Source organism: Mastigoproctus giganteus, chromosome 4 (genome assembly GCF_048544385.1).
Source record: "Mastigoproctus giganteus isolate SK-2022 chromosome 4, ASM4854438v1, whole genome shotgun sequence".
NCBI classification, from domain to species: Eukaryota; Metazoa; Arthropoda; class Arachnida; order Uropygi; family Thelyphonidae; genus Mastigoproctus; species Mastigoproctus giganteus.
Window position 1 is genome coordinate 43319572 of NC_143578.1, and position 72089 is coordinate 43391660.

Below are 72089 nucleotides of genomic sequence, written 5' to 3' on the forward strand. Positions count from 1 at the left end.
CAAATTCTTGGAGGGTAAGTATGGGTGAAGTGTGCGTGCGTGTGCGTGTGTGTGTGTGTGTGTGTGTGTGTGTGTGTGTGTGTGTGTGTGTGTGTGTGTGTGTGTGTGTGTGTGTGTGTGTGTGTGTGTGTGTGTGTGTGTGATTTAGTTGATGCTATATAAACTTACTTTCTTGCATCATTTGTCATTACTACTATGATTATTATACCAGTGTGCAAAACTTAAGGACCAGTCAGATTTTCACCTGTAACTTCTAATAGGAGTAGCCTGGAAATGGGAAAAGCATACCAAAGGAACCTCGTGAGGTACAGAAATGATGAAGGAAACAACAACACCGACACAACAACGGAAACAAAACGGTGCAGAGGGACTTTATTCAAAAATGGCAACATAGCACTGGCTGCCATGATAAAGATGGATCACTACCAAAGATGGAACAAAGGGAAGAGGTGGTCCTCAGTAGGAGATATGGCCACCCCTAATGTCCATGCAGGCTTTGCACCGCCTGTCCAAAGTTAGAACAATGTTGTTGATAAGTTCTTGAGGTAACATTGTCCATTTCTCTGTCAGTGGCATCTTCCGCTGGTGAATATTTTCTGGTGGGTTTGGACGGTAAGCTAGGCGTCTTCCCAGAGTGTCCTATATGTGTTCGAAGGGATATAGATCCATACGAACAATGTCTTCACTTTCCAAAAGCATATCAACAGCTGCAGTGCGATGAGGTGTGGCGTTATCATCCATAAACACGAACTCGGGGCCAATGACACCTCGGATCAGACGTACCTCAGTGCACGCTACTCTACCTCAGTAGAGTAGCGTGCACCGGTTACAGTACCGGCTTCTAGTATCTGGAGTTGTGTACGTCCATCCAACATAACGCCTCCCGAGACCCGAAAACTTCGACCGCCACATCGATCTCTTTCAGTGATGTTTGCGGGGTAATACCGTATGCCAACCTCTCGCCAGATTAGCTGACGTCCAGAATCGCTGCTGAGACTGAATCTACTCTCATCAGTAAAGAGTACCTTACCCCATCGTGCTGCTGTTCAGTCCTTGTGTTCGATGTACCACTGTAAACGGTGTCTCCGATGGGCAGGTGTTAGAGGGACATAGCGTACTGGCCGTCGGGCAAACAGTCCACCTTTGTGGAGTCGCCTGGCCACAGTAAACCACGATATCCTGTGTCCTGTGCAGCTGGTTTGCAATGGATTCCGCTGTCTGGTGTCGGTCCCTCTTGGCCTATAGGAGTATTATAGTGGTCATCATTGGGCGTTGTGTTTCGTGGACGACCACCACTGGACCTTCGAACAGCTGTACCTGTCGTTGTGAAGGCCGACCACGTACGTGAGACGATGCCACACTCCTCGCACTTCGACCTTTCTCGATCTTCCCAATTATTCGACCCCGGGTAAAGTCATCCAGATATTGTCTACTAGCCATTTTGTTGTCTGTAGCACTGAATGAAACCAATCGAACGTCTGTAACAATCGTGCTCACCATTCGGTAATTTGCACAAATTTTTGCATGTGCACCAGCTTTCTACTGAACGGCCACAGTTATGCAAATTGCCACAGGCTTTTTCGATTGGTTGTAATCTTTAGAAATGGTGTTGATCCTTAAGTTTTTTACACCAGTGTACTACTACATAAGATGATTATTACGTTCGTGTGAAGATAAAAGGTAAAAAGATTTTGTTTTTTATGGGGATTGCGATAGAAACACTTTAAAAAAAAAGTATGGCAATTTGTCCAGTTAAGAATTATTGATTACTTAAAGTGGAATACCTTTTAAGATTATCTTGATTTGGGAACAAAAGAGAAATCATTGAAAGATTCCGTTCTTGATAATTGGATGAAAAGTGTTTATTTCAAAACATGCCTGAGGTTGCCTGTCTCCCTCGAGGTGAACATTTTTCTTTCGAAAAGATTTGCTGTCCGGCAAACAGGCAAACTGACCAAATAGCACGCCAATTTATAGACAAAATATATTGTTGTCTCATATCTCTAGTTTATTTTGGTGCTTAATTCTCACTCCTTTGCCATGACCCATTACAATCTGGTTGTAAATGCCACTTATCTCTTTCTGGCTGTGTACTGGAGTGTGAACAGTAACATTTTACTGATAAAATGTGTCCACCAGAGATTAATGGTCATGTTCTCTCTCTCCCTCTGCTCCATAAGTTATTCAGATACCGAAATTTGGGCACACATACTCGTATATGCAAATAGCTGTGAAATATGTAGGAATATATGTTGCCAAGACTGATATTTACCACTTTCACTAATTTATTTAGTCAGCGAATGAAAACTTCGAATGTCATTATTATAAAACTAAATCGTTCCTTATCACAACAATGTGCCTCTTCCAGATAATTTGCTTTCATCGCAAATACAGTAGTATGAAGTATTTTTCAAAGAAGAACTAAACAGTGTTCTTATACTGTTTGCATAATTTACAGATGGTTATTAATATCGAATTACTGTGGACACAGAGCAAAACGGAGACAGAATAAATTATGACAAGTTTAATAATAGGAAAAACACATACATATATTAGATTAGATACATACAAATGCTTTCCGTTAATTTGTTCCTCAGTCAAACTGACAGTTAAGAGTGGAACATGAGGGCGTGTACTGCCAATCATGTACACGAACTGCGTGATTAATTGTGAGATGTTGAAGCCTGTGGCTGTGATGCATGTGGACGTTGCCAACGTTTGTCATTAATCAAAATGGTTGTTTCAATGATATGGTGGACACGACATCCACTGCTCCTGTTGACCGAGGTATTAGAGCATGCGATGTTCAACGACTCCAACCAGACGCGTCGTCGGTAGTGGCGGGACCTATCTACAATCACGACATCGCGGTGTAGGTCAATGTCGTGGTGGGTTGCCCAAACGTGTTCGGCAATGGCCGAGTGTTCTACATCCGCTAAGCGGATTGCTCTTTCGTGTTCCGAAAGACGTTTTCCGAGCCGTCTCCCAGTTTCCCCAAAGCAATTAAGCAAAGTTTATCTCGGGGCTCCTTTCTCCCCTAGTAGGCAAGACTACCAACACCGTCTCCAACAGTAGTGAATTTATAGAACGGATCCAAACCCTATCCATCTCAGAAGATCAAATCATGGCATCATTTGATGTAGTATCACTTTTCATCTCCATCCCAGTAGAACTTGCCATCACATGTGCAAAGCAACTCTTGGATAACGAACAAACCCTTGTCAGCAGGACCGAACTAACACCAGACGATATCTCTACCGCCCTCAGACTGTGCTTAACAGGTGGTGCAATTATGTTCAACGACTCCATTTACTAACAGGTACACGGCACAGCCATGGGTTCCCCAGTTAGTTCAGTCACGGCAAATATCGCGATGGAAGATTTAGAGGGTCATACATTTACGAATGTACCAGATCCCATTACCTTTTGGTGTCGCTACGTGGATGATGTATTTGTGGTTATCCCCAGAAATTCGGGTGACCGACTCTTAGACCACTCAATTCACTGTCGCCTTTCATAAAATTCATCATCGAGCTAGAAACGGACAACACCATACCATACTTAGACACCCTTGTCCGGCGTGAGGGCACACGCTTGAAGACAACTGTCTATCGTAAACCAATGTATGCTGGCCAATTTACCAACTTCCGGTCAGCACACGCGCGTAGCCATCTTATTGCCACTGCACGAACCTTGCTAACTCGTGCCCGGACCCACTCTAGTTCTGTAGATGAGAGGCACGCCGAAATTGCTAAAGTCAAGGCGGATCTTGCGAGGTGTGGCTATCCCACCAATACCCTACAGACACTTGGCCATGTATTGACCAACAGAAACATCCAAGGTAATAACTGAACCGCGAGCGCCTTTATCCCATACTACCAAAACCTATCACATGTTTCTAGGGTCCTATAATAACATGGGATAAAATGCGTACAGGCAGAAAGTTACAATCCCACATCTCTAAAGTGAAGACACCGGTTCCCATCATACTACAAAGTGGTCTGGTCTACCGTGACTGCACTAGCTGCTACATTGGGGAAACTGGGAGACGGCTCGGAACACGAAAGAGCAATCCGCTTAGCGGATGTAGAACATTCGGCCATTGTCAAACACGTTTGGACAACCCACCACGACATTGACCCACACCGTAATGTCATGATTGTAGATAGGTCCCGCCACTACCGACGAAGCGCCTGATTGGGGTCGTTGAACATCGCATGCTCTAATACCTCGGTCAACAGGAGCAGTGGATGTCCTGTCCACCCTATCATCGAAACAAACATTTTGATTAATGACCAACGTTGGCAACGTCCTCATGCATCACAGCCACAGGCTTCGACACCCAACAATTAATCACGCAGTTCGTGTACATGATTGGCAGTACACGCCCTCATGTTTCACTCTTAACTGTCAGTTTGACTGAGGAAGGTAACAAATTGACCGAAAGCTTTTGTATGTATCTAATCTAATAAATTTATGTGTTTTTCCTATTATTAAACTTGTCATAATTTATTCTGTCTCTGTTTCGCTCTGTGTCCACAGTAATTCGATATTAATAATGAATTCAGAGCGCACAGGCCTCTTTAATCTTACAGACGGTTGTTTGACCTTATACAATGGTCCTCATAAATGAATTTTAAATAAAAATTAAAATAGAGATTAAGTAAAATTTTTACTTAATTAAATAAAATTTAAGTAAAAATTCCACAGAGAGGTGGTGGGGTAGCAGCTACATTACAGAAGTTTCACCTATGAGGTAGCCGAGTAATCAGTTTGAAAGTGCAGTGCTATACTCGTTTGAGCTTCAAAATGCAGGTATTATTTTCATATTAGTTGTAAACTCTTGTTTTGATTTATGTGCGTTTTGGGATATGAACAGAACATTTGTTTATTTCTTCTATCATGTCTGCAATATATGCAAGGAGAGACGGCTGGTGATGTGTACATACTAAAAACTGTTCTGTTTCAAAATGTGTCATCCCCAAAGATGGAGATTCGAGTTTTTGCGTGATTTTTAGTAGTCTAAAGCGAAAATCAAGAACAAACACTGCAGAATGACGCCGACATGGTGGCATGTGCTTGGTTGTAGATCGTGTCATCAAATGTGCACTAAAGTCACATCTGGGATTTGTCATTAAGCACCTGGAAAACAATCGTCTACAACTAAGCTGGCAAACAACTTTTTTTTCACTCATTTACTCGTCTGCTAAGATGACAGACAGTTCCATTCCAGGCACTCTTTGAATTGTCTGACTTGATAATTGAATGCTCAAACTTGATTTGAAACAGTCATTTGTTGAATCTGCTAAGTGTGGAAAAATTTCTCCTTTTTGAGTTTTAATGATTTATATTTCTCAACGTGGTGAATAGTGAAATTTCATTATTTTTCTAGTTAATTAATTTGTTCCATTTATGCCTTTCAGTTTTCTTATATTATTTCATTTGTGTTATCAGAACCGTGCAAATGTGTCCAGGTGCTTAAGCAATCCTAGAGTTCTAATCAGAATATGAATTTGATTTGAGTAACTAAAGGAAATGAAACCATTTCGTTCAGTTTGGGTTGCATGGTTTCCGTGTATCCTATGGTTTTTTGATTTTCCGCTATATAAAAACCTGAGTTTCCAAAAAAAAAAAAAAAAAAAAAATGAAGTCCAGCTAACTCGAACCCCGTGTGAAATTCGCTAAGAGTTTGTATTGTCGAGATAGGATTTGAATCTAGGCCATTTCTATATTTATACAGCTTATAACAACTATATATTCGAATAAATAGTAATTATACTTCTCATACAGGATGTGGGGTATATTTGAAATGAAATATTGGGATACTGCAGGATAACATCTTATCCTAAAAGATCAAAGGCCCATTTGAGGAATTTACAGTATGTCTTTTTTTCTTACAGACTGCCCTAATTTACATCACAGTGCAAATGGACCACGGTATAATATTAAATTTAAATCGGTGATTCTGTGGAAGCCGTTTATGCTTCATTCACTTAATGTTGTATTTTATTTTTGAGTGTTTTTAGGCACCTTAGCATATATGCATAAAGTGCCTGATCTCTTCGCCAGGTCCGTCCATCTGTTCGCATGTAATAACTCGGCTCCTAGTGGATGAACTTTCATAGAATTTTATATTTTACTCTTATAGAACGATCTGTCGAATCTTTCAAATTTCATTAAAATCAGACCAATAGAAATCCGTCAATTATTGTCTTAATACCTATCACATAGGTTGGTTGGTTGTTGTACGTTGTAGGCGTATCAGCAACTTACGCTATATTGTGCCGTATAATATGTCTGTAAATTGCGTGTGTGTGTGTGTGTGGTCTGTGATCGCGTTGTTGTTCGCTGGACGAAAAACCCTAATTTCCGGGAGAAAAAACCATGCTACCCTTGCCCGAGACCAACTAACTCAACCAAGTTGTGAAAAAAGTCCCATAAAATTTCTCACTACATTGACGGATTTTCCACCCGGTGTATGTAGGACGGTGATTATACCAACTGCACTACACACCAGGACATATGACATAGGCTGTCCATGTACCGTATTTTTAGCTGAAGTGGGATGTTGTTTTCTGCCACGGGCTGATTGCAGAAATGAATGTGCAATATGGCGGATGCGCAGAAACGAAAATTTTCTCAGTTCGCGCTTGAAATTCTTTGCTTTTTATGAACCTTAATTATTACTGTTTGCTGATGTACCTAAAATGTAACGCATTGCTTATATTAACTAGCATTTTTTGTTATTTATTTACAGTAGTTTTAAAGAGAAGTTTGCATAAGTAACAATTTTGATAGAAAAGTGTTACGTCAGGCCATATAAGCAGAAACACTTATTGGTGAGTTTTTCAGGTCGGTTGTTATTTTATTTTCTACTTTTTCGTCCATCAGGAAATGACGCACATGTGCGTCATTGGCTTTTGACACAGTTAACGTGTGAAACCATAAATTCTTTTTCCAAAGAAATTCGAAAACTGGAGATAATCAAGTGGCAAAATTTCCCTCCCGCTATCATTCCAATGTAGCATGTCGTTACTTCATACTGATTCATAAAAAAATAAATAAATAAAAGAAAACGAAAATAAAATGAAAAGAAAAAAAAATTAACTTGTTTGTAAAGAAAATCGGAAAGATGAAGTTCTGAATAGTAGAGCAGTAATGGAAACAGCGTGAATGAGCGACCCCTTAACCACCATATTCTCTGAAAAGAAGGCTGAGAAGGATTTAAAAAATCGTCAGTAATGTAAAAATGGCCTTATTATGTTTTACTTGTTTTATAAAATTGAAAGTGTCGAAGTTTTTCAGTTTAAAAAATGAACAGAAAAATTATTTAAAAATGTTCGAACAAAAACGAACGTTCTCGTGCCTCTTTTAGTGTTTTGTTGGCGAAGTTGTAACCTTTTGCATGCTTTAAAAACAGCGTTTAATTATAGATCTACCAAATAATATACAATAAACTAATTATAGCATTTTCACACAAAGAATGAGCTTTTCAGACTGTAAGTTATAAAGGAAAATTGAAAGGATATCTAGGAGACTCAAATAACCAGTGCTACACGCGATTGTGAACAGCAGCAGGAAATAACAACTCTCAAACATTACCCTAGAGGGAATGTTTTGAAATGCTATCATTATGTTGTTATAGGATTTTAGAACCATCAGTGACTAAGGCCATTTTGCTCCGTGTATATTGTCTGTAAATTGTGAGGTCGATTTTCTGTTTTTCTGGACAAAAACCAGAGTTTCCGGGAGGAAAAACCATGCTCCCCTCGCCTGAGACCGAGTAACTTAGCCACGTTGTGAAAAATACCCCTAAAAATTCCTTCCGTCATCGACGGGACTCGAATTCAGGTCTTTTCCTCCCCAATCCTCCCCTGGTTTGGGGAGGACGGCGACCCTAGCAACTGCGCTACACACGAGGGCTTATCGCTGTGTGTGAATAAACGTACACTGCTGCTACCATCTCCCTAGTTTTTAACAAATGACAGTCTGAAATGGAGGGTGGCGAAGTTATATGCAGTTACCACCAATTTTCTTTTCGATTAAATAAAGTATTCATTCGATAAAATACCCATTAAATAAACACATTACTTTTTACATTACATTAATTCTTCATTGTTCGAATCCCGTCGATGACGCAAGGAACTTTAATGGACTTTTTTCACTCCGTGACTGAGTTAGTCGGTCTCAGGAGTAGATAGCAAGGTTTACCCCCTCCCCCAAAACTGGGAGTTTTTTTCGTCCCGCAAAACAGGCAAATCGACCAGAGAACACACGCAATTTACAGATATAATACATACATATACGGGTATACAGAAGCGGATTAAGGTCGGTTGAGGCCCCGGGCGCAGAAGAAAATATTGGGCCCCTTAAAAAAAAAAAAGAGAGAGAGGGAAAATAAAAATACATGTTAACCATTTTTTTAAATAAATAAAAAATATTATGTACTATTAATGTTTTATTTCCAATAAAATTTGAACATAATATATGTATTATATTATATTCGCGTCTTTTTTTAATTTGTCTTTTTTCAACCCCTGATAGATGTCGTTTCATTTTTCTAGCTGCCATTGGTAGCCTACCAATGAAAAGAAAAATATAAAATTTAATAGTCTGAATGATTAGAATACTAGAGAAGAGATTTTTCGTTATAGCGCAATAAATTAACGATTAATTAAAATTCAAAAATTATTCATAAACTACGAAAATTCAGGCGCTGATGTAACAACAGGAATTAATTTTATCTTAATATAATTTCAACAACACGATATACGCGTATTTGTTAAGTCTGCACTGCAGGAGAACCTTTGTAAGTACAAAGGAGCAAATACGATTCTATTGCTCCGATGAGCCTATGCAGGGGGGGCCTATGCAGCGTTGTATGTGTATAGTATGCAGCGTAGTAATGAAATAATGAAAATAAGCGAATATAAACATACTATCAGGTTTTACCGCCGATTGTAAACTTGTACGTAATTAAAATTGCACATATGAAACCAAACTTGGTGTCATTAGGAAAAAAGTGTAAAGTGTCGGGTTTTGTGGGGCCCTTCAGAAGTCGCGGTCCAGGGCGCTCGGCGTTAAATCCGCCTCTCCCACGTGGACTGATAGAGGACTTTTAATTTGCGGGGCTGAAGGAGGGAGATAGAGACGCTTGTCAGGTAAGAAAACTAACTAAGAATGATAAAAGTAGATTTTCAGTGCAGCATCAAAATTCGGAGTTGATGGAGGGAAGTTTCCTTGGAGTTGACACACTTCGAGGGCTGTTGAGAGCCCCCGATTCAGTAAAAAGATTTTTTTTTTCGCAGCCTAATGGCAGCCCTTTCAAGGAGCATGTGACAATGCTAAAGATGCTTTTGCTTCTTGCTTCGCGCACGCATATCATTTAAATAATCTTTCATACGACGAAAAGATATATATGTTTCAGTTTAAAAAAGACAAACTCCTTTACAAAACTAAACCGTTATTCCGCGAATAAGATACACGATATGAATCTTAACACACTTCCAGGTGATAGAGGGTATCATCTTAATGTCCTAATTGAAGGGGAGTTGATGATTTTCCAAAAAAGACTGAGCTCCACCATCTTACAACAGCGAAGATCTTACTAGAAGAGCAGGACCAACTGTGCGGTCAACAGGATCCATTGATATGGCTCTTTTAGATTTTACTATCTGATGATTCGTGAAACTGGGATTTGTGAGGCATTTAGACTCGTTGACAGGGATATGTTTTGCTGAATATGGGAGGATTGGATTACAGGTGGGACCTTTATCACACGTGTGTGGTTGCAAGTTTGAACCGTGTGTCCCATTCGCAGAATAACGCTTTAGTTTTTGAAAGGAGGGACTGTACCAAATGGCGAAGAGATATCCTTTTAATATTAAAGTATTATTATTAGTATGTTAGTAATAATAATTATTAGCTAGTAACTAACAGGAACGAGGAATGTTTTCTCTAATGAAAAAAGCAGTTACCTTCTTTGAACTGCAGGTCTCAGCATGAAGAGGAGTCAGATCTAGGCCTGGCGTAGCCCAGTGGTCAGGAGCGAGAGTGCATAGCACGCGTTCTTTGAGTGGACCGGGGTTCAAGCCCGTGACTACTAAATACGATAAATATTTGTATTGACGATTTATTGTAAACTCTACTGACTTGGTTGTCTTGCCGGAGTATAAACAGAAAATTTATTTAGGTCTGACGTAGCCCAGTGGTCAGGAGCGAGAGTGCATAGCACGCGTTCCTTGAGTGGACCGGGGTTCAAGCCCGTGACTACTAAATACGATAAATATTTGTATTAACGATTTATTGTAAACTCTACTGACTTGGTTGTCGTGCCGGAGTATAAACAGACTATTTAATGTACGAATAATGAACTGGGCATCGCAACAGATTCACAATAAACGCAATAATGCTTAACTGTTGCAAACTTATTTCCGGTACCCTAATATTACGAATTGAACAATTTGGATTGTTGAACTGCTATATAAAGGACTAACGAACTAAAAAGCTTGTTCCAAATTGAAACGACTTGTTCCAGTTTGGTACCAGCTGTGGAGTATTCTAGCTTGAAGGACCATTGGAATGAAAGAAAGAATGTCTGAGCGGATGGTTGATCTGGAAAGAGGTAGTAGACTGTCCTTTTTTTTTTCAACCAGAACTCAGCTTAGTCGAAATCCTTTTTAATGGCCGAGTTTAGGAAGCTTTACAGAAATGGCCAACGACTGTTTGCAACTTCTTAAGTAGTCCGCAGCTGGAGGAGCATGGGGTAGGAGGCGGGCACGGCTTATCGGTTAGGGATCTTGATAGAAACAATTGGTTTCTCCGAAGGGGACTGCTAATTTTGAAGCAGTCCTCAGATGGAGGGACATGGGGTCAATAAGGTTAGGGAACTTGATAGAAGTAAACGGCCCCATGGTTAAGGAACTTGATAGAAGTAAATGGCTGTTCTAAGAGGATTATCCGGAAGTTGGAAGCTGTCGGCAGCTGGAGGAGCATGGGGACGGTTGGAGGGAACCCCTATGGTTTGGTAATTTGATAGAATTACTGTTTTAAGAGGATTGTGTCTAATTTTATGGCTGGTAACCAACCCAGCTGAAATAATAACTACTCAAAAGTCTCAAGAAAAAACAAACTGGTCAACACGGATTATGACTTTGCCTGTAAAATGGAACTGAACGGAGAACGAAATTAAAATTTAATTATTGGAATATCGGAACAGGCCATCTGGTCTAAATCCTTGAAAGGATGGTGTCTAATTTTAAGTAAGAGATTGGAGGAGAACACATATGATTATGGAGTTACTATGGAGTTATTCCTAACCTCGTACTTTTGCACAAAATCGTTATTATGATGTGTTTGTGCTGATCAAATTTATATCGAATTGTCCTACAAATAATTGCTCGGATAGACCTTTAGATGGTGGAAGAACCATACGGACGAGTGTGCCTTCATCTCGAGCTTGTGAAACTTATTTTTAAAAGTAGAATACATTGATTAATAACTGACTCGAAATTGACTGTCCCCGGATTTAGTATTTTTAAATAATTTCTATCCAGCAAAGCAGAGAAATCCACCATTCATTGAATCACTTAATTGAGAGGCACAATATGGTGACGCCTCATAACCTTAGCTGTTCAAAGTATTTTTCACAATTTATTATTCAATTTATTTTTAATTTTACCCGAGGTGGTCTCGATCCTCGGTTGTTACGTTTGTGAAACACAAAAACAACTGCTTCTGTGATCAGGTTACTGGAAAATTTCTTTGTAGATGAATGCCCTTCCACCTGGCACACTCGAAGTGATAAGTTTATATGATACATTTGAATAATCCACTTAACTAAAATGGAGGTTTTTAAAAATGGCCACGGGTAGGCTTTGTTTGCTTACAGGTGTGGGGTGTGTGACCAAAGCGGCAGCACCTGTAGCATTTGTGTGTGTAGTATGTGTATAGAGCGTAGTATGTGTATAGTATGAAGCGTAGTAATGAAATAATGAAAATAAGCGAATATAAACATACTATCAGGTTTTACCGCCGATTGTAAACTTGTACGTAATTAAAATTGCACATATGAAACCAAACTTGGTGTCATTAGAAAAAAAGTGTAAAGTTGGGGTTTTGAGGGGCCCTTCAGAAGTCGGGGCCCAGGGCGCGCGCCCGGTGCGCCCGCCGTTAAATCCGCCTCTGCGGGTATATGTAAGATTTTAGGGATGGCCCTAATATAATAATTTGAAATTTTGAATTTGGATCTTCTTCATTATAACTATGCACTGGGTTACTTTTTCCTTATCGTATCTTTCAAACCACAAAGCCAATGTCGTTCGATTGATCTTCAAGTGAATCAGCAAAAGCTGCACATTTTTTTGAAGCTAAATTTTCGTAATAAACCGTGTATTTTATTAGAGTATACTGCAAATGTAGAAAAATTTGCAGAAAGGAGTTCAATTTTAGCTTTCTTAAAACACTTTTGCCATACCAATGGGTAATTAAGTATATTTTGTCACGAACAGGGTATTGATTAAAACAGAATTACTTTATTTTTAATTTATATTTATTTTTAAAATATTCATAAATATTTAGAAGAGGAATTTTAAATAAAATGTATTAATAGCAACAAAATAAACAGCGTTACATTGAAAATAAATTAATCAAAGCAACTGATGGATTTTTTAAAGACGAATTATTAAACATTCTTAATAGGATAAGTAGTAAACATTCTTAATAGGATAAGAATTTTAAATCTCTGTCATTGAGTCTGAATCGGACAGAATGGCGGAATTTCTCGTTAGATGGAATTGTCGGATAAATTAAGCTTCATTGTCACATTTTTCAATATTTTTGGTGCTTCAGTGGATGTTCAGCAATTTCTATGTGAGATTTCTTTCTGTGGTGCAATGGGAACCAAATGTCTGATGGGACAAGGTGGAAGGGTAGAAGTTACACGTTGAAGATGCAGCTGACCAATAGTTTCCTGCTACAGCTTGACTGAGGAGTGAGGCCTCAGAATTGCAAGGAAGTATCCTTGGTCTTGGATTTAAGTAATTGATACTGGATGGTTGTGAAGGGTAGGTCGGTAAAAAGAAGTCCGAACGAAACTGATACGATTTCGCCTCGCTGGGAGTTGGCTGCCATGCCTGGGCCAAGCCATGGAAGTCAAACTTGTAGGCATATCGTTTTCCATGAACTTTAGTCATGATGTTTTTGTCGTAATAATACCTGAGAGCTCGACTTAGTTTGTCATAGTTCATATTTGGTTTTCCCTTGCGTTCACCCCATCTCCTGGCTACTTCATCTGGATCTGTAAGTTTAAACTCACCGCCGGTTCCTTCCCAAGTGATGAATTTTGCATTTGTGCTGTCCGATAAAAGTTCCAGGAGGAACTGCCACAGTTGTATTTGTCCGCTACCTGAATAAACCAAAAAGAAAAAAATAATATATATTTATCTGAGAAAACACCTTTTGATTCAATTTAACTAGAAACTACTAATATTAGTATGAACAAAAAATAATTCCGCGATTAGCAAAATCACTAATGATACAGTAATAGCAATGTTCATCACCGTTTAAAGAAACGTATGTCTTCTTTTAACTCTCTATCATGATTTAAAAATGATTAAGTTCGATAAACAAAGATTCAGTCTAGATTTCGCATTATACTCAGGAACAGGAAGTTAAAAATAGATAGATGGTACAAGACCTAAGTCAAATACACGGAAGTGAAATAGTAGAATAATATTTCATTACATTACAGAGAAAGTGGACCACTTCATTCAGATGATGGAAACATCACGCATTAATACAAGACTGCCTTCAGTCTTGTATTGATGCGTGATGCGTAATATTACCTAACGCCTGATAGGCAATAATTATTATGGTAATTTTTGGAGCCTGTTGGCAAGAAACTGCATAGTCTTCTTGCTTGCACAAACTACGATCAGATCTCCATAGTGTGAGATACTATGGCTGTGCACCCCTTAAAAGTCCAAGACGACCAATTGGTTGGAACTGTGACGTCGTTTGCATAAATTTGAAGCAGTGGATTTTGCAGCATTAACAGAAGGTAATGCGGAGTGGTGAATCATGCTACTCGCTCCCCGCATCAGATGAATTCAACAGTGTGTGGTACAATGCCCACGAATTGGTTTCGTGTATACGTGATCATCTGCAGACTTTCGTCTAAACTGAAATTGTGTGTAGTGCAATTCGGTAGTGTTACCATAAGTTAACATAATGGTCTGGTTGTTGTTGTGGTAGGGTTTAAGGCCCATACGAAACTTGGCCATATTGAGCAGTATGTAATACGCCTGTAAATTACGTGTGTTCTGTAGTCGATTTTCTGGACGAAAAAGCCGAGTTACCCGGAAGAAAACCATGCTACCCTCACCTAAGACCGACTAATTCAGCCACGTTGTTAAAATGATCCATAATGGTCTGGTACTGTTCACATTAGGTCCATTGGATATTGTATGGAATTATGGAAGTTTATAATTATAGTGATACACTCTACCTTTTCGATATCAAAGACAATTCAATGCCCCCTCCGCTTTGGTAATTTTATTGATAAGGGTTATTAAGTGATCCCTAATTTCACACTGGTTCATTCTAACGCTATAGCGGTTTTCAGTTTGCCACGAAATACGAACGTAGTATAAGAACATAAACTTAGTATTAAACTTGTACTTCATACATCGAAAAGAAATTCTTACAGAGTTCTATTAACTCTTAAGAAGCACAGAAATAATTCAAATGGAATTTTTATAAACTCTCTGTAAACATATAATTTTAAAAGCAATTCAAGCGATAATTAATCTTGTTAAATTAAGTGAATTTAATTTAAAAATCAGCTTATAATTCATTTATTATTAATGTATTTAAATAAACTTGCTAATTAGTCACTCACTTAATTAATGTATCATTAATTTTATTAATTTGAGTTACGTATGATTAATTTATTATTCATTTATTCTTTATTCATTATTTGTTTACTTATTTAATATTACTTTAATTATTAATTTTTATAGTAATCGTTGGCTTTTGCCTTTTAGGGAAACAGCAATTACAGATACCGTAATTAAAAAAAAAATTAGCTTCGATTGTCTTAATATCCATCAAAATAAAACGAAGTTAACTTTTACATAAAATTCCTGAATTCGAGTGTACATGAAAATTTTTATTTTCTTGGTAACGAGGATTACAGAGACAATGCAAACTAATTAAAGTAGTTTTGTTTTTGGTTTGATCTTTGAAACTTTATTGATCGTACTGTAGTTCACAACAGAAAATTATTCGCCGACCTTTACAGCGTCCTCGTGTGACCGTTAATTACAAGATTTTCTGCAAGGTATGTAAAACGTAAAATATAAATATTATTATTATTATTATTATACTGGTGTGCAAAACTTAAGGACCAACACAATTTCTAAAGGTTACAATCACAAAATCTTTACTTAAGGTACTCTTTACTGAAAAGAGTACATTCAGTCTCAGCAGCGATTCTGGATGTCAGCTGATCTGGCGAGAGATTCGTACACGGTATCACCCCGCAAACATCACTGAAAGGGATCGATATGGCGGTCGAGGTGTTCTCGTCTGGGGAGGCGTTATCTTGGATGGACGTACACAACTCCAGATACTGGAAGGCGGTAATATAACTGGTGCACGCTAATGTACTGAGGTAATTCTTCCCCCTGTGCGTCTGTTCCGAGGTGCCATTGGCCCCGAATTCGTGTTTATGGATGATAACGCCACACCCCATCGCACTGCAGCTGTGATATGCTTTTGGAAAGTGAGGACATTGTTCGTATGGATTGGCCTGCCAGTTCCACAGATCTAAATCCCATCGAACACAGATGGGACGCTCTGGGAAGACGCCTAGCGGCACGTCCACACCCACCAGAAAATGTTCACCAGCTGAAGATGGCGCTGACAGAGGAATGGACCATGTTACCGCAAGAACCTATCAACAACATTGTTCTAAGTATGGACAGGCGGTGCAAAGCCTGCATCGACATTAGGGGTGGCCATATCTCCTACTGAGGACCACCTCTTCCCTTTGTTCCATCTTTGGCAGTGATGGAACAACACAGCACATGGCAGCCAGTGCTGTGTTGCCATTTTTGAATAAAGTCCCTCTGTACCGTTTTGTTTCCGTTGTTGTGTCGGTGTTGTTTCCTTCATCATTTCTGTACCTCACGAGGTTCCTTTGGTATGCTTTTCCCATATCCAGGCGACTCCTATGAGAAGCTACAGGTGAAAACCTGACTGGTCCTTAAATTTTGCACACCAGTGTATTATCAGCCATATGGTGCAAGGGAGCCTGAGGTTTATGCTGCACCAGCCAAAAAAAAATTTCTGAGTTACCCTGAGAGAGAGAGGCTCACATCTGGTGAGTATGGGCGTGGCACATCCAGCTCAGGATCCTTGGGTGTGCCAAGCCCATACTCACCAAATGTGAACCCCTGGGGTTATAAACAGGCTTACAAGACTCATTATAAACAGAACACTGCAAAGGCAGTGTACTGTTTATAAAGGCAGTGTTACTAAAGCCATATTGCTAAGTGTATACTGTCTGTAAATTGCATGCGTTCTGTGGTCGATTTTCTATTTGCTGAACGAAACAACACAGTTTTCGGGAGAAAAACCAAGCTACCCTCGCTTGAGATCGACTAATTTAGCCACGTTGTGAAAGAGACACTTAAAAATCCCTGACGTCATTAATGGGACTTGAACTCACGTTTTTCCACCTGGTGTGGGAAAGAACGGCGATTCTACTAACGGTTCTACCCACGAGGGCGCTGATTCTGTTATCGAAGAACAGCGAAACAATGAAGGAGTCGTCAATTTTAGTCCTTGTGGGATTCTTTCATTCTTGAAAGGCTGTTACTATAGAATTATCAGATCTCTTAAGAACTGCTTCTTAGGTCAGAAGATTATCCGATGAGATGCTAAAAGCAGAACAAACACAAAAATCTTGCCTTCCCGCGAGACCCTGTCTAAATAACGAGATATTTATTTTTTTAGACAGTTATTTAACTTATAATTAAAAATCTGATAATTAAGTAAAAATTAAAAGTTAATGTATTCGAAGGGAGGTGAGAGCGGATCACCCTGAATATGCTATAACACGGGTTACAAATAGTATGTCAGTATTATTACTAATTTTCTCGAAGGGATTTTGAAAAGTCGTATTTAGATATTGTTTTGGTAATGAATGCTGATGATTAGTGTGATAACAAACTGGAATAACGCCTACGCTAACTTCCAATGTATTTAGGACACTAAAAGAAAAACCATATGGTGTAGGGGGAGGGAAATAATTAAAAATTCATAGAGCTAGAAACTGATACAAGAAAATCAGGAAAATTAAATTTTTCTGTCTCTCAATTTTCTTTCAAAATCATTCCGCACACAGGCATTCGATTGAATTCACATTTGGGTCTGAACTGGAAATGGTAGGTTCACCATATTAACTCCTTAAACGAACGTTTCATTCTGAAACTAAGCATTTTCATGTTGATGCGGTCCTCCCTAAACGATGTTTCCAATAGTTTATTTTGCCTGTCCCATTCTTTCTGGTATGTGGAGAATGGTTATGCTTGCTGTGTGGGTCCTTTTGTCCTCCCACTTTCATCCATTTACCATCAAATGCACATTCCATTTATATGATACCGTTCACTGGTATACTGTCATCTTGCTGTCACGTGACTGGAATTATCCATTATCCAAAAGTGAGGTACTCCAACACATGTTGCAGATTAGTCTACTCTGTTATACAATTTTTTGACACCCAAGATTAATATTTAAGACTCACAATACTTATTATTTCATTCTATTCTTTTAAGTTGTCAATAAAAAATAATATTGATAATATTGTTACGTTTAAAGATTTAACAAAATTAGTGGAACGTTTAAGCACATATACAACACATATTTACAACAATACGATATTCAACAATATAATATAACCCCAAAGAGGACTTTGCAGATCATTTTTTAACTGCTTTTAAACAGTTAAACGGTTTTTTATTTTTATCTGTGAACTTGAATTTTGAATTAATCGGAAACTCAGCTACGCTGAAAGGTAAATTTTCAGGTATGTATTTTGAAAGATTTCTGTCCTGTGGTTTTATTTTTGCATAATCTTTCAGGATCTATGCGCTTATTGTAAATCCGGAGCATACTGGCAGCAAAATCGTCGCAAGGTTTTCAGCTGAGTAAACAATTCTCAGTGGTGGTTCTTCCTTATACATCGCTATCTTCCTTTATGCCACGAAGGACTCGTCACCGTCATCCACCTTTGACTAGCCAAGTCTCACAGTTGGGAGCTTTGCAAGTGTTGAAATGTTTTTTGTCATAAGCTTGTCTGCATAAGAAATATCAAAGATTAGTATATACAATGTTTGATTTGAAACACCATAATGATTAACCATCTTAAAAAAAACATTATTCTGGTCCTAGGAAGGATTTAATACCACTTTTCCGACATACAGAATACCAAATATGAGATACACATAGTGAGATGGGTGATACCTTTTAAAAATATACTACCCTCCAAAAAGTGTATGACACTACTCCTGTTTTCATAGACCCATGAACCTTCCCGGATAACAAGTGATTCAGACCGGTATTTAGGGAAGGCACATGAGCAACACGAGCTAGTTATTCTGAAATTGCGCGTAGAGGCCAGCTGACTGATTTCGAGAGTTGTGTTGATGTCACATACTTGGCTTTTCGATTTTTGCAATTGTTGACAGTCTCTGCATCATCCAAAGTGGATCGTCAGTGTTGTTATCACGAAGTGAAAGTGTGATGGTACTACCACCATCTAGCAACGTACGCCAAGGCTGTGGAATGAAACACGTACTCGGAAAAGTAGGACAACAATCTCGTCAGATAGACGCTCTGTAAACACCAGCTATGGGTTTAATGTGTTAACAGCGGGAAGGGGAGGAGTGAGGTCTCTACGAATGCATTATGAAAGAGCTCCACAGCCCCGATTTTCATTGGAGAGCAGCGGAGCATAAACCTTGCAACAATCTTGCCTCGATGTACTGGACACTGTAGCCGGCCTAATGTAGTGGAAATCGGTTCTGTAGAGGAACCATGTTCTAGTCAGATGTGCGGGTGTGGAGGATGCCTGCAGAACATCTGCTGCTGGAGTGCATGGAGTTCGGAGGAGATGGAGTTACAGTTTGACGACGTGGGAGCACCTTGCCCACAGCTGTGAAATCTACGAGGACTTCAGGAGGATCCTAATAACAAAACTACGCTTCAACTACCAAAATCAAGAACACCTCACCCTACAGAATGAAGAAACTTACCGAGCTCTGACTCAATTTGCAATGGACTTATTTACCAGGCAGAAAGCGCTATCACCACCTTAGTATCCGAATCAATAGGTCATAACAACCATGACTGCCAATTGTTGCTACGCATCATTGAGCCATGGATGCTAACGCCTTGGACCAACTTGCACAAGACTTGACCAGCAGTGCAATAAAAGACAGGGTCCACACATACCTTGACAAATTCCTCATCATTGATTCCTGGACAAACTTCTCTCGACCAGACGTGACATATTTCATCAAGAAGAGGCCTAGCATCGATCCCTGCACTTGACCATCATTCTTGGACTCCCGGTTTTGACCACCCCCACTGTTCGTTCTGATGGACTACTGGACCAGCCTTCAGTCTGGATGCGACACAGACTCACCAAATGGAGTCCCAATGACGGCACCTGAACTAGACCTTACTAAACATGACACATCCACCATAGCAGCACTCACACAGCTGGATTTCCAGCAAGTTGTCGGCTCCAACTGACTGGCCGTGCTAGCTGTACCTACCCTGAACTTGCGGGGTATATCTCTCTCTCATTTTTTTTTTTTTTTTTTCGGCTTCTTTCTTCTGTTTCCTGCCATCCGTTCTTTTACTCCCCCCCCCCTATTTTTCTCTTACAGAATTTTTTTTTTTTTTTTTTGTGGGGGTGGTGGCTTTCGTCCACCCGCCACCCCGCTCCTCTCTCTGGTGAGGTACTGGGCATGCCACACTGTCATCAGGGGCCATCTTCCCTATTGGCCCCTTTCTTCTGTTTCCTACCCTCCAGTCTACTGTCTTCCTCCCTTACTTTTCTCTTGCACAACGTTTTTTTTTTTTTTTTTTTTTTAGTTTATATATATATATATATGTGTGTGTGCGTGTGTGTATATATATATATTTATATATACACACACACGCATGCCCCACAGGTCTAAATCGAAAAACATCAAAATTACTGCCCGACCTATTTGGCCCTAGAACAAGCTATCAGCGAACAACCCTACGCTCTGTTAAACTTACAACCGTTGCTCAAGAAACAGCGATCATCTCATTCTTAAATCTGGTCCTAGCCACTGAAATCCCAGGAAAGTAGGTGGCAGGACCCGCCAGAGTACTCTAGCTACAGTGGTACACCCGGTCAGCCTCCCCGTGGCATGGTGTGGTAACGTCGGGTCCCACTAGGGGCTCGGCGGCTAATAGACCGGAGGAACAAAGGGCACAACACAATATACAGCACATGACCCCCACACACTTCAAATCTCTGGCCCCGATACAATGTACACCCGCGGAGATGGGAGAAATCCCAGGAGCCGTTAGACACTAACATACCTTATACCGTGTGGCGTAGGATCGTTTATAGTTGTTCAGAGAACCACGAACACCAATGCCTACCATACTATACAGACCCATAGCACAGTTGGCAGAATCATCATACTTCCCACGCCGGGTGGAAAAGACCGAAGTTCGAACCCCGTCCATTACGTGAGGAATTTTTATGGGCCTTTTCACGACGTGGCCGAGTTTGTCGGTCTCAGGCGAAGGAACGGTTTTTTTTCTTCCAGAAACTCGGATTTTTAGTTTGGCAAACAGAAAAATTGATCAACTCACGCAATTTACAGATAGTATACTGTATACGGACAACATCGCCTTAGTCGCTGATGCTCCTAAAACCCCATTAAAAAAAATTGTTTCTAAAGGATAATTGTCACATACCATACTGCTGATGCTGTTTGTGAATCGGCTCATTGACATGAATGTACAAAAGTTGGAATGGATGACGCAGAGTCACATTAAAACCTCATGAAATAAACGGGAACGTCGGGCGAGGGGGTAGATAAAAATTTCCACGTCGATGGTTCAACTGGTCACGATTCTGCAAGAGAAATGGAGCACTATATCCGCCGCATATTATCGTTCTTTGGTGGAATGCCTGCTCAGGAGAGTGAAATGTGCCATAACGTCTTGGATGATGCAGAGACTGTCTAAAGAGAGCCCGACATGTTATTGAAGTGAGTTTTTTTTTTCATTAAATTCCTTTTATAAGACATGGTGAATTGTTTTTTATTCTCCTTTTGGTGAAAGCCATTTGTGCTGTCGTGTTCTCAATTAACCGTAGCTCAGTGCAAGTGTTAAGTACTTTTCTAACTCAATGATTGTTACACATACACCTTTGTTGTATTGCTTAACTGTTTTCTGATCGTTGGAGGTGACGAATTTCACATCATCTGCATATACGACACATTTCTTTTGGTTCTGTGCTAAGAAAGAGTGGCAAACAGGATGCTACACTCTTTCTTAGATGGGGCTTTTCTTTTAGAGACTTCCCGCCTGACTTGACACGTCGATTTGGATATTTCGTTAATGCCAATTATAAGTCTCTTGGATTATATTCAAGATGTAGTGAGTTATGGGGAAATATTCTTTTAAGATGATAGCAATAGTAGGACGGGAAAATTATCAAATTGTCAAAAGCGAATGCAAAGTATAAATAGATAATGTCCAGTTGCTTGTCGTTAAGAGACATTGAAATTGAAATAAAGATTTCCTTGAATTTATGGTTCTTGACCTTCGAGTTTTAGCAGAACGTTAGATACCCGGGTTTATACCCAAAGCTGTGATGAATGATAGTATTTAGTATTGTTTTTTCGAAATTTTTTGGAAAAGATTGGGTCTGATAACTATTGTATTTTACAGATTAAAGGTGGTTTTTGTGAACTTGTGTAATGTAGTAGGTTTTTCAGGTTTGGGAAAAGGTATGGTTATCTGAAAGATATGTTCGCCGAGTGGAAAAGGTCTGGATTCGATTCCCGTCAGTGACGCGAGGAATATTTTGGAGATTTTTTTCATTTCTTTGCTGAGTTAATCGGTGTCAGGCAAGAACAGCAAGGTTTTCTCTAAGAAACTCTGGTTTTCCGTCCAGAAAACGGGCAAATCGACCATAAAATATACGCAATTTAGAGACATAATACACTGAAGCCCAATAGCATTGGTTGCTTTGGAGCTTAACGCGCGCGTGCGCGCGCACGCACACACACACACACACACACACACACACACACACACACACACACACACACACACACACACACACACACACCATCTGAAAGATGTGAAGAAATAGTTGTGCGATGTAAATTCTGCTGATTTTAATAAAGAGTAGGAATCTAGCAAGCCGTGGTGGTTTTCTTCTGAAAGCCATTGATTGCAACTTTAGCGTTATCGATAATAATTATTTGATAATTCTGTCGCTCTCTTAATGTTGGTCTAATTTTTGAGTGATTTTCTGTAAAGGGAGTTACTAAGGCGGCTTGGGTTCCATTTTGAAAAGGTGTGCTCAGACATTGTTTCCTTGCATGTTTTCTTTGATATCCATATAAAATAAAATCACATTTTTATTAAATGTGATTTTATCCTCTTATAGTGAGTCTGCTGTCTCATGCCGATGAACAGCACTTGAGCTTGTTTATACTGAACCTGATAAACCGAACGTTCCCTTTTTTCCCATCTCACTTTATCTGAAGAGTACTTTTATTGTTCTTAAAGGCTGATTTTAATTGCGGGCAATTATTTTACAAGCAAATAATGATTTCGTAGGAGATCCTTTCCACATTTGTTGTGGTAAATAGCGAGAAAACGCAAATACCGATCAAGTAAATACAGGGTTTCGCTGTATTTCACTATTTTTTAATTAAAAGCAAATAAAAATTAATGTATTAAGCCTAATAATCGCATCGGCCAACTGTTCTGTCAACCAACTGCATCGTCGACCAATTGTGTAGTCGACTGAATGTCCAACCGACTCTCGCTGGAACTAACTGTTAGTTTTGAGAAGTGAATCCATATGTACATGGTCCTTCCTGTTCTTGCATCCTCCAGTTCCATCAGTTCCAATCTTCCGAAATCTATCTTTTTCATATCATCCGTTAATTACTTTCAGATGTGTCAAAATCGCCTTCATTGTATCTCCAATTAGCTTCTGTTTGTCTATAATTTAATTATTCTTTTCCTCCAGTTCTAAGACTTTTCTCATATCCTCTAATGTGTTTTGTAAATCCCATATTTCAGAGGCATACAGAAAGGTAGGATACACAACGGTTTCCAGATGTCTGATTGTGGTTCTTGCGTCTGTGTTATGAAGAAGATGTTGACGGGCAATCCAGCGCATTCGGCTGATCTTGCATAGAACACATTCGATGTGACAGTTGAACCTAAGGTTTGGGTCGAAGGTTACACCGAGATCTTTGTGTTTAGTTACACTTGGAATAACTGCACCCTCCAGTGAGGGTTGTATGAATGTGGGACACTTCTTCAGAGAGAAAACCAAAATAACGGATTTTTGGGGGTTCAGTTTAAGACCGAAATGGTTGAGATGGCTAGAGAAAGCTGGGATCTTATTACAGATTTCCGATGTGATCACTCCTCTGTCGGCTGATGGTGGTATTTCCGTTAGGAACTTTATATCGTCGGCGTAGGTAATAACATCATCTCTGTTACACACAAACGGAATAAGGAGGGCGGTAAAAAGTAGCCCCGATAAAACGCCACTTTGCGGCACACCTGCATTGATGGATCGGGTATAGGAGAGGTTGCGATGAGTGAGTTACACTGTTCTATTCCAGAGCAGCGAGTGCAGAAAAGCGAAAACGTCACCTTTGATCCGAAAGAAATTGGTTAGGAGATTCAGAAGGGCTGAGATGTTGAGGCTATCAAAAAGCAGCTTCGATATCGGCATAAACAACCGCCATTTCTGATCTGGCCTCAAATGCATTTAGAATTGCCGTTTGGACTGCCATATATAGAGAGAGAATCGGATCTAACAGGCAGAAATTGAATAGGGGCTCCACAAAATAAAATAAATTACTTAGGGGTGCCATTATTAAAAAAAAGGTCGAAAACCACTCAGCTAATGTTTACCTATGACCATAAAGAATATAGTGCTTACGCGTGGATATGTATTGGTTAATTGTACATTAATTGTTAACGGTTAATACTAATTATAACTTTGCTTATCTCATCCTTTAACTGAAATTAGACATCAGATGGATGGATGATGATAAATCACTTTTCTCAGTAACTTTTGAATCGAAATACATGAAATAATACTGAATCAAAAAGAATAAAATAACTTCGGTATCCAAAGGATTTCTTACCTTGAGATGGAAGTCGAGTCCCACTAGAGTTTAAGAATTGATATGGATCTGAAAAGACAAGAGTTTTCATTATCTCTATGATCACGGCACAACACATTTTTCTCTTGTTGTAGGCCTACATAAATTCATCGTAGTTAAAATAATCCATGGAAAGAGTAGCGATTCTGCGGTATAAAAGATGGATCGTTATTCCTGCCATATCTAAGTACAACACAACAGACAAAGAAAACCTCCATCTAGTTTGATACAAGGAAAAGCTGTTAACCAGCGCCTAATCGCCCAGTTTGCCTCCTTCTACAGGTGAACTCGTGGAATGTTTGGGATGAAATATTTAACGTTTGACCCCTATCTAAGTCTAGTTTGATAATATGGACTGATGATCCCCAAATAACCTTGAAAAAATTCGTAGCAAATTAATACTGGATACACGAATGGTTGAATGTTATTCTTATAATCTCTTTGCTATTCAAAACACAAGCCGTCCGTGAGTGTTTAGTGATATCGCTCATTTGGAGTGGTCCCGTCGACGACTGGAGGAATTTCTTGTTCAGTAGAGGCTGTAGTTAGCCGATCTCAGGCTGGGGAAGTCGAATTTTTTCTGTCAGTTATTTCGGGATTTTCAGCCCTCACAACCTGTAAATCGTCCTTGAATACAGACATAATACGCTTATACGGCTTACTAGTCATTAAATCAAAAACAACAGAACCCGTACTAATCTTAAAATCAAAAAATTGAAGCTTCGCGATAAAATGAATATCTCCCTCTTTGCTAAACTGATCTCTTAAACGTAGTTGGCATAGTGTGTATCTGTAAGCAGTACCTACCGGCATTGTCCCACAAAACCGCATAAAAGTGTCACGCTGAAGAAGCAAAATCTGCCAAGGCCAGGATGCGGGTGTGATCAGTGTGAGTATCGTGAGTAATGTGTTGTTCGTGTTGTCCATCTGGCCACTTAGTTACCAAATGTCCCTTCACCAGGAAAGGACATTCCATCATCTGTCCACGGAACGGAGAGCCGGCCAGGTCGGCAGAGGGACACCTTGGGGTTTGCTGGGGTTTGGTTTACCTGTCGTAAACCGAACCCCAGCAAAGCAAGGAGGGATTAAAAATAAAAATAAATTTTCTGTTTATACTCCGGGACGACCAAACGGTCAGAGGAATTCACAAGATAGACAGAATACAAGAAACAGCACCGTATTTAGCAGTCACTGGCTCGAACCCTGGTCACTCAAGACACGTGTACTTACGCACCCGCGCGCGTGACCACTTGGCTACGGCGGCCTTGTAAAAATTCCTTGCATCATTGACGGGACTCGAACTCAGGCCTATTATGATAGATGTCGGACGACAGGGATTATAACCACTAAAGGGGGAGGGGAAGAAGAGAGGAGGCAAAGCTGAGACCACGGCATAGGGGATCCCAAGGCAAGGAGGAGGAGCCACTAGTCGGAGAGTACCGTTAAGAATGGTTAAGGAGAAAAGTTAAGATCCATAACAAGAAACAGTAAGGAGGCATGATCACAAAAGATAACTACAAGAGAACGCATGCCCAGAGAAGGCAGCGTAGGCCGCAGGCAAGAGCCTGTGCCGTGATCCCACGCCGAGAAGATGGCGTCACAGCCGATCCTACCGCTAGGTGTTAGCAGATTTCTAAAACAGTGATCTCTTTAACATAGTGGCATAGTCACGCCATAGTGTATGGGGAGCGGCGCCACCGGTGGTTTCCCACAACTCCGCCATTAGTACTCACGTGAAGTAAACAACTCTGTGCCAGAAGTGCGTGTTGTGTATTGTTTTGTGTTAGAGTAGTGTTATGTTCTATTGTTATTCTAAATTTCCCACCACTAAGTCCCAGAGAAAATTCACTGTCTGGCTAGTCTCTGCTAGGGTCGCCTGAGCTTCCTGAAAAAGAGAAAGTGAAACAAAAAAAAAAAAAAAAGAAGTCGAGAGGATAGTTAAAGAGGGGAAATTAAACTGGGAAAACAAAAGCTATTTGTTAGGGTCACCCAGAATGTTAATTCAACTACTCATGTGTATTGGGTCTGTAAATTGCATGTGTTCTCTGGTCGATTTGGTAGACGAAAAACTTGCCATCTACGCCTGAGATAGACTAACTCAGCCACGGAGTGAAAAAAAATCCCAATTAAAGTTCTTCGAGTCATCGACGCGATTCGAACCCAGGCACTCGGTGGGGAAGGGGACAATACCACTGTGCAACCGCGCAGACAATTAAAGCGGGAAGGAAGAACATTATTTCAAAATTCAGCATTACATCTAATTAATCTGCTCAAAAATATACCACCAGCAGGGTATTCTATTCTTGTACGCGGTACCTGTGCTCACTCACAAAACCGCATGTTTTTATTTGTATTGTGATGGACTTCGCTATATTAATGGATATAAATGATTTATTTATTTATTTAATTCAAACTAAAATTTCGAACAGAATACGACAGCGTATCCCTGTTAAATTATTTAGTAAATTAAATAAACTAGTATAACTCGCATCCTTTTACAACTTTTCAAAAAATCCATAAACATATTATTGCCTATTATCGAATTTCTCAGAAGATAGAGAATTCCTTTCAGAGTAGAGATCCCTTAACTAAAACCATGCAATTATTTAACTTTTATTACTTATTATTAATGTGTGATGCCGACAGATGATAAATAGAAACCGTGCATTTTTTGTTTTTATGATTAAAAAAAATATAATAATAAATATTTCTGTTTATAGTATGAAGTATATAAATCTAGTATTAGTAAAATAATAAGAGGAGTTTACCTCAATATAGTACGTAGAACACGGAAATGTTCTCCGTACTATATTGAGGTAAACTCCTCTTATTATTTTATTAATATTATTATCAACGTAGAACATATTGAGTATTACAGCTCTGATTCATACTATCTAATAAATCTAGTATATAAAGGAAGTATTGAAATAAGTTAAAGGCTTTAGTTTCTAAATAATTGTCTAAATCTCTCGCAGCCTGAGGCTAAAGCTCTTAACGTATTTCAGTCTTAATTTATGTTATACACCATTAGGCATCTCTCATATTGTGGAGTTATACTTCATAACTGTTTTGTCATCATTGCATCACCCCACCAACCGAAGAAGGGCCAAATAGCCCTGAAACGGCACCAGGGGAAGCCTGATGATGTCCGGAGTTTCCAAGAATAGGCAACAACAGCCTTCTCCACTGGGGAAGCGTTGCCTATTCGAGGAGTTTTTGAGTGGTGTGAGTCGAAGGAGTTACTGTCCCTTTCATTCTTCTACACCATTTCTTTTCCTCTTCCACTCCCACTATTACTTTTCCTCTACCTTTTTGCTTTTCTAAGTCTAATAGGGACAAGTGGATAGTCGAGTTATTATCCCACACAAATACAAAATAGCCCTGAAACGGTGCCGTCTGGGATGCCTGATGGCCACTGAGTTTCCTCGAATAGGTAACAACAATCTTCTCTACTGGGGAAGCGTTGCCTATTCGAGGAATATATGAGCTTTGAGTGTGAGTTGAAGGAGCAACTGTCCCTTTCTTCCTTCTACGGCATTTCCTTCCTCTACATCTCCTGCTATCACCTTCCTACATCTTTATCTCTTTTCTAAGTCTAATAGGGATAGTATGAGGATAACCGAGAAATTTATCCCATACAATATTTCAAACCGGTGCCGTCTGGATGGTGGTATCCGCTGAGAATAAGTAACAACGGTCTTCTCCTTTGGTGAAGCGTTACTTATTCGAAGTAGTGCAATATCATGGCAATTCGTTGTGAAGGTATTCACAATATGAGATATAACTTAAACAATGTTCCCTTTGCATATTTTTGCTAATTCAGAGTTTAGCTGCGTATTAATATGATGCGTTTCACTAACTTGTACGTTGTATAAATAAAGTATATAATAGAGCAAACTTATCTGCGAAAAGATCTAAACCTCCCAAGAACTTCCTAATTCATTTCACAAATATATGTGGTCTCAATTATAATCTCAACGATGTCCATTTACCCTTACAGCCTGCCAAATCCCATGTACTTTTTCTGACACAATCTCAGTTATCGGTTGATTCAACCACTGCTCATCTCAGTTGCCCAAATTATTCGCTGCATGATTCCTTTCGCCTCAAAGGTGGTACTTGTGCATATATCCGTCCAGATATTCCCTGTCAGAGACTTGGTAATTTTAAATCTCCTCTTTTCGATCTTCTTTTGCTTAAAATCTCTCTACCTCATTGTGTCAAATTCATCTGTTGTCTCTACCGTTCTCCCAACTCCACTAATCACTTGGAACTCTTTGACTTCCTCTCTTTGCAACTTGATTTTCCCCAGTGAGGTAATTTTCCTTGGTGATTTTAATGTTCACAACTGCAGCTGGCTTCCGTTTTCTAGTAACACAGACCTAGCTGATCAAGATTGCTTTTGTAATTACTAATGACCTCGCACAGATTGTTCATTTACCTAACAGAATACCGAACAATCCTAACCATTCGACCATCAAACTTGATCTTTTTCTCTCACAAACAACCCTTCTAAGTACACGGTCGAAGTGAGAGGTCCTTTAGGCACTTCAGATCATAACTTGGTGATTGTTTCTTCTCCAACGGAGAAGAAACAATCTTGGCTATTTCCAACCTCATGTTGTTTGGCGTTACAAGAATGCAAAATGGATGACCTGCGAGATTCCTTTTCTTCTTTTCCTTTGTCGGATTACTGTTTCAAACCTTCTGATGTCAACATTTGCTCAGATCGTGTCAGTGAAATTATTCTTGTAGGAACAAGTAACTGTTCCTACAAGAGGCAACAGGCAAATTGACCAGAGAAAACACGCAATTTACAGACACAAACACGGGTTAATGTAATCAATTATGGGTAACTCCAATATAATAATATCCTTGTAGGAATGAAATCCTTTGTCCCACACTCCACCTTAAAATCTCGTCCTTTATCTAAACCTTGGTTTTCCAATAAATGTGTTAAGGCTGTTCAAGAGAACAACGTTGCATATCGTAATTGGCTTGCTTCCAATTCTTCAGTTTCGTTTTCACCTACACCAGAGCTCGCAACAACTGTAAAGCAGTTGTTGTGAGTTATTAATCAGTCCAAACCAGATTCTGAACAGGCTAAGGGTAGAAAATTTGCTTCTTGCCCTAATAGTAGCCGAGCATTCTAGTCTCCTGCCAAAGCTATTGCCGCAACTTTTGCCCACCTCTGTCAAAACCAGATGGTTCTGTTGTCACTTCAGCCAAGGATAAAGCTAACCTGCTTGCAATACCATTTTCCTTCCAACTCATGTATTAATGATCTTGGTAAAACACCTCCTACCATTCCCAGCACACTCCATTCAATGACTCCCGTGATCTTCCGTCAAAAGGATGTCAGATGGATTCTGACTAATCTTGATGCTAAGAAAGCTCCAGATCCTGATAGTACAAATTTGTATTTCTCCACTTGTTCTCAAAACCTGTGCTCCTGAACTTACTCCTGTTTTTGCCACCTTCTTTTTCGCTTTCTTATTCCAAAGGTGTTTTTCCTTATGCTTGGAAATTTGCTCATATCCAGCCAGTTCTTAAAAGGGTGACAAATCCCTCCCATCCAATTATCGTCCCATTGCAATTACTTCTACTCTTTCTAAAGTAAGGGAGAAATCAATTAACCGCCAACTCTTAAACTACCTAGAAACCTTCTGTCTGATCAACGATCGCCAGTATGGATTCCGTCAGTGTCGATCCACTGGTGATATTCTGGCTTATGTTACCCATTTATGGACAAATTCCATAGAAAAGTTCGGTGAAACACTAGCTCTTGACATCTCAAAGGCTTTCGATCGTGTTTGGCATAAAGGTCTTCTAAACTAGCTTTTATCTTATGGTTTGCCAACTGTTTTTAGTAATTGGTTATCCAATTTTTTTTCTCTGACCGTTCACTGAGGGTGATGGTAGATCGCTCTCTGTCTTCTAAATTCTCCACTAATGATGGTCTCCCACAAGGTTCAGTCCGTTCCCCCACTCTTTTCCTCTTGTATATTAATGACATTCTTCCATTGACGAGAAATCCTATCCATAGTTCTGCCGATGATAGCACATTGCATTCCACTTTCCATTTGAGAAACCTTGCCCTGCTCAATCAGCTTCAACTTCTCGAATATCCACTACCAATTCCTGAAATGCCGATCTTCAGGTAATTCTCCAGTGGGGCAAAGACAACTTAGTTGATTTCAATCCTTCTAAAACTGAGTCTTGTCTTATATCTTGCAAAAAGGATTCTTCTGCTCCTATGCTTATCTTTAGTGACACTCCGATTTCTAGGCAAAATGATATATCTCTTTTGGGGATTACCCTGACTTCTAATCTCTCTTGGCACAAGCACATTACAAATATTGCTTTCTCTGCATCTAAAAAACTTGGTTTTCTCTTTCGCTCTCGGCGTTACTTTTCTCCCAAACAGCTGCTCACTCTGTATAAATCGCAAATCCGCCCTGCTATGGAATATTGTTCCCACATCTGGGGTGGTGCCCCCAAAACCTCTCTCAGGCTTCTTGATTCCATTCAGAAGATGTCAGTTAGGTTAATTTATGACTCATCTTTCACAGAGTCTCTCCACTCGCTGTTTCATAGACGTACTGTTTCTGCTGCATGCATTTTCTACAGATACTTCCATGGGCACTGTTCTTCTGAATTGGCTTCTATAATTCCTGCTCTCTCTTTCAAAACAGTCCGAACACGTACCACCAGCCAACATCCATTTGCTGTCCAACTTCAAACTCACAGAACTAACTTTTCATCTTCCTCGTTTATTCATTCAACTGCCGTTTTCTGGAACAACCTTTCTTCATACGTATTTCCTGAAAATTAAAATCTACAGAAGTTCAAGTCTACAAATATCTTTTATCATCTTCACAACCTCCAACCCATGCACTCTACTAAGCATTAGATTCTAATATAGTACTTATTGGGGTTTTCATAAAAAAATCTCTAAGGCCGTTGGCTTCTACTTTTTTTTCGTTTAATATTAAGTTATTTGAATATGATTTTGCATTTAAAAACAAATGAACGCCCTTCGTTTTCCTTTTCCGTCAAAGATTGGTATAATCCCTTTCAACTGTGGGGGGTGGTTTAGTGGATGTTAATACTTTTTTTTTTTTTTTTTTTTTTTATTATTATTTATTTCTTTAATAATAAATCACGTTAACCTTCCAGACCCACTTCTTTTAATTTTGTATTCTCAATTAAATTTCCCCCTTAATTTATCCCCCTCCACGTTAACACCTGACTTGTATACTGCACAGAAGATCACAGATTCTGGGGGAATAATAGTTCGTGTATGTCTCCTCTGGACTGGCTGAGTATTCAGAATGACTCAATACTACACATGATAAACATACAAATTTGTTTATTTCACAGTATATACATTAAAGAATTGTATCATACAACATCAATTGGTATAATGTTAATTACTGGCATTATATGTGTGTTAAGATGTAAAATTAATCGCAACTGATATATTATGTCTCTTCGTGTCTTTCTGCCTTTTCTCCTTCTGGTTTAGGTTACATCTCATAACATTATTTTTACTTTCTAACAGTTAAACTTCCCAACTGGAATTACAGCAGTGAGCTTAACACCTCTATGGATATTGTCCTAAATTTATAAATCCCCGCTATAATCTTTCATTAATTTATCCCTTCCAAAATAATTCAATCTTAATATCTTGTAACGTTTCATGTACATAGACCACCTTTACATCTTAACTTAGAACATACCAGTCTCGAGTATATGTATCTAAATCTTCCTTGCTTTAACTTATCCTTGAGATGAAGTACATACATCTATGAACCCTTTTCTTCCTTTTATACTAAACAATACCAAATCTACTATCAACTAAATAGACATTTTTCTAAAGTCCTTCCCCTCAAATCTAGCTTAAAATTATTATCTCGTACTTACATAATAACTTAGGGAATCACCCTTTACACAACCTTTTCTCAGTTCAGGGGCGACCATCATCAACAGCATAGGGCATCATCAGGCTCCAACTGGAATTATTCATCGGCAAAGGAACTGCTGCTCATCTACAGGGATTCTCCTACGTTCAGGAACTCGCTCTTCTTTCCATACGGCTATTAAATAAGTTGCTCCGGCCTGCTTTTTGGGCGTCTGATCAGTTCGACGGAACTGGGAAGCATAATAGAATTATCAGGACTCTTCTTACTGCTTTATCAAGAAGCCTGGCTATGTAGCTCTTCCTTATCTTTCTATACCGAGGCTTTTCGATCCTTTTTACTCAGCTCCAGCATATGTGTTTCCATCTATCATCGGTTATCTCCTTCCTATTTCAACAACTCTTAAACAGCAACTCCCACAACTCATTTCTCTGTCCGCTACTTTCTGGCGATTCCCCCGGCACTTCTCGGGATTTCTTTCCAGCCGCACATCACTCAGGTATCTCCACGGGAACTCTCAAAAACTTCCAAACTGCCAAAACTCCCAACTCTCCCAAAAAAACTCCTAACTCTCTTTCCTGTCTTGCATCTCCTTTTTGTTTCAGCCGCTCATTCTACTTTGATCCAATCGTCGTTCGTTCTTCATCATCTCATTATTCTCATTCGCTCTCTCCCACTTCTTCCGTTTTTCTTGGCCCTTCCCTCTCCTGGGGTAACTTCCTGTTTACGAAATTTCCAGCAACTTCGATGAACTACTGGGCGTCTAGAAATTTCTAGATATTTCCTTGTGATCATTCCCGATTCACTTACCGCTATTAGTCCACTCTGTTTCTTCTCTACCTCTCCTTGAAATTAATAAGTGCTCAAGGAGTCGGTCTGTTTCATCTAGCGGCTAGCCATTTCCCATAGTGTATATCGCATCCAGGGTTTCCTTCACCCTCTTAGTTCTTAAAATCTTCCTCTCCACAAGGGGGAGTCGGTTGCCTTGTTCTTTTCTTCCAAAGAGTTGCTCACTTTCTGTTTATGCGACCATGAACTGGCCTTGCGGTGCTCCCTTTGTACTAGTGTTCCAGTGCTCCCATTGTCTTGTGTACCGTCCAGCTACCCCCCCGTTGTTACGATAATCCTCCCCTACTTGACTGTATGGTACAGAGCGATCGCAATCTAAGCTGAAAATCATCTTATGTAAATAATATTATTTAATATATACATATTTTTTCTTGTTATGTTATAATATTTATAACATAACATTCGCTAGGATAAGTGTAAGAATTTTGTTCTTACACAACAACATGCCTCCTGTTCGAGGAAAATGTATGGACTTTTACTTTTAAGCTCATTGTATTTTCATTTGTATTTCTGTCTCTAATTTTGAAATTTTAATCGTGACTGGATTATTACAAGCTACACTGATTAATGTCTAGTCAGTTAAATTGACAATAATGAAGACAGCTTTCAAAGTTTTAAGTACATGGAAAAGTATGCAAAACAATTCACTTGGTCTCTTGTGGCTTCAGTTTATACTAAACGCGATAAACATATCAGTTTACCGCAGTTATTATAAACCGTTAGTATATTACGGTTAGTAACATAAAATAAAACATTAGATGATAAATAGCCTGCACTTTTAATCAATCAAACTGCACTGTAAAAGTATAATTGTTGACCAAAATAACAGTCGAAATTTGTCATGGAACAATAATTATTTAATGAAACTCAAGAAGAACATCACGTGGAGTAGTACTGAGTAAGGGAAATTTAAAGGCTCTTGTGCACTCCCAAATCCAAAAATCCAGACTTGAAGATGGATTTCGATATTCAAATCCGAAACGTAGCCAATTTTATTCAATTATTAGAATTGTTTGGGGTCTAATCCTACCAATTATCCTTTGTATATTAATCAACTAATTAAAATATTTCATATCAAAAAATGCCTTTATTAAATCTTTCTTACTTAATAATTATTTATTTATTTATTTTTAAATACATCTAAAAACAAAGCTTCGTAATGAATGAGAACTTGAAAGCAATAAAAACAGTTCCTTAGAACCCTATCATAATTTTATAACTTTACGTAGTTCTTTGATCTAACCCCTATAATACTGAGTTTATGTAATACACTACAGTTTTGACTCTTCAAAGGCATCATTTTAATGTAATAGAGTTAAAAATACGGGGTCCAAAGTAGGGTCCTCTAATGGGACCCTACGTTGCCCGCCACCACCACTGGGAGGTGACCCAGGCTGCCCTTCAAACTCTGGCTGGCTGGCCTCTGCCAAGATCGCCTGAGCTGCATGGCAGAGGCCACGAAAAAAAAAAAAAAAATAATAATAATAACTTTTTGTTCAAGGGAGTAGAGTTCATAGGGAATGAGAGAGAAGGAGGTCAGACTGTGGGATGAGAGAAAGGCGGATTAATAGCGAAGAATGTCCACCATGGATTTAGGCGAAGTGGGAGTATGAAAAGCATTAAAAGTCCCAGAAGCAGGTTCCCTTGTGCGAACGCCATTGGGCAAGCGCTCTGTGTAATTATCCCGCGCCCAGTCTTCTGACCGGTTGGTGAAAAATTCAGTAAACACACTGTTTTCATAGCTGTTGTTGAGTTTTGGGCGCATCAGCAACTTAGGCCATATTGCGCCCGTATATAATATGTCTGTAAATTGTATGTGTTCTGTGGTCGATTTGCTGTTTGCTGGACAAAAAACTCTAGTTGTCGGCAGAAAAAACTATCTACCCTCGGTCCTGAGACCGACTAACTCAGCCACGTTGTGAAAAGGCCCATAAAAATTGCTTGCGTCATTGACGTAATTCGAACTCAGGCCTTTCCATCCGGTATGTGAGGAGGACAGTGATTATATCAACTCTGATAATACACAGGAGGATATTTTCAGAGTCTAACGATACAGGAAACATCGGTTTACAAAGAAGCTGATCGTGGACAAAAATAAGATATCCATACTTTATTATTTTTTGTAGGTTAAAAAATTCTGGAATCGAATCAAACACAAGAAAAGCAGATATCGAACCATAAGGAAAGAGCCCTTTTGATTTTATGATTGAAATTTGAAATTCTGAAGGTCGCGATCAGCAAAATCAGTTCCGTACCACTAATCATGCAATTTTCGTAACAGAATTTAAATTTTGTTATCGACGTTTATATTTACAGTTTAATTTTTTTTATTTAATAATTAAATACGAAAATTCTGCAATCATTACATGTCGATAATAAAGTTCTTATTGTACAGTTATAATAATATTGTTAAATACGGAGGAAGATACGTAAAACACCATAAGAAAGCAAATCAAAAATCGAATATTGAGAAAACGGAAATTTTTAACATTCAATGTGTAACTCTGATGCGCTAGTTTTAAACTTCAGGGACGTAAAACACTTAGGACTGTCTACACGAAAGGGGCCGTACAATGTGAAGAAACGGGTCGGAAACACTTGCCATAAGCAGTTTGTTCATTTGGGGGGGGGAAGAAAAATATTCGAGTTATTAATAGAATTCAACCCGTAATATTCTTCCTCCTGAATGTGGGATGTGAATAGTATATTTTGATAGAGGACCTAAAAAAAAAATCAAATTATTATATTAGGGTTACCCTTAATTTAATACGTAAACCTGTATTTGTGTCTGTAAATTGCGTGTGTTCTCTGGTCGATTTGCCTCTTGAAAAGCCCCGAGATTTTGAGAAATAAAACCTTGCTATCTACGCCTGAAACCGACTAACTCAGCCACGGAGTGAAAAAAAAAAAAAAACCACTACAATTCCTCGAGTCATCGAACCCGGGCCTTTTCCATCCGGTGTAGGGAGGACGGTGACGATACCATTGTGCAGACTATAGGGGACCTGAAAGGAGCACTGCGTAGGAAATTCTGAAGTATTGCAAGTAGATGTCCCATTAGTCCTAGATGGTAGAGATCCATAATAATATCATAACGCCGGGGAGCGTCAAATGCCTTTTCCGATGTCTAATTTGACCCTGACTAGACGTCGCTTCATGACAAAGGCATTACTAATATTAGATTCAATGAATATGTCCAGCGTGGATCTGTTCTTGTGGTCTAGTAGAAGGTTCAGGACCCAAGTATGCCTCATACAAGGGGTGGAAATAAAAAGAACACAAAGCGAAGGAACTCAAAATGGTTTTATTTTTAATCAAAGTATTCACCATCTGATTGAAATGCACTCATTATACCGTTCAAAAATTTAAAAAAAGTCAGCGAAGGCGTCCAAAGAGATGATATTCAGTTCGGCGGGTACGTTTTTCTTTGTCCTCAACATCCTATCGTCCCTTTCCTCTGAGGGCAGTTTTCAACTTGGGAAAGAAGAAGTCCGATGGTGTTAACGATGTGTGCGCCGGTGGCACAGTGGTATCGTTACCGTCCTCCCCACACCTGGTGGAAAAGGCCCGGGTTCGAATCCCGTCGATGACGCGAGGAACTTTAATGGTCTTTTTTAATTCCGTGGCCGAGTTAGTCGGTCTCAGGCATAGATTTTTCCCCAGAAACTGTAGCTTTTCGTCCAGCAAAACAGACAAAATAGAACAGATGCAATTAACAGACATAAGACACAGCATGGCAGATGAATTTAATTATTCGGGTGGCCTAAATATAACAGTTTTTTTTTTTTTTTGTATTAAAGGTGGGAAAGTACGGTAATGGTTGATCTGTACAATGCTACGTTTCGTCAAATATCTTTACAAGTGCGGAATAGGGGTGGGCATTGTCTTTCTCATGAAATTGCGGCCTCACCCAGGAAATGCGCTTCAATAGTCTTTTAAGCACCTTTATGTAGAACGCATCATTGGCTCTCTCCCCGCTTCAGATGAGGCGAGATACAAATTCCTTGTGAATCAAACCTTGTTTGTCGAAAAACATGATCAGCATCGTCTTGATCCTGGACTTTTGGAAACAAAACATTTTTGGTCTTGGTGTTGAGTTTGAATTCTAGTGCATGTTCGGATGCTTCTTATCTGGGTCATACTGAAACATTTAAAGATCACGTGTATTAAACCTTCGGCCATTCTATTCTTTGTAACTATAAAATTAGCAACGTCAGCAATCACTGATGAGTGAATGGAACATAAAGAAACGTCTGATTTCCATCCGTGTATAATTTACACCCGGAAATAAACAGACATTTAGATTTCTTGTTCGTTAAAAGTGCTTCATTCCTGCTTTAAATATATGTACTGTATATTATTATATGTCTTTTAAGAATCTTAAAATCAATACACGTATTCCTATCAGCCACACGATTAATAATATTTTTACGATAAACGAAATTTTTAGTATAGTTTACGGAATTTTTAGTTTAGTACACCACCAATGCACTTTTTTTTTTTCACCCTTTAACACGTGGTCAACAGAGTTCTATCATGACAACGATTCGTCATGATAGAATTGTGTTTATATATATCTGCGATTCACAAGTTAACACTAATATTAAGATCCGTATTCATTCTTACCTTGAAATTTCGATGGCAGGTCTTTATTTCCTGTAACTATTGCTGACTGAGCAGAGAAACCTGTAAGAAATTATGACTATAGTTAACTAGCTCACTGCTAATGAAAACTTGTTTTATCAGGTGTTTGTAACATTAGCAAAGAGACAGATATAGAAAGTTAAAGAGCGTTTCCCTCCTAAAATTTACTATAGTGAGAACATCTGGCAATATCTGTAAGTATACATATATAGCCCTCGTGAGTACTAAATATGGTATATTGTATTCCCTCTGTTTTGAGAACTCCTCTGACCTCATGTGGTTGTTGCGAAGTGAGTTACTTTCTTCCATCAGCCTACGAGAACTATACCTGTCCTTTGATCTCGAGTTTCTGTTGGTTGGCCCTTGACCAGAATTCTGAAAAATCGTAAATCTATGGAAATTAAATCACAGACCCTGACGAAATAATCAAAAAAGAGCAGTCTAAATCTTTAACATGACCCTGCTGTCCCTTATGTTCGTATTTTAACAGACAACTATTAAAATAATGATTCATGATGAGTAAATTGTGACTTGCATTTTCTAAATTTTTTCTGTTTACTTCTGGCTATTCAATTGATAGCCTAGATCTTTGTGGAAATAAACTGATAATAATAATCCCATAAAGTCATTTTCACAATGAATGATCCTGCTTTTAATGTTGGTTAATTTTTTTCATTCAACTGGGCTCGATATTAATAAAGAGAAACGTGTTCATTTTTTATTAAAAAGTTAAAAGGAGAATAGTAGTCAAAGGAATAGGATCAGCATCAAAAAATTTACAAAACATATAGGATGTTCATAACAGTAATTTGCTAAGCAGACGCCATCGTTCTTTATATTGCTGGATGTATCGATTCTATTGTTTTTTATTCTTCATTAATATGATCATCTCGACCACCTACATGCAAGTATATTAGGATTGAATATTGGTTGATGAAATCCATAGCAGACACGCATTATTCTCTTATCTAAATGCGCACATTTTTCGACACTTAATATGACTCTGTGAACGTTATTGATAACGACAACGAATATCAAAATAGGATATGAACTTGTAATGCATAAGACTGATTAGCCAGCATCAGTTAATATAAAATCGCCTGTGGTCTTTTGAATCAAATCATCATCATCATTAGTTCTCTGCCACATGGCAGTTCCGTAACAGCTAGAACAATCGCATCTCCATCTCTCACTGTCTCTAGCCCTCTCCATCATCCTTTATCAAATCATCCAACATCCTAGTTTTCCTTCCTTTGGGTCTCTTGTCTATCACTTTCGCTTCAATTACTCTATCAGTACTTCGGTACAATCCAATTTTGATTCCTCTTTCTTATTTATTTATTTTGTTTTAATCGAGTTTCTTTGGAAGGAGCTGAAACCCAGTAAGCTTCCCCCTCTGGGTGCGCCCCTATCCCGAGTGTCCACGTCTCTGTCCTATAAAACATGATGCTCCATACAAAACATTTAACTGACCATTTCCTTAACTTGATATTCATTGTCTCTGTACATATCTGCTTCCTGTTTTCAAATGCTTTGAAACAAATGCCAAATTAAAATCATCCAGGGAAATATAAAAGCATGAAAACCTTAAATGCACGTCTGAACAACGTATTCGACGTTGGAAACAGATTCAATATAAACTCTGAATCTTTTTGCGGTGACAGCAGCTACAAGACCGAAATCGTCTAAAGATTTACATCAAACACTTTCGATTTTCGGAAAAAGCTTGCTATGTATTTCCTCCTCGGTGTTCTTTAGGCGTTCTGTCCTTGCTGTGATTACAGACCTTTCGCTTTCAATTGATGTGGGCTAATTAGCAATTGTAATGTAAGTGTGTTTCTCCGTACCCTTCTTGGAATAATTCTTAAATTCGAAATTCCCAATTTATGCCTTGCAAGTTTAAATCTCATGCCAGCGATGTTATTATTAACGTGTTATTAAGAGACAAGTGAGGGTATTAAAATTGTGCTAGGCACTTTTGAAGCGAGTGTTTAACAGTCTTTATGACTGAGTATAAATATGGCAGGAGATAATGTAGGTTTACTAAGTTAGAAGCTTTAAATTTTCACTTTATGTGTTGGAAACTTTAAAATTTCAATTTTCATGCTATAAATTAAAAAATTATTAAGCAAAATAATTAAGCAGTAATTTGCTAAGCAGACGTTCCTCTGCGGCGAATAAGAAAAATAAAATGCAATTATTTTCGAACTTTAATTAAAATAATAATTTAAATTTCATTAAGAACATTGTAAATTAATAAAGAATTGTCTATCTTACACCGAAACTTAGCAATTTTCGATAATATTTCTCTGAATGAAATGCATTCTAGAAAAACTTCATTACAGTTGTGTTAATAAAAAAATGTCACGACTCTCGCATTCTGATGCAGATATTTAGATTTTCAAAAGTAACAATTTTTGCTATTTGAATCCGAAAAGATTTTTAAAATTAATTAATCAGAATAATGTTATTTTAAAACTTTAAATTCAACCCGGACATCTTAATTTGAATCTTTAATCAGAATAATATACCAGTACTATTATGCAGCGAGAAAAAAACAAATTATTGAAGAAATTAAAAAAGAAAATAAAGGGGGGAAAAAGCGTATCTTTGACACAATTTCTGGAAATATTTCTCATGGTGAAATATACTGCACTACAGATTATATATATATATCTTAAAACAAGCTTATTTTCAAGGTTTATATACCGGTTTATTAAAAAAAAGTCCACAGTGAAATCGCTTAATTTATTTTACCGATCTTGTCATATATATTCTAATATATCATTTTCAATATTAAAATACTGTAAAAGTCTCAGTAACCCAGTGTATTAGGAACATTCAAAAACAAATTCTATGCAGATGTCTGGAGAAAAAAGCAATTTTAGCCGACAAATACAGAATTACCCATGCCATGCAGTCGAATAAAATACGGTAACGTTCTTGTACTTCTGTAAAATGCTTTTTTCTTATTTGGTTGTCCCGAATTATACACAGAAGGTTTTTTTTTTTTTTTTTTTTAGCTTAAAGGTCGTGAGGCTTATTATAGATTGACTCTTCATAATCTTTTCATAACCTTCATAATTTTAGATGGTATATTTAAGAAAATAATAATTAATCAATGTGCAAACGACTACCCCTTAAGTTTATATTTAAGAGTAAGATGGCGGTATGAGGTGGGAAGAGAAAGATAACTTTACAAACGAAGTTTTGCACTAATAAGCCTCATGTGTATAATCAGACTTTCAATTTCGTGTTAATTGGACATGAAAATGAAGTTGAATGGGATAGTTCGACAGAGATATTTCAAAAAGATGTTTCCTTTCCTCTCTCTCTCTCTCCAGTAGAATATAAATTTAGTTCTAGTAAATATGTTACTAACAGAGTGCAACTTAACAAGAGCGTTACATAATTAACATTACAAAATCCATAACTCAAAAAGGTCCTTACCATTATATAACATACTGTTAACATTACAGGGAATACAGGTATCTTTCTTCAAATGCTGCATACAGATTTCCTCTTACAGAGTTTTGCGATAACCTCAGGTAAGCACAGACATAGCGCTACAACACCAGCCGGTAACCCTTGACTGTACACAAATTTTCAGACGTCTAGCAATCTTCCAGAAAAACAAATGGTGGAAATCCAAAACGATCACCATGTTTATGTAACATTTAAAGAGTCGACTTCAGAATTTAGTATTTCTGCTAGTGAAATGACCTTTTTACGTCCTTTCTAGATACAACTGCGAGCATATTACACAAAGTTCTGAGAGAGATGCGGTCCCTTAGCCGAACGCCATTATTGCAAATCGTGCTGCAGCCAAATGTATGATAAAAACTGGCCAATCACTTGCACAATCTTGTGACTTGGATTAGCGCACCATCCAGGGGCACGCTTACACGTAATTCGCGTTCGCTTCGCCCTTCCTACAACGCCGGACGCAGACGACCAATCAGAGACCCCTACGAGAGGCACATATCGGAGGGACAAAGCAGAGTCCCGCCTTGAAATTTTGTTCGCTGTGTTAAGTGTTTATCACCTTAATACAGAGAACAAATTAAGTCTTTATGACTTAATACAGCGGACGAGGAAACTTGCACCTATTTCGATAGCATGAAAAGGTTTATCTCCCAACTTTTTGATGAGTGATCGACCATTCTAATATCGCAAAATTTCAAACTGTCTCCCTCTCTAATTTTATATACTAATAAATAAACAAATATTGTTTCAGTTAACGTTTACGTACATGTATGATAATGTGCAGGAACCTTTTATAAGTGATTTATATTAATTCCGAAAATTTTTAATTAATATATTAATTGATTTAACGTATTTGTAATTTTAATAGGGCCGCCGTAGCCTAGTGGTCAGGCGCGCGGGTGCATAAGTACACGTGCCTTGAGTGACCGGGGTTCAAGCCCGTGACTACTGAATACGGTGCTGTTTCTTGTATTCTGTCTATCTTGTGAACTCCTCTGACCGTTTGGTCGTCCCGGAGTATAAACAGAAAATTTATTTATTTAATAGGATTTTCTTAATTTATAAGAACTAAAAGGTACTGATAAATCGAAGTGATTTTTATCTTCTCCTCATCAAGATTTTTAGATACGCTGTTTGCTGAAAAAGAGTTCAAAGTCTTAAATAATATATATGAACATAAAAAAGAAAATAAACTGCCTGTTTGATTCCTTCTTACGTAAGTGACCTTTGTCCAGCCAGCCTTTGAATTCTCCAGCCTCAACCACCTGAGCTAACTTATTCAAGTAATTAATAACTCGCTGACTAAAATAAAACTTCTTACAATTCTGTCTAAACTTGCTTCCTCGTAATTTGAATTTAGGGACCCTAATTCTCTGGAATCATTTACAATAGGGAAATTTCAAACTCATTGATTTTATTTACACCTCTCCCAGCAACTCCTGAATCATGTTTCTTCTAAGGCGCCTGTTTACCAATCTCTGTAGCTCACACACACAAAATATTTTTGAATATATATCGTTCTCTATGAGCCATAAAAGATGATGATTTAGAGCTTCATTACATTATTTATAAATTATAACCTGTCTCACTGTTAAGTTAATAAATTTAGCCAACTGACTAGTGGATACTGAGCATGAGCAAAGGGATCCGCGCTGTAAAACAGAGTAGCCAACAGTTTAGGTTTTCTTTCCTTCTGTTTAAATTATTCATAGTAAATGCGCATTTTATTTAACATTTATAGGTAATAAGATTTTATAAATCCAAGTAGAAATACCATCTGATATATATTCTGCACTGTTGCCCAATGCCGTGGATTGCCACTCTGTATTTTGAGTTTTCGTGTCATAATACGGCAAAATGGTACAAATGAAATGTTCGACGTGGTTCTTTGGGGGCACTGAAACTGTACTGATACAGTTCGATTCTGGTCAGACTGGTACATGTATAATTGCTGAACAGCTACTCTAACTTAACTAAAGATGCCGTTAAAAAATGATAAAACCAATGACTTCTTCTTCAAAAGGAGTGTTTCCATTTACAATGGGTTTCCTCAGCCTACAAATTATTTTTTGGTAGGAATTTTTTCCCGCCACAATATGCGGTTCAAGGTGTCAGTTAAACCTCCAGCTGTCGTGCACTCCCGTACTCCATCCATCCATGTCCTCCTTGGTCTTCCTCTTCTCCTTCTTCCAGTAGGTATCCATTCCAAGATAACCTTTGGATATCTGGTTTCTTGCATCCGTTTTACGTGTCCATACCTCCGTAGCCGAGTGGTCAGGAGCGGGAGTGCAGTAGCACACGCTCTTTGAGTAGACCATAATACGGTCGATCTGCCAGCCCGCACTGGACCAGCGTGGCAGATTATGGTCCATTTTCCCTCAGCATGAATTGTTGAGGAGGCTTCCATCCTGCAGTGGGTTGATAATGGCTGCACTTTACCTTTTACCCAATGTAAAACCAATGTAATGAAACTAAAGCGTTAGTTCAGTAGCACGTTCGAGTTCATGCGACTGCTAAATACGATCGATAATTGTATTCATTGTCAAAATAATTCTCTGTAAATTCTTCTGACTTAGTAAAAATGTTGGAGCGTGAACAGAAATTTTTATGTAAATTCAATGGTTGACCAATTTTACTCTAGTTTACATTCTAGTCCTTTGACCGTACCACTTATTCTTCCCCATTTTTCTTTTTCTTTTATTACTCTTTCCCCTTTCTTTTAACATTTTAAATTCTTACGTCATCTGACATGACACTGCGGAGGAGGGTCTTGTAATTAAATATTAAAAAACTTTTAAATAGTATAAACTTTAAAAACATGTTAGTTATTTTATTACAAAACTTGATGTCAGTCAAAAACTCTAAAATGCCACAGTTCCAGAGCTGCACCTTTTATTTCAAGAAAATAATAAAAAGGAACAGAATTGGATAACCGTGATAAATTTTTTTCAGGATACGAAGAAAATTTTTGGCAATGATAATTGGTAAGCATGTATATATGCTTCGAAAAGTCTACCTTACCTTTCTTTATTCTACATCACATTGATGATAGAAAAAGAAAGTCACTAAAATTACTTTTTTCAGTTGTTGAATATCTTTTATTTGTAGCCTTTATGAAACAGATAAAAAAAGGGGGGTTCTATGGATTTGTTGTTTGCTGGGTGCAAAACCCGAGTTTTTCGGGAGAAAAAACCATGCAACCTCGCATGAAACCAACGAACTCAGCCACGTTGTGAAAAATACCCATAAAATTTCCTTGCTTCATTGACTATATTTGAACTCAGGTCTTTTCCATCCGGTGTGGGAACAGAAGTGAGTATACTAACTGTGCTACCCACGAGGGCAGTAAGTGATAGTCGAGGTTGGACTCGGTACATGCGTAGTTGTGACCCACCTCCTAGTAGTAAAAAAGTCCAGAAACAATTAAACAACACAACACTTATACTGCACAAACATAACACTACATACATTTCTAGCCTTTTACAGAGTTCTATATTCATCACAGTGTACCAAGGTGGAGTTGAATTGACATTCAGATGCCGCCTTGCATAAGATACCATACATCTGTACTTATTTCAGTTCTCAGATTGGCTACGGTTTGAATGTGACCAAGGAATAACAGTGACAAAAAATCTCGTTGTCTATGAGAAAAATTGAATACAGTATTATGAAGATTCCAACTTTCCATCATCATATAAAATAATTCCTTTGAATAGAAACTCAAACCCACTTTGCATGTCATAGCAAGCCCTCCTAATTGACACCGTTTGCGAGATGACTAGATTGGATGGTTTGTTTTAAATTAAGGATCCAGGGAGGAAAAACCATGAAAACAACAACAATTCAATAAAATTTTTTTACTCTGTAGATGGGACCCGAACTCACGGCTTTTCTGCAAAGTGTGAACAGACGACGTGGAAAACGTCCCCCCCCCCCCAAAAAAAAAAATTCAACAATGATATAAGATTTCTGTCGTTATTCCTGGATGTGTTTAAGTGAATATGCGGTTGAATTTTACATACGCTCATTACAAGGTTACTCAATAGCTGAACTACTGGTAAATAATGAAGTTAGATTAATTATATTTTGAATTTATTCTAATGAAGAATGGAATGCTCGATTTTTTCATAAGGTGGCGCGTATGTCTGCAATAATGACAGTTTTTGCAATAATGATACAATTAATGCAATAATTGTGCAATTATTACAATATCAGTATCTGCAATAATGGTATTGGAATACAGTAGCATCACTTTCAGAAAGTGTGTTTAAATGAGCAACACGGACATAATGAGTAAGTAGAAGTAGTTTATTTTTGTTAACTTACATAGAATGTATATTCTGAGTGCTTATGCACCATCATAATCAGTGCAACTGTCACACATTACTGTTTTCACTATATGATCTGCATAGAAAAATGCTTGGAACTGGTCCTTGCTCTTAACAACTGAATCCATTCCACTTGTACAGTAGTCTTCCACAGGAGCGGATTAAGGTCGATTGAGGCCCCGGGCGCAGAAGAAAATATTGGGTCCCTTAAAAAAAAAGAGAGAGACAGGGAAAATAAAAATACATGTTAACCAATTTTTTAAATAAATAAAAAATATTATGTACTATTAATGTTTTATTTCCAATAAAATTTGAATATAATATATGTATAATATAATTAATAATAGCATAATAATAATCACAAAGTTTCGAACTAATATGTTCAACTAATTTGTTGGGGTTTTGCCTGGGCCCTTCAGAAGACGCGGCCCAGGGCGCGCGCCCGGTGCGCCCGCCGTTAAATCCGCCTCTGGTCTTCCATGCGCAACAGTATTAAAAGCTTTCCTGAAATCCAAAATTCTGTGTGTTTTATTGCGTTAAGTTGTATGTCTGTTATGTGAAATTTTTTTAGGTCGTTATAAATTTAATCAAAAAATTCGAACTAAATTTTCAGTTACTGTCAATCTCGTGTATCACCATCGTTATATGTCCTCCACCCATTAGAAAAAATAGTCCGAATCTGCCCCGTGTGCTAAGGACATTTGCGCAAACTGTTACTGCAACCAAGACAATGATTTATTACAGGAAACAAAAATGTCTGGCGTTACCGCAGTCTTTTATATTTACTAAACATAATTCATTTTTTAATCCCTGTTTAATTATAAAATATTTATGAAATTTCTACAATTTTAGTAGGAACTGAGTCTAAATACAAAATATTCCGCACTTCTAGAGTTTTCATATATATCCGAACTCCACCTACTATAATTCGAGTAATTAAGAATTTACATTTGTGACATATTTGTTTATTAACTTAGCACCGTACCATGTATATACGCTCGTAGGTAGCACAGTGCGTATAAGCACCGTCTTTCCCCGACTGGGTAGAAAAGGTCCAGTTTCGAATCTTTCCAATCACGTGAGCAATTTTTATGGACTCTTTTCACAACCTGGCTGAGTTAATCAGTCCCAGCCAAAGTCTGCATAGTTTTTTCCCCCCGAACACTCACCTTTTCTCGTCCCGTAAAGAGGCACATCGACAACAAAGCACATGTAATTTTCAGACATAATATATGTGGTGCAAATATGTTCTAAGTCACTGATGCGCCCAAAACCCTACTACAATAACTAGCTATACATTTATCTGTATTTCCTTTGCAAGGTTCCCATATGGCAGTGGTGGGTTCACCCCACTCCTCTCAGTCATTTGGGGAGGTCTCGTTTCAAATCCGAACGGAGAATGGAGGAATTCTTCAAGCCTGTTTCGTTGGGGATGTTAGTTTTTCAATCTCAGGTTGAGTCCTTGCGAGTAGAATAGTGGTTATGATTGCTGTCCTTCCGCACCGCGAGGAATCGGCCTGAGTTTGAATCGCGGTTAGAACCTTTTTTTTTTTTTTCACACTTTTATTCAATTGGTTGGTCTTGAGCAAAGGTTGCATAGTTTTTAGTCCCAGAAACTCCGGCTTTCATCCATCAAACAGGCAATTCATGGTACTGGATGAAATCCGCGACCACAAAACAACACACATACAATTTACATCTCATAGTGCACTGACACCACATAGTCTTGTTTGCTTTATTAAAACAACAGTATCAAACTAATGCGGAGAGAATGGGTTTTTCCTGTGAGTTATTCCGGGCCACACAACCTGTAAATGATCAGTAGATACAGAATTGTACAGGCATGTGATAAAATATGAACCGGCACGATTTAATGTGTGTGTTACGCGCCAAAACAATTGAGGTTATGAGTCGTCAGTATATTGTATTTACAATTGCGTGTATCTTCTGTGGTCAATTTTTCCTGTTTACTAGTTGAAAAATCCGTATCCAGAAGTTGAAATAATGGAAGCCTAAAAAATCAACTAGGAGCTCCGGAAATATGCGGTAGCAGTTTCCAGTGTGAAGTGCGTCAACATGGATTCCACGGTTGACTTGACAGCCACAACTATCAATCACAAATGCTAATACAAAGCAACTTACGCGTGGCATCAACCAGGTGCAGTATTTCAAAAGGACTGCACTGTCTCACCTGTAAAGCATGTAATGGTAGTGTAATGTTTTGGGTCTGCTTTTCGTGGTATAGTGTATGGTGGCAGATGTTCCCCTAGATTCAATACCTCAAGATTGTTGCAACAGTCTCGGTTACTCTGTTCTTCCAACGCGGTAGTTTGTTTGGTATAGAAACTTACGTTTTTCAGCAGGATAATGCCCTCCGCTTCAAAACTTGGTATGGCGGTCCGGAGTGAACAATGTGACCCTGATATACTGGTCTGACAGAGCTATAATATGAGCGAATAGAAACTGTGAAAGAAATTGAAAGAAGCATATGAGTTCTTTCACGGAAGTTAATATCACTTTTCTAATTAAAATTGTGATTAGTTACAAAAGAGAAATAGAAATTTTTTTGATGTAATATGTTCGACAAGTACTGAATATGTGATTATCTCTAACTTCTGCTATGTGATTACGTGTTTCAAGCAATTCATTTTAGGAAAATTATAATTCCTAAATTATAAATGTTTTTGATATTATATGTTCAACAGAGGTTAAGGAAACGAATTTCATATAATATTGTTATTATTTACATAACGCATTAGAATTTTAGGTTAATTTCGTTTATTGCATCCATAGAAGTGCGTGTTCAAGGACTGATTTTCATATTGTGAGGGATGAAAAACCGGAATAACTCGTTGTGTGCTTTATTACCTCCGCCTGAGATTAGCTAACTACAGCCATGGCTGAATAAGTCTAAGAATTCCTTCAGACTTTGAAGGGATTTGAGCTCAGACCTCTCCAAACGAGTGACACTTGGAAAACCACTATATCTAGGAGACTTAATGGAACTATTAACTATTAGAACCAACGCTATAGATGCTATTCAAAGTATCACATTCGTTTACATGCCAAAATACTCTTTTGCAATAACATTGTCTACAATAGGACTTACGTCCATTTTGATTAGAATAGGCGATAATTAAGTGCAAATAAAAAGACTTTCATAAGTCATTGATCTTTCAAATTGTAAGGCTACCAACATGATTTGCCAAAAGAATCTCTCGCAATAATACCGTCTATCACAAAGTTTATGCGCTTCTCATAAATATGAGCATCAGTACCCCAAAACAGTGGCTGTAATTGTTATATAATCATGATCTCTCTCTTGCTGAGATCAGATTTATTCAAGCGTAGTTGATCCAGGTCCCCAGAGTCGCAGGGAACCTGACGAATATGCGATTACTGTAAGGAGTAAAGTTTTTAATATTTTATGTGCGCCGGGGTACATAAAATATTAAAGTACTTTTCGTAAAATATATATTGACTGCATGCTGATAACAGGACAGCAAGACCAAATTTACTAATTTCTTGAACAGTTTATTCTTTTTGACCTTTGCCTTCAATATCAAATTCAATATAAACACGAAATATTCACATTTTTATGACTATTCTATTGATTTTCTCAATCTCACTTAACTAGACTTTACAATAGAATTCCTGTACTTCCGAAAATTACTATTAATTGTTAATATTAGTAATAGGGTCGACCTGATACTAGTAAGCTGATATCTTTTATTTTGAACTCGTTTGGATTCATTTTGGCAAAAATTGCCTATTTGTATATTATAAATATTTGAGATGAACGCTATTAATATTTATTTCTATAAAATGCATAAAATGTGAAGAGCAGTATAAAGTATTTCAAGCTGAAATAAGAGTTTTTACAACGGTTTATATAAAATATTAATAAATATCAAATAAAAAATCTAATTTATTTATTAATATGGATTTTTCTTAACGAGCGCCCCCATTCGCTTTTAGTTATAAACGGAGAATATGCAGACGACATACCTTATGTGATTGAATTGCAGTTGTGTGCGGTTGAACTATTAAGATGTCAAATTTACTGCAGTTTTGCTGTTCATATTTTTTTAATGAGAAATTATTTAAATTATGTGTTTGATCTCCATCTGGTATTACTCCTATAATGGCTATATTCAGGTAATTTTTTGAAACATTTCAGATTGTTATTTTAAGGTTTAATGTTATTCTGTGTTATGTAGCTTGCCGTATACTTTATTTCGATAAAGAGTTCAGATATAGCCTTTTTAAATTAAATATCGTTGTGATAATTTTTATTACAAGTTTATTTAATAGTAATTTGAAAGTAATATTAATTTGTATAATCTGTTGTTTTGATCATGCGCCTGAAATGCTCTTGCTATATTTAATGAGTTTATTTTCCTTACTGTATTACTGATCAGAATAAAGTATTGCATACAAGGGAGATTTTCCGAGTTTTATATATTAATAAATAACGAAATATCTAATTTATTTTGTATAATACAGAATCATATAAGTTGAATAATATTTATTTGACTTAACGAGCGCCCTCATTCGCTTTGAAAATAAACTGAGAACGCGCTGTTGCAGACGATATCACTTGAAGAGAGCTGTACAGTTATGTACCGCTAAGTATTAAAACGTTAAATTTTCTAGAGTTTTGAAGTTATTTTTTATGCGAAATTATTTAAGAAGTGCATTTAATTTTTATCTGGCCTTCCTGTAGTTTCGATGTTCAGGTAATTCTTAAATCATCAGATTTGCTATTTGTGATTATTCATATATATATACTTCTGTATTAGAGTTTAATTATCATGCATTTTATTTTGGGAAAATTGAGTTCAAATATTTCGCAACCTTTTTAAATAAAATATTATTGTGACCATTCTTATATATTATTATTTGCGCCATGACAGCTAATATTGATTTTAACCCAGTTTTGAGTGTTTGATTTATTTTGATTTATTTGTTATATTTATTTTGTTAATTTTGCGTAAATTATTTTTATTATGCAGTGTTCGTATACCAGAAAATAATGGCAATTCTATATTTTGTCGCATAGTTGTTTCTCAAAGGATTTATTATTTCTGAGCTTAGTATTGAGTTCTAACCTGGTTATTTAATGTAAGAATTTTTTCCCTCTTTAAAAAATGTTGGAATTTTTTTTTTTTTTAATCAGCGCGGAGGCAGCTGATGCTATGAGCGCGTCGCTATGTGGTATATATAAATTGCATATGTTTTGAGGTCGATTTATTTATTTTGAAGGATAACAAGTCATTTTTTGACGGAGGGGATCTCGCCCAACACCAATCAAATAGACCACTATTTTACATAGTGGTCTATTTGAGAACGTATTAGCATTAACAGCGGCAAATAATGCAAAAAAAGCAAGCTTATAGAGCATAAGCCAAAGAAAAAAAAAATCCCCTTTCCTTTCCTTTTTTTTTTTTTTAATTTATTAACCGAAATCGGGCCATTTCCATGCAATGTGGAAAAACCAGTGATCGCGGTTTTGGTGGCCTTACCTGAAAAATAAGTTAATTTGCATGAAATTATCTGGACTGTGAGTATAGTAAAATTAAGCTCGTCAAAATATTAAGTTTCAACTAACTTAAAAAAAAAATGCTTAAACGTAATTCTTAAGTGTAGTGAATCAAAATTTTTACATGAAATTTGTGATCTTGATATTATTTAACAAAGTACATCCGAATATGACGTCAGAATACGAATGTTAGCTCCGAAACATGCAAATCAGGCTGTTCATAAAAGTGCGCACCACATGACATAACTGTTCGATGATATTACTCAGTCGCTAACTAAGCGCGAAGGTCATGCGTATTTCCTAATTTGATCATTAGGAACTAATCAAATTAATTTTCAGAGCTCCTAATTTGATTATTTGATTAATATTATTTTTTTAAGGAGAGAAGGTCAAAGAATCTTTACTGTTGTTAAAAACTCCCCAATTCGATAAAGAGTTACTTCTTTAAATTGAATTTAATTTTTTTTTTTCCACAGAGTTACTTTATATGTTGCCTGTAATGGTTAAAAACAGTTTGATGTAATGTTGCCTGTAATGGTTAGAAACAATTCGTTTGAATCCCATCAGTGACGCGAGGAATTTTTATAGGCATATTTCACAACGTGGCAGTTAGTCCGTTCAGGCGAGCGTTGTATGGTTTTTTCTCTTGAAAACTTGGGTTGTTCGCTAGCAAACAGACAAATCGACCACAGATTTTGATTTGATTTGATTTAGGTTTTTATGACGCAAATCGACCACAGAATACACGCAGTTTGCAGACATAATACAAGTTAATTGAGGAGGGGGTGTCCAAGGTGGATGAGAGTATTTCATTACTTGTAGCCTGTTGAAAATAGAAACATTCCAACAGTATATATGGCGTAATGTTATTCCAGTTCTGCAAATTTCAGCGTCTGTAGACTAGGCACCTGCGAGGTGATCTGATTGAGGTGTTTAAGGCTTTGAATGGATTGAGCAAGCATCAATGCTGATGGGATTCTTGTTCAGACCACCCACATCAGTGGGCACAAATTGAAATTGAGGAAGGGCGGTTGCAGAATAGATGTACGGAAGTTTTCCTTTAGCCAGCGGGTGGGTTGATTGCCGGAACCAAATTACATCTTTGTTATGGAAGTTGAGAGCTGAAATAAATTAAAGGAAGAACTAGACAAACTAGTGGAGAGAACGAATAGGTGAAATGGGACGTATCTTGTTTTTTTTTTTTTTTTGGCTGATGCTATAGAAGCTTGCTTTCTTTGCATTATTTGCCACTGAAAATAAACTGAGACCGCGCTAATGCACAATTTACATAACAACAACCAGAGGTCAGTGTTTCGATAAACCATTGCTTGACTCTTGTGTGACACCTTATTCAAAATTGCACCTATTAAATTTCGGACCTAAGTAAAACCAGTTTGTTACGAAAATGTGAAACGGTAGTGACAAATTGCGTAATTTCCCCTTCGCCCTAACGTTTTTGTCACTAACGTTGATTCTTGATGTGAAAACATCTTTTGTGGCACCTACTAAATTTCGGTCCGACAGTCAGTGTTCGGCCTGTTGGCGAATTTGTGAAACGTAAATGATGCAGTTTACGTCACTTCCTAAATGACGCTATGCAGTCACTAACATTGATTCGGTAGAGTAAGTAGCGGGCATGAGCATAAAACGTTACATAGTTATTTCGGACTGAAGTAAAACCGATTGGTAACGAAAATGCAGGACGGAAATGAATGACGCAAATTATGTCACTTCCTAAATGACGCGAACTCTGGTTGATTCGGTAGAGTAAGTAAGCGGGCATGAGCATAAAACATTACATAGTTATTTCGGACTGAAGTAAAACCGATTGGTAACGAAAATGCAGGACGGAAATGAATGACGCAAATTATGTCACTTCCTAAATGACGCGAATTCTGGTTGATTCGGTAGAGTAAGTAGCGGGCGCGAGCATAAAACGTTACATCGTTCATAACTTCGGTTCTACCTGTTCGATTTTAAAATGGTCCTGATTTTTGTCAAAATATTTTCACATAAAACATCTTTTGTGCATATAGGGTATACACCCCTTTTTTTTGTGTTATTTTATACAGCACAAAAAGGATTATCTACAGAGGATTTGAACATATGTATGGCATAAAAAGAAAGTGGGGTTCTGTAGTAATTTGTCACGCTTATATCGTATTATCACCAACATTAAACTGAGTTCTATGTACTGAATGCTGAAGCGCGGGGGTCAAAAAGTCTGCTGTGTTAAGCGATCGTAGTTAAACTCTCCCTGACCGCGCCGTATAGTATAATGTTCTTATATTTTATCTATTTTGTGAGTCACCTCACCTTAGGCGGTTGTTCCGAAGTACATATACAGTATAAACAGAAAATTTACTTTTTTTTATATATTTATTTTCAGATCACAATAACAGTACTAGTAACTGTAATGAAGAAAACACTTGATTATTTAGATAATAATAAAGTGCACATCAGATAGCTGGATTTATTATTATTATTATTAGCTATATGGTGCAAGGAATCCTGAGGCTTATGCTGCACCAGCCAAAAAAAAAAAAAAAAAAAAAAAAAAAAATCTGAATTACTCCAAGAAAGAGAGAGAGAGAAAGAAAAATGATGATATCCAGCTCAGGACTCTGGGTGTGCCAAGCCCCATACCCACCAAATGTGAGCCAGGCGCCTCCGTAGCCAGGTGGGAAGGAGTAGCAGTGCGTAGCACACGCTTCTTGATTAGACCGGGGTTCGAGCCCGTCACCACCAAATACGGAGGATGCGGAAAGGTCAGGGAATGACCACCGCATATCCCGGAGCAATATGGCCTTAGTTGCTAATGCTCCTAAAAACCAAATAACAAACAAACAGATGTGAGCCCCTGGGATTATTATTATTCTTTATTTAAAATGAATATTTATTTATTCTTCGTTATTTATTGTTATTCATTATTATTATTATTATCTCTTTCTTCTCCTTACTGGTTTTTTCCATCCCGCAATGGGTACTGGTACAAGGCGCATAGGGTGGTTGTTATTTCCGGTTACTATTATTAGTTAAGGAATCCTTTGACTATACTGTAGGTGTGCCACATTTCTTTGGCGTCCTGCCTTAGATCTTTGTACTCCCTGATCTTTTCTGCTTAGGTTTTCTGTACGTTGCTTGTATTGTACACTCGTGTGTTGATCAGGTATGTAGCCATTTTCTTCTTGTTGGTGATGGTTATATCTGGTTGTTATGTCTGTTTGGAGGAGTCTGTTGCTTTCTTTGTACTCTTGTCTGATTTTTCCTGTAGAAGGCCCTCTGGTTTTATGGAACACTAACACATTGCTTGTAGGAGATTTCAATTTGAATTTGTTCAATTTCTCAATTGACAAATCAATTTGTAATTTTATGTTGTATTACAAAGGATTTAGACATGTTGCTTATGGCATGACAAGAAAACAGGAATCCATAGTTAGGAGTACTGTCTCATGCTTAGATCATATTATCACTAATATCAAACTGAACCTTATCAACACATATTAACAAATGTAAACCTGATATTAAAAATCTGATTTTCAGATCACAATATCATAATAGCAACTGCAGTAAAGAAACACTTGAATCATCTTTACATAATAATGAAGTGCATCAGAAAAGAAGTGCTGTCTTTATTAACCATATGTTATTGAAATTCTTGGTTGAAAATATTTTTCAAATTGATTCAGGTTATTTTTACCTATCATTGCATGATTTTATGAATAGAATCTATCATGCCATTGCCAACTCTAGATTAATAATGTTACAAGGTAAAATACAAGGTATAGATCTCAGTCACTCATTACTTCTAAATGCAAACCATAGATAAGTTTGGAAACAAAACAAATTAATGAATCAAAGAGACAGATTTTTCAAGCAATTTAGAAATTCCCCCTCGAATTTGATTCACTATTCTAATTATAAGATATTAAGAAGTAGGATAAATTCATTAATTGTTAAACAGAAGAATTTATACGAGTATTATATTAAACTATTTGGTAATAAATCAACATTTCAGAAACAGAAATAGGATGAGATTAATAAAATAATTCACAAAAGAGATTTTCTTGTTCTTTCTCTCACCTTCTAAAATTGCTACCTTCCTTGCTGCAGAAAGGTATCCTTGCATTAGTAAATAAGTTTGCTCTAACTTCAAAGAATTAAAATGATGCCTCACATTTAATTGAGCAGTTTTGTTTTCGACAACTGATTAGCAAATTGAATAACTTTAGTGCTATAAACTCCTGCTCTGTAATGGTATCTAACTTAGAGGATGTCTTTAAATGTATAAGAAACCTCAAGGATAAGAAATCTGTGGCAGTAGATGGAATATCTGTATATGATGTCGAAATGAATATACAAATTTTTGCAAAATTAATTGTTCATTTGATTGATTGCCAAGATGTTATTTATGGCAATATTTGACATCATTACTTGTTTTTAAAATTATTCCTGTATATAAAAAAAGTCCTTATACAGAGCTCATGAACTACCTACCCATTAGTGTACAATCTGTCTTGAATAAAATTATTGAAAATTTATCACTCTCTCAAATAACAGATTATTTCAATAAATATAAGTTAATCAATCATAACATATACTCATTTCAATAAATATAAGTTAATCAATCATAACATATACTCATTTCAATAAATATAAGTTAATCAATCATAACATATACTCATTTCAATAAATATAAGTTAATCAATCATAACATATACTAATTTCAATAAATATAAGTTAATCATATACTCATATTAGAAGAACAGGAGTATTCAAACTCTGCTTGTTGAGTTAATGGAAGAATTTAACCTTCATTTGGACAATGATAATTTACATACTACACTTATTCATTGGCCTAATTAAGGCATTTGATCTTGTGAATTGTGAACTTGTATTAAAAAAGATATATAGAATTAGGGGTAACACACATGATCTTCTAAATTATGGTCAATATACTTGATCAGTTAAGTAAAGGTTCAAAGTGAAAACAGGTGTCATTCAGGGGACTTATTCAGGTCCTATCCTCTAACCTTTTTATGAATGTTAGAAGATAGATTTCATGTCATTAAAGATGTTTCTGTTAAAGTATATGCCGATGATATTTTACTTTATATTATCAGCAAAATTATCTTTATGTTCAGCAAAATTTATTAAAATTACAATTATGGACTCATGACAATCTATTACTTTAGAATTACCAAAAAAAAAAAAAAAAAACCCAAAAAATTAATGTTAATCACACCTTCACATCAAATTACCCAATTCTTATCATCCCAAGTATTAAATTTTACACTCATCCAGTTTGGATATCTACAAATGCGCTCACATTGATATTGTATCTAAGCATCAATAGCTTGGTCTTCGGACTGACTGTTCCCTTAGCTGGTCTGCTCACATTTGGAAATGAAACAGTTAATGAAGCACAGAGACAAATTATACAAGCAGTTTAAAAATTCCTCCTGTAACCTTGATTCACTGTGTTAATTATAAGATATTAAGAAATAAGACACACTTTAATTCTTAAACAGAAGAATTTATATTAAACTGCTTGGTGAAAAATCAACATCTCAGAAATACAAATGGGTTGAGATTAATAAAAAAGTTAAAAAAATAGACTACTTATCGTTCCTCTTACCTTCTAAACTACTACCTTCCTCAGAGCAGAAAGATATATTTGCACTAGCAAATAAGTTTTCTCAAACTTTTAATGATGCTTCATACTAAAAAAAGGACTTTTGTACTCAGAAACTAATTAGTAACATAAACAACTTCACTACCATGAACCTTTTAATGGTTCCTAACTTGGATGATGTCCTTCAATGTAAGAAGCCTTAAGAATAAGAAATCTATATGAAAAGACAGAATATCTGTATATGATCTCAAATTGGATTATATACAGATCAAATAGATCATATACAGATCAAAATAGATCAAATTAATGGGATCAAAATATGATCCCATTAATTTCTATTTATTTATTTATGATATTGATGAAGGCATATCAGGCTTAATGTCTAAGTTTGCAGATGGTATGAAGGTTGGTAGGGTGATTAATGACAGTAATCAAGGTATGCTACTGGAACAAGGTCTAGAACATTTAGGCAGATGGGCTGAGAAATGGCGATTAAAAATTTAACAATGACAAATGCAAGGTACTGCATATGGGTAGTAGTAATCCCAGATTAACATATAAACTGTGTGGTACTACACACAGGCTGGTGTAAAATGGAAAAAGACCTGGGATAATTGTGCAGTAAGACAGCTCATTGAGTTTTGTCAATGATATACAGAAATATTGCTCGCAGGTATATACATGGAGATGATTATCTCATTGTGCAAGGCAATGGGATAATCATTAAGTATTTCATACAGGTCTGGAGGCTTCATTTTAGGAAGGATGGTTGTAGAATAGTTGTGCAGAAGTTTGCCATCAGCCAGTGTGTAGTTGATTGTTAGAACAGGCTTCCATTTGGTGTTGTTGAAGTGGGTATGCTGAACAAATTGAGGGAAGAACTGGACAAACTATTAGAAAGGATGGACAGGTGATGTGGGAAGTGCTTTTTTTTAGCTAATCTTCATCAGAACAATAATAATTACGTACTACTGCCTTTTTTATAATTAAGTGAGGTATTTGAGATTGTGAACCGTGAACTATTAGTAAAAGGCTATATCAATATGAAATTAAGGGTAACATATTCCATCTTCCATTGCTAGTTGAACAACAGAAAGATTACTGTCAGTATACTTGATCAATTAAGCAATACATTTAAGGTAAAAAAGGGTGTTTCTCGAGGGACCTGTTCAGGTCTTATCCTCTTAACGTTTTTATGAATAATCTGTTTTCGGTTACACCACCACTCTGCATGGTTTTCGATGTTTGTAAAGTAATAGCTGTTTTTAACTCAGTTTTTTTCGCTGATTTCAGAAGTGTTATTCGTTTTTTCACAAATAACTTAATTTGATGCCATGAGTTGTATTATGGAATGTATTAAGTTAGGAGTAAATGATGAGAATTTGTGAACTAAATCGTCACATATTGGCAACACTTCCTTCAGTCATTTTTTCTTGATCTTGAGAACTCCATACAGCAGTGTTTATTAGTGTAAGCTCAGTTTTATTTTTGAGGTTATCGTGTCAAACTTGTGCTGAAAAGTAAAATAAAGTAAAATATCTTCACGCAAGTGTTTGAACAATCCTATCCTATTTTGTTATATTTGTGGAAGTTATGTAGTCCTCAAGCAAAGATATGATATTACAGAAAATTGTTGTGAAAAATGTGTATTGTGCTTATTTTGGAATGAAACTGAGCGACTAAAATGTCCTCCACATGGGCTCCACATAAAGTTTGCCGAACCTGTGTTGAAGTACTGAGAGTGTGGAAAAATGGGAAAAAAGAAGGCTATGCCATTTGCAATTCCCATGATTTGGCGGGAGTCTACAGACCACTGCGATGATTGTTACTTTTGCTTAGTTAATGTAGAGGGAGTTAATGCAAAGAGTAAGAAGAGCATTGTGTATCCTAATGTTCCATCAGACCAGTCCCACATGGAGATAACCTACCGATTCCATGTCCTCCACTTACATTGGAGGATGTAGCAGCAGAGAGTGCTGAAAGCGAGGCTCCTGAAGATGAAACTGAAGTCTACACGTATGGAGACATTTCGTCCAACCCTCAACTGGGTATTTTTGGGTATACCAAACAAGGTAATTTTGTTAGACCTCAAATTCGCAAACTGATGAGAGACGAAGATTTTGAGGGAACTATGAGTAAAAGAGGAAAACCGGCATGGATTAGCTTCAGTTCTGTTGCTGAGACCTTTTTAGGGAACAACATGGATTCAGGTACAAGAATATAGTTAAAAATATATTGGCAAACTTCAAAAAAATGGGCTGCAACATGAATGTCATGGTACAATTTTTACATTCCCACATTGACTACTTCCCAGAAAATCTAGGAAGTGTTAGTTAAGAACAGAGTGAGAAGTGTTAGTGAAGAACATGGAGATGAGGTACCACTGGAGGTGGAATGTCAACATAAATGGCTGTCTATTGCTGGATGCTGAAGAGGGACTGTAAAGTAGAAGGATCTGCGAGAAAATCAAAGAAATGAAAATTTGACCCATCGTAGATCAGTATCTAAAATGAGAGGTTAGTGTTTAGTGGACTTTTTACCACACTGCCCTTTTTAATAGTGTTTTCAACATGTATTAAATATAAAAGTCAGGTAAAAGTAACATTTTTTTACAATTTCAGTGCATAAATTCTGCCAAAATTAATAAAATTTGTGAAAAATCAAATTTTCTTTCGTGATTTCTGAAGACCTTATATAATGGAAACAAATGAAGTTCATTTTTGAAATCAGCAATAGAAAATGATTCAGAAACATTCTTTTCTGAGTAAACATCAGTGAATCTTTTTCAAATGCAGAGCAATGTAAAAATGTAATTTTAAAGATGTTTCTGTTAAGGTGTGATTTTTTTAAAATTTACATTATTGGAAAAGACCTTTACATAATGAGTGTTAATTCAGCAAAATATATTAATTCTACAGTTATGGGCATATGACGATCAATTACTTTTGAAGAGATTTGTTGTACATAGTGGCATATTATTTAGGGTAAGGCACTACCGGTGGTTTCCCACATCTGCGCCATACGTACTCTTGTGAAGTATACAGAACTCTGTAAATGCCAGAAGTGTGTGTGGCATGTTGTATGTGCATAGTACTGTGTTGGATTCTGTTGTTTCTCCGGCTTCTTGGACGCAAGGCCCCTAGTGGGACCCTTGTTGCTCGCCACTACCACTGGGAGGTGAGCCAGGCTGCCCATTATTCTCCGGACAAAGTCCAAGTTAAAAAAAAAGAAAACAGAGAGAGAGAGAGAGAGAGAGAAAAGAGAAAGAAAAAAAAAGATGGGGGGGAAAGAACAGGAGAAGAAGGGGGAGAAGGCAAGAAAAAAAAAAGAGAGCAAGAGTAATAGTCGAAGAATGGGAATCAAACCATGGAGGAAGATAAAAGGATGAAGAAATAGTGTTCTCCAGATGAGAAAAGCAGGGAAAGAATGAAGGGTTGGGCACTCCTTGGCCGGGAAGCCCACCGGAGCCCAGGGACGGTAACGGTTTGCAAGCCCAGAATAATTCAATAGAAGGAGTCAGCAAGTCGTAGTTGGTCATTGGAGGTTTTAATTGTCCCAGTTGTCATCTGTCTGTTATGGGTTTGATGATTGGCTCGTCTAATTTCAAAGACAGATTTCGCAAACTCAGTAAGGGCAAGGTAGCAACGTTCATCCTGCAGCAAGAAGTGTTCATTATGCTGTAGATTTTCCTGTATTTCAGTTATTAACCTGAGTCGGGGTCTTCGTATATAGCACAGTTGTACATAATGTGGTCCCAACTTTCTTCATCTCCACATGTATATAGAGGGTCATGTTCAATCCCCAGCGTTGTCAGTTTGAGCTTGAAAGGCCAGTGTCCTGTAAGGAGGAAAGTACTTTGTAGGCCTGGTGAAAATCAGGGAGGAGACTTTGGACTAGCAAATGCAGTTGATGGGATGAATTTCCTGGTAATTATACCCTTGTCAGAGTTATCCCAACTCTCTTGCCAGATTCTGGTAAGTTTTTAGGTGATTTTCTTCTTTCCGTGCCAGGGAACATTTGTGAGGTCAAGGGTAATATCAGCTATTGTCATTGGAATGCTCCTCTTCAAGCATTGGAAAAGGCCCCTGCGGATTACCTCCAAGTGGAGGGGCAGGCAGCCTGCAAAGACCTGGAGTGCAGGGATGCTAACTGTGCGGCACGCCCTGGTAACTGTAAGTAGCATTGTTCTTTGGATGGAGTTTAGTTTGCTGCAATTTCGTGAGAGTGTAGCCCTGGTGCACCAAACAGCTGTACCATGAGACCATGGGGACGAAAATAGATTTGTAAATTAACATCATGGTCCGACGCTTGTTATACACTTTGCCATCTAACATTTAGTCTTTCCTTAGGAATAATTAGTTTTCTGACGTAACTGCGATGGATATCTCTCGATAAGGAACGCTGTTTAGGTTTATGTGTGTTAAGAGCCAAAGCAACTAAGGCTATGAAGCGTCATTATGTTATGTTTGTAATTGCGTGTATTCTTTGGTCGCATCGCTGTTTGCAGTATGAAACCTGAGCGCGACTAACTCAGCCACGTTGCGAAAAAAGCCCATAAAACTTTCCTCTCATCACTGACGGGATTCGAACTCGGGCCGTTTCATCCAGTGTGGGAAGAGGTGATCATAACCACTATGCTACCCGCAAGAGCAGGAATTTTGTTCACTTTCAGTTTTGCCTCACATGTTCATCAATCGTTTCGTGTTATAAAATAGTTTCTACTTTGCCCTCTTAACAGAGCGAGTTTTGTACGACTCTAAAAACATACTTTGTTTATATTGAATTCTTGGCATTCTGTGTTACGAGTTTCTAGGGCGGTGTTGTGATGTCACTCTGATTATTATAAAATATACACTCAGTGGATCCTTTATTGAGTGTACATACCTATTAGCCAGTGTGCTCTCTCACTTAGCCTTTAGAATAGCCTGGATTCGTTGTGGCATATACTCAACGAGGTGCCGAAAGCGTGCCACAGAAGTTGTGGTCCATGTCGACTCAATTTCTTACAGTTGTAGCATATTAGATGGTTAAAGAACACATGAGCGGAAGCAATTTTCAGAAGACCTATGGTATACATATGTTGCTTCACTGGTATGAAGAGGTTTATGTGCACCACAAAAACATTCTCCACACCATAACCCCGCACCACCAATCCCTTCAGTGTTGACACGTGGCAGATAGGATGGGTCCATAGACTGTTGCTGTTTTCTCTTTATTCTGGTCCTTCAGGCACCGTGAAACTAAAGAACCCGGAATTCGAACTAGAAAAACCTCTTCAGAGCAGGAGAGGTTTTTTCAATCCTCCCTGTCCAGTATTGATGTTTCTGAGCCCACTGATTTTTTTTTTTGCTAAAAGGAGTGGAACCCAGTTCCGTCGTCTGCTTCGATACTTCATTTGTAACAAGATAAGATGAGTTGTGCGTACTGGATCGACTGACTGCAGCCTTTCTGTTACACTGCACAAGTCTTGTTAGCCTTCGTTGGGCTCTCGCAACAATAAGTTGTTTCCGAACACAGGATCGTAGTTAGCTTGATGTTATTTTGTTATTGGACTAATCTCGACACCAGAGACACAGAAGTACGTGAAAACCCAAAAGGGTTATAGTTTTAAAGTATTTATACCTGCTCGTCTGGCGTTAGCTACCATGCCATGCCATGCCATGTTCAAAGTCACTTAAGTCTTTCGTCTTGCCCATTCTCACAGGAAGTTGGCACCCAGAGAGCGGGAATTATAGAAGCCAATTCACAAGAACAGTGCCCATGGAAGTATCTGTAGAAGAGGCATGTAACAGAAACAGTACGTCTATGAGAAAGCGAGTGGAGAGACTCTGTTAGAGATGAATCATTAATTAACCAAACTGCCCTCTTCTGAATGGAATCAAGAAGCCTGAGAGAGGTTTTGGGGGCACCACCCCAGATGGAATAATATTCCATGGCAGGGCCGATTTGCGATTTATACAGAGTGAGCAGCTGTTTGGAAGAAAAGTAACGCCGAGAGCGAAAGAGAAAACCAAGTTTTTTAGATGCAGAGGAAGCAATATTTGTAATGTGCTTGTGCCAAGAGAGATTAGAAGTCAGGGTAACTCCCAAAAGAGATATCATTTTGCCTAGAAATCGGAGTGTCACTAATGATAAGCATAGGAGCAGAAGAATCCTTTTTGCGAGATATAAGACAAGACTGAGTTTTAGAAGGGTTGAAATCAACTAAGTTGTCTTTGCCCCACTGGAGAATTACCTGAAGATCGGAATTTAAGGAATTGGTAGCAGATTTTCGAGAAGTTGAAGCTGATTGAGCAGGACAAGGTTTCTCAAAATGGAAAGTGGAATGCAATGTGCTATCATCGGCAAAACTATGGATAGGATTTCCAGTCAATGGAAGAAGGTCATAAATATACAAGAGGAAAATTTGATGAATTTGATGTATTGCTCAAAACATCAAAGGCAGATATTGTTGGGATATCAGAGACGTGGTGTCACAGAGATATAAGGGATGCAGAAATGCAATTTGGGGAGTACAACGTCTACAGAAAGGATAGACAGGATAGGAAGGGGGGAGGGGTTATGCTATTAGTTAAGAAACACATAAAAACCAAGGAAGTGAAGCCAGTCGACATCGCTGGACAGTGCAGTGTTGAGTCAGTTTGGTGTGACATAAGCATTGGGAGATCAAAATTGAGAGTAGGAGTGTGCTATAGGCCTAATGACTCTGATGAGTATAATAAGGAACTGTACAGGGAAATAGAGTGGGCCAGTAAATCAGAGAGTCTTATAATGGGAGATTTTAATTTCCCAGATATTGACTGGAATTTGGGGGCTGGTTACTCACACACTAGCAGGGCTTTTGTGGATTTATTGGATGATTGTTTTCTACATCAGCATGTTCGGGAGGCAAATAGAGGGAGTAATACTCTTGATTTGATTATCAGCAGTGATTCTTCATGCATTAAGAATCTGCAGATAAATGAACCACTAGGTGGCAGTGATCACAGTGTGCTGAAGTGGGATTTACTCAAAGAGGTAACTACCATTAGGGGTAAAGGGAAGGGTTATTGCTTCCGTAAAGGCGACTACGATGGACTGAGACAGTATTTAAATTCTATACAGTGGGACCAACTGATGATGTTACCAACAGCAAATTCAAAATGGGAAGCATTCAAAGAACTTATCTTGGAAGCTACTAGGCTTTACATACCAACTAAGAAATATTGTTCAAGGTTTAGGCCAAAATGGATGTCAGATGAACTAATGAGGCATATGGCAGAGAAGAAAAATGCATGGGATACTTACAAATTAACACATGACACAGAAGCCTATGATAGATACAAGTTGATATGCAACCAAGTTACAAAGGAGGTTAGGCAGGCGAAGGCAGATTACGAGAAATCCTTGGCAAGGGATGCAAAGAAAAACAGCAAAGAGTTCTTTACTTATGTAAACTCTAGAAGGAAGGGGATGAATCAGATTGGTCCACTTGATATTGATGGGTCAACTGTTGATGATCCTGCTCAGGTAGCGAACAAACTAAATGAATATTTTGCATCGACATTCACACATGAGGAGTTATTCAGCAAGGGGAATGCCAGAGGTGTATTCAACTCTAGCAGTAAGCTACAGAATCTTGAAATAACTGGGAGTAAAGTGGAGGAGAAACTGTTGAAGATAAACACAAGAAAGGCACCCCGGGTGGATGGGATCTATCCAGTTATATTAAAGGAGGCAGCAAAGGAAGTAAGCAAACCCTTAGCCATAATTATGAGAGCTTCCTTGGACTCAGGGGAGGTACCCATAGACTGGAAATGTGCAAATGTGACCCCAATTCACAAAGGAGGATCAAAGGCTGACACAAGTAATTATAGACCTGTGAGCGTAACTTCTGTTCCAGGAAAATTAATGGAGGCACTGGTTAAAGAAGCACTGCAGGATCATGGTTTTGTTAAGGGGAAGTCTTGCCTGACCAACTTGATTGGATACTATGATGCAGTCACAAAAGAACTGGATGCAGGGAATAACTTTGATATTATATACTTGGATCTTAGAAAGGCTTTTGATACTGTTGCACATGGAAGACTGCTACACAAATTGGAGCAGTGTGACATTGGAGGCAAATTGCTGCTATGGATAAAGGGGTGGTTGAGGGGGAGAAGACAGAGAGTGGTAATCAATGGACACTGCTCATCGTGGACTAATGTTATTAGTGGAGTCCCTCAGGGCTCAGTGTTGGGTCCATTATTGTTTTCTGTATTTATAAATGATATTGATGATGGTATATCAAGCTTAATGTCCAAGTTTGCAGATGATACAAAGGTTGGCAGGGTTGTCAAGGACACTACTGATACTATGCTGCTGCAACAGGATCTGGAAAGGTTGAGCAGATGGGCTGAGAGGTGGCAAATGAAGTTTAACGTTGACAAATGTAAAGTACTACACATGGGAAAAAGCAACCCCAGAGCAACGTATCAACTCTGTGGTACTACACTGACAGTGGTAGAGAATGAAAGGGACTTGGGGGTGATTGTGCAGGCAGATATGAAGTTCTCTGAGCAGTGCATACGGGCTGCAAGAGTAGCTCATGGAGTATTGTCGATGATATACAGGAATTTTTCCAGCAGGGATAAGGAGGTGATTATTCCATTGTATAAGGCAATGGTCAGGCCACACCTAGAGTACTGTATACAGGTCTGGAGGCCTCATTTCAAGAAGGATGTACAGCTGCTGGAACGAGTACAGAGAAGGGCAACAAGATTAGTGAATGGAACAAAGGGATGCTCTTACGAAGAAAGGCTTAAGTTTTGCAAATTACAGTGTCTGGAGACTAGGCACCAGCGAGGTGATCTGATAGAGGTGTATAAAGCCTTGAATGGTTTAAGCATGCTCAATGCTGATGGGATTCTTCCTCTAACTCAGAAAAATCACCTGAGAGGGCATAAATTCAAATTGAGGAAAGACAGATGTAGGATAGACGTGCGGAAATTTGCCTTTAGCCAGCGGGTGGTTGGTTGGTGGAACAGACTGCCATCCCTTGTGGTGGAGGTTGATAGCCTAACTAAGTTTAAGGCTCAGCTGGAGAGGTATTTTGAACGAACAGAGGGGTGAAGTGGAAGTGGGTTTTTTTTTTTTTTTTTTTTGGCTGATGCTGCATAAGCTTGCTTTCTTGCATCAAATGCCTCTACTAATGCTAATGCTAATGCTAATGCTAAAAGAGTGGGGGAAAGAACTGAACCTTGGGGGACACCGGCATTAGTGGAGAAGTTTGAAGACAGAGAGCCATCTACCATCACCCTCAGTGAGCGATCAGAGAGAAAACTGGATAACCAATTACTAAAAACAGTTGGCAAACCATAAGATGGAAGCTTGTTTAGAAGACTTTTATGCCAAACACGATCGAAAGCCTTTGAGATGTCAAGAGCAACTAATTGTATTTCACCGAACCTTTCCATTGAATTAGTCCATAAATGGGTAACATAAGCCAGAATATCACCAGTGGATCGACACTGACGGAATCCATACTGGCGATCGTTGATCAGATGGAAGGTTTCTAGGTAGTTTAAGAGTTGGCGGTTAATTGTTTTCTCCATTACTTTAGAAAGAGTAGAAGTAATTGCAATGGGACGATAATTGCATGGAAGGGATTTGTCACCCTTTTTAGGAACTGGCTGGATATGAGCAAATTTCCAAGCAGAAGGAAAAACACCTTTGGAATAAGAAAGTGAAAAAAGGTGTCAAAGAATAGGAGTAAGTTCAGGAGCACAGGTTTTGAGAACAAGTGGAGAAATACCATCAGGACCTCCAGCTTTCTTAGCATCAAGATTCATCAAAATCCTTCTGATATCCTTTTGACGAAAGACCACAGGAGGCATTGAATGGAGCGTGTTGGGAATGATGGGAGGTGTTTTACCAAGATCATTAATACATGAGCTGGAAGAAAAAATGGGACGCTAGCAGGTCAGCTTAATCCTTGGCTGAAGGGACAACAGAACCATCTGGTTTGTACAGAGTTGGGGGCAGAGATGGGCAAAAGTTGCGGCCAATAGCTTTGGCAAGAGACCAGAATGCTCGGCTACCATTAGGGCAAGAAGCAAGTTTTCTACTCTTAGCCTGTTCAAACTCTAGTTTGGACTGATTAATAACTGCTTTACAATTGTTGCGAGCTTTGGTGTAGGCAGAAAATGAAACAGAAGAATTAGAAACAAGCCAATTGCGATATGCAACATTCTTCTCTTGAACAGCCTTAGCAGATTTATTGGAAAACCAAGGTTTAGATAAAGGACGAGATTTTAAAGTGGAGTGTTGGGATAAAGGATTCCATTCCTGCAAAAAATAATTTCACTGACACGATCTGAGCAAACGTTGACATCAGAAGTTTTGAAACAGTAATCCGACCAAGGAAAAGAAGTGTCGCAGGTCATCCCATTTTGCATTCTTGTAATGCCAAACAACACGAGGTTGGGAATAGCCATGAGATAAAGGTTCCATTGGATAAGAGACAATCACCAAGTTGTGATCTGAAGTGTCTAAAGGACCTCTCACTTCCACCGTATACTTAGAATGGTTGTTTGTGAGAAAACGATCAAGCGTATTGGCTGTATGATTAGGATTGTCCGGAGTTGTGAACATTAAAATCACCAAGGAAAATTACCTCCCTGTTAGGAAAGTTGGACTGGAGAAAGTCGTTGCAAAGAGAGGAAGTCAAAGAGCTCCAAGTGATTAGTGGAGTTGGGAGAACGGTAGAGACAACAGATGAATTTGATACAATGAGGTAGAGAGATTTTAAGCCAGAGAAGATCAAAGAGAGGAGATTCCAAATTGCCAAATCTCTGATAGGGAATATCAGAACGGACATATGCACACTTTCACGACGAGTTGCCATGACATTGCACTACATCGAATAAGTAACGCTTCACCTAAAGGAGAAGACTAATTCCCTGAAATAGTGCCGAAACGGTGCCGTCTGGGCGGTGGTATCCACTGAGAATAAATAACAATAGTCTTCTGCTTTAGGTGAAGCGTTACTTATTCGAAGTAGTGCAATGTCATGGCAACTCGTCGTGAAGGTATTCACAATATGAGATATGACTTAAACGATGCTGCTTTTGCAAATAATTTGCTAATCTAGAATTGGCTGTGTACTAATATGATGCATTTGCACTAACTTGTACATAGTCTAACTCTCTCGCAGCCTGAGGCATAAGCCCTAATGTATTATAGGTTGAACAAGACTTAATAAATGACCTCATTTTTTCCCTTATAGAGCCAAAAATCATTGAAAGTTGTCAGCTAGGTAGGCTCTCAGTGCCCACAGAAACAAAAATTTCCAGAACTGTGATCTATAATAATATATTAGGTCTCAAGAAAAGGTATTCTACGGTTTGTGTTCTACATTTCTTTCCATTTGACTTGGAACCAACACTTCTGGTCTGTTTCCGTTTTAGACCAGTCGAGATGGAATCTTGAAACTAATTCTTAATGTGTTCTCATGTGGAGAGAATGTGGAACACACTCCCATCCCGTTAACATCAGTAAAAGGAACCACTGGGGAGCTGTCATAGTGAGTAGCTTCACCGATCTCCACATATATCAAGGAAATCTTTTTTATTGCTTACTGATATAGAAATGAGACCTTGAGTTCTAAGGTTTTACAGAAGGGTAATTGTACACTATGAATTCATTTGTATGGATGTTAATGTTCTTCCATGTAGGCCTCAGCTGGTCGACAAATTCAAAGTGAGGACTACATCTGCTTTATCTGAAGAATGTAATGATTCTGTCAGGGTAATCATATTTTTCCGATGGATTGTTGTATTCTTCGGATGATTACTCCAATAGGGATATCACGCCGCCACAGTCAGGACTAGGTTATCAGCAAAGGCCTGGGATCCAACCTCCCCCAGGTCCATTGCAAGAAATTCATCAAAGACAATGTTCCACAGGAGCAGCCCAGGACCGATCCCTGTGGGCAGCCCCTGTGGATGCTCTTGGTCGCTTTCTGTTATGGTGTGACTACCTCTATCCTCCTATCCTTCAAGGTAAAGTGGCTAGCGAGATATCTCGACCTGATTCCAATTGAACAAGTATAGGATGCTTTAGAGTAGCGCTTCTCAACCTTTTTTTTTTTTTTATTATCGCCCCTAAAGGGCTTTTTGGATATTTTTTTTCCTAATCCTCCCCCTCCATGAAATTTTAAACAATAAAATACTTTATACTTACTGTTTTTAGTCAATGAGATCCTTGAGCTTGATGCTTCGTAGCTAAAAGTTCAATGTTCGGTATGATGTTAGTAAGTTTAATGTCTCCTCTTGAACATATATCAATTCTGTTTCTTAATCTTGTTAATATTTTATTAACTGAACTAAAACCACTTTCAACCATATAAAACGGAAAACAAAACAGTACTTTGCCATTTCAGGCCACATTGTTGGATAAAGAAGTTTAGTTGTTTTTTATCCCCACAACTCAGCCATTCCACCTTTTTCGAATTTATATTTGCATTCTTTGTTACATTTTAATTCAGTGAGTTATTGAATTTCTTCACTAGCAGACCCGGCATCACATCCAATTGGATCTAACATCCATGGCTTCACTTCAAAAGAAAATAAATCTGAAAATCTATTTTTCATTTCACCTTTTAAAGAACACAAATGATCTGAATAATTCTTAAGATCATTCTCGGTGAGAGATTCATTGATTTCAGTAACTCTTGCATACCATGAAATTGTTTTCTCATTAAATTCTTTCAAATATTTCCAGTTTCAGTGAAGGCTTTTAATACACGTTCGCAGTCTATCACCGTAATTAATTTCCCTTGAAGCTGAAGTGATACTTCATTAAGTTTTCAAAAATCCAAGCCATATAGGATATGTTGTTTTGTGTTTTCTGATCTCCTTGGCTAAATCTGTGTCCCTTCGCTTTCTAAAAAAATAATTATCGTATCAAAAGGTTAGACAGTTTCCTTTAGAAAGCCATCTGACTTCTGTATATAAAAGACTACTCGCATGCTGTTCTTCATTATCAACACAAAATTTTCTGAAAAGACAATCATATTTACTATGTAACTTTATTTTATTGATGGTTTTAATAACTATACTGAAAGATCGATAAAGAACTGGACTAACATTTTTTGCAACCAGATGTCGGTGCACAATGCAGTGTATTGCAAGAACTTCGGGACATGCTTCCTTTAGGTAGGCTATAAAACCTTTTGTCTTCAAACCATGTGTCTTACCATCAATGGCACAGGATATCAAAATTTCCGATGGTACTTGTTTTTCATCAAACCATGTTTTTAAAGCATCACAAATGGATGCTCCAGTACAGTCAGTGTCTATTGATTTTACAAACAACATCTTGCAATTTACAAGCATAATCGAAATAACGAACGTATGCCATTAGAAGTGCCTTATTGTTAGTAACTGTGGATCCATCAATCTGAATAGAAAATTTTCTCGTTTTTAGGTTTGTCAATTTAGCTGCTCTTCAATGTTAACCGGCATCTCATCGATTCGTCTTCGAATTGAGTCATTGCTGTCTCTATTCTTGTCTATTCAGTTTGTTGTCTCTATTCTTGTCCACTTGATTCAGATTGGGACACTCGTGGGGTAATCCCCGTCCCTTTTTTCTTCTTCTTTTTACCTTCTTTTCTTTATTAATTTCTTTTCCGTTCATTCTCTTTTCTTCTTCTTTTCTTTATTCCTTTCTTTTCCATTATTCTCTTTGCTTCTACAGTTTTCTTTTACAGGAGTTGTCTCTGTCTTATGCGATTTGTTTATGATACAGTACTATCAGTCTCGATGTATGGCAATTAACACCTTTCTTCTTGTAAAGAGGTCCTGTGCATACTGGGAAAATGCTCGGTACTCCTCTTTCATGTCAATGAAATGATGTTCATATCCTTTGGGGAGGTAATGGATTTTCGTGATAAGGGTGCATCTGAGATCTTCGTATTGTGGGCAGTCGTAAAACGGTGGTCCCAGCTTTCGACCTCCCCGCACGTGCAATTTGGGTCATCAGCAAGGCCAAAGTTGAACAGTTTCTGGTTGAAGGGTCCATGTCCTGTGAGTAACAAGGTCAGGTGCTAGCCCGGGAAGAACCAGTCCGGTTGCCTTGGGTATATTTTGTTCAGTTCTGGAAAGAATTTACGAGTGATCTCGCCCTTTGTCGTCTCTGTCGATTTTTGCTGCCACTCCTGAAGGAGGTAGGTCTGTAGTTGGGCTCTTTCCATTTTTTGATGGAAAGAGGAGTTTTAGGTAGGTGGTAGAGTGGGGAAGCACATGGATGACTGGCCCCAGGGTATCCCAGCAGAACATTGCTCAAAGTATGACACCGCTGCCACCTGCTTGTTTTCGTCCCATGGTGCATCCAGGTGCCATCACTTCCCCAGGTAAACGACGCACACGTACCCGGCGGCCCACATGGTGCAACAGGAAACATGATTCATCGGACCAGACGACCTTTTTCCAATCACTGAAGGTCCAGTTTCGATGCTTGCGTGCCCATTGTAGGCACTCTCGTCAGTGAACGGTGGGTAGCATGGGCACTTGGAGCAGCCTGCGGCTATGCAACCCCATTTTCAGCAGGATTCAATGTTTGTACTGTGTGTTATGACACATTACTCCCGCCACCAGCATTCCAATTATCGGCGAGTTGCGCTACAGTCGTCCTTCTGTTGCCATATACCATCCGGAAGAGCCTTCGCTCACCTCGAGCATCGATGAGCCGTGGTCGTCCAACACCTCGCCAGTGGTTCGTGGGTTCCTCCTCGAACCACTTTCGGTAGTTACTAACCACGGCTGACCGTGAACACCCCACCAGCCGTGCCGTTTCGGATATGCTCTGGCCAAGTCGTTTGTCAAACTCTTGAGTCCGCTGCCTTTCCCATCTGACGAACAAGAGTAACACTGATTAACGGAGCTCAATATCAGGTGTTTTTTATACCGTGTCCCGACCCGCGCACGCGCAGTAGTTCACCTGTAGTTGCTTCGATTTGCATTATGACTCGCTGGTTATAACGTTTTCGCTCATCGGTTTATATTGGAATTTATAAAAATTTTATGGGCTTTCTGAAGCAGAGCGAAAAGTAATTTCTTATATAGTAGATGGGTTAAGCGTATGCCATAAAACAGGAAACATCAGTTTGATGGCACGTCTCCTCAGCCCTTGGAGTGAGGGGTCCTGACGGCTGGTTTCGTATGGTTGTTAAAGATC

General features: G+C 38.1%; 1 protein-coding gene across 1 annotated transcript; it reads right to left on the reverse strand.

The window, feature by feature from the left end:
* Positions 1-12866: 12866 nt before the first annotated feature.
* On the reverse strand, positions 12867-41430 carry LOC150086676 (transcriptional regulator ERG homolog). The gene is made up of 4 exons (XM_090372221.1): positions 41351-41430; positions 37883-37942; positions 24468-24515; positions 12867-13405 (listed from the first exon to the last, which is right to left on the reverse strand). Exons 1-4 carry the CDS (start codon positions 41409-41411, stop codon positions 12867-12869), a joined length of 708 nt encoding a protein of 235 aa, XP_090228347.1. The 5' UTR covers positions 41412-41430.
* Between the last annotated feature and the right edge of the window lie 30659 nt (positions 41431-72089).

Coding starts and splice junctions, on each gene's coding strand:
- LOC150086676 (XM_090372221.1), bottom strand. CDS start 41,411: ATGCAGCATTTGAAGAAAGATACCTGTATTCCCTGTAATGTTAACAGT. Junction 37,943..41,350: donor TAACAGTATGTTATATAATG/GTAAGGACCTTT, acceptor AATTTCTTACAG/GTTTCTCTGCTCAGTCAGCA. Junction 24,516..37,882: donor CCTGCCATCGAAATTTCAAG/GTAAGAATGAAT, acceptor TTGTCTTTTCAG/ATCCATATCAATTCTTAAAC.